At 35.3% G+C, this 60,948-nt stretch overlaps 2 protein-coding genes across 2 annotated transcripts; both read right to left on the bottom strand.

Moving 5' to 3' along the window:
* Positions 1–10,924: 10,924 nt before the first annotated feature.
* LOC149374819 (uncharacterized) lies at positions 10,925–14,047 on the bottom strand. Its single transcript, XM_089591739.1, has one exon. It carries the CDS (start codon positions 14,045–14,047, stop codon positions 10,925–10,927), a length of 3,123 nt encoding a protein of 1,040 aa, XP_089447865.1.
* A 231-nt stretch (positions 14,048–14,278) lies between these two features.
* Positions 14,279–15,544, bottom strand: LOC149374818 (uncharacterized). The gene has a single exon (XM_089591738.1). The coding sequence runs from the start codon at positions 15,542–15,544 to the stop codon at positions 14,279–14,281; it is 1,266 nt and encodes a 421-aa protein (XP_089447864.1).
* Between the last annotated feature and the right edge of the window lie 45,404 nt (positions 15,545–60,948).

Genomic DNA, 60,948 nt, shown 5'->3' with positions numbered 1-60,948 from the left:
AGCTAATCGTTGTGCCACGACATACGTATATGGGTTCGATGACATAAATAATCATTGCAACTAATTGAGAGGTCGTGGTACTCTGCACTTTTGATACATAAAAATTTGTGTAATAAGTTGTACATAAACAATTTTTTTTTCTATCTCAGCGTAGTGTATCACCAAAAAATATCAAAGGCAAAGCCAAGAAACGGGAAAGCTGTATGTAAACAAGCTGATAACTAACCGTAGAATTTCCTGAAAACATCGTGTAGAGAAATTTTTTCTGCAGCCAACTCCATTCAAATAAACTTTTTAGAGCAAATAACTTTTTAATGGAGGGTCCATTCAAAATACGTTCTTAACTACTCCTGTCTGAAATTGGAAGGCTATAGCGTGAATGCATAAATGCACGGCGTTAACACATTCTCATTGAGCTTAATTAATAAGCAGTGAGAACTGTATTTAAAGGTATATGCATGCATACGCAAAGGCGATTGCTTACGGGTAGTACAGTTGAGTTTATAATACTTTTTTATTTATCAAGCGAAGTTTAGCACGAAATGTGTATGTACGTTTTTGCTGTACGTAACTATGATGTGCACTATAATAAAAGTAATATCATATTCTATCACAAAAGGTTAGTGTGTATTTTCTCGTCCTTTAAGGTGGTTATAACCAGTAAAAAAGAGATTATTGTAAGTGGACAGTGCAAAAGGAGATATAAGCTGGTTATACACTTTGATAACAACATTAAAAAGCAAATAATGGGCATACCTCTTATGTGGTTAGTAAACTTCATGTGTTGAATACTGTTTAAGGATGTAATTAGAAGTTGATTATAATTTCCCTGCAGAGTCTGCTGTTGTCAATGAAATAGTGAAGAAAAGAACATGTATATTAATAGTGATAAGCAGTGCCACAATAAAGGAGTTTTGAAATAATAACGTGTATAAAGCTAAAAAAAAATTACCGCTACCGTAAATAACCATTTTACCATATGTTACGTATTGTTATTGGTAATTAGGAAAAAAAGTAAATTATTAGAGTTTTTTTTGAAAACATGAGTTTTAATATTTAAGATATATTACAGTAGACATTACTCATATCACATAAAATTATTTGCTGATGCAAACTGATATGTTTTGAAATGCTACGTCTAGAACCATTTAAAATACTATCTTATTACTTCATATAAAATTATTGAGCATATATTCCAAATATTTAAATACTTGATATTGTTTTTTATTAAAAACATTAAAATGATACAGTGATGCATACACTATACAAAAAATGAATAAAATTTAATAAGGAAAGCAATAAAAACAAACTAGATTTAGAAGTAAAATATTTATCATCAAAATATCATGCAAAGTGAGGATGAAAAGAAAGTTTTTTTTGATGTATTGGAAGTCACAAAAAAAATTGGGGAAGCAAGCATTTCTTGGGCACATCCTAGGCACTTGGCAAGAATGTGGCAGCAACTTAAATTATACGTCCTGATTACGTCGCATAGGCTTCTTGGGCATCATGTGAATACTTCGTAACTTAAAAAATTCGTAGTTAACATTTAAGGGCAGGCACTTCCTCAGCAAAGGTGGTTAAGGTTGTACCGGCGAGTTTTTTTTTCAACTGAGGTGGCACTACTCCCTATGTTGGAGCATTGGAAGTTGTGCCAACTGCAGCGATCAGAATTCTTGTTAGTGATACAAGTGGAGTTGACGAATGCAGATAACAGCAACGTAACATCTTTGTTATTGTGCGAGCGCGTCTACAACTGCAACATAGCTTGATATTGGTGTTGTTTGATGGCATCAATCGTGTTTTATTATATCTATTCTATTAAATAAGAGTGATTCCAAAAAAAAATTTTCCGCTGGAAAAATAAAAATGTCAGAGAAAAAGTGTTTCTTCAACGAATGAAAATTAGAGAAACTATAATATTTGTCTATCTGTCATAAAGAAAGTTACTGACTTTTTAGAAAAAGCGAGTAATAATGAAGAAAACTTTAGTTAGAAACATTGATTTCTTTATTTCTTCAAAGTTATTTACTTTATTAACGTTATACCTGCTATGTGCCTGGTAAGTGTCGGGTAAGTAACCAGCAGGTGCTAGCAAAGTACAATAAGTGCCTACCAAGTATCCAGCAAGCTCTTACAATGTACCTGGCAAGTGCCCACCATATGCCCCCGCAAGTGTCTGATAAACTTCCACCAAGTAACCATCAAGTCCATCAAGTATCAATCAAGTACCCACCAAGCTCCCACCAAGTACCCGGCAAGTGATCACCTTAAACCCAGTGAGTGCTTCCCAAAAGCCTGGCCAGTACCTAACAAGTGCCCGTCAATCACTTGTAAAGTACTCAAAAAGTGCCTGCCAAGTATACGACAAGTACCTGCCAAGTACACGCTAAATGCATGCTAAGTAACATGCAAGTACCTGCCAAGTCTCTACCATGAGCTTCTAAAGTACCCATTAAATTTCCAGAAATTACCCATTAAGTGCATAGTACGTGCTTGCCAAGTGCCTGGCATGTACCTGCCATACACCTTAAAAGTACTGGCCAAGTATCCTGGATATATCTGCCAAGTATCTGAAAAGTGCCCACAAACTGCCCACCACGTGCTGGAGAAGTACGCACCAACTGCCTGCCAAGTACCGACCAAGTGCTCGCCAAGTGCTTGCTAAGTACTTGTCAAGTGCCTGCCAAGTGCTCGCTAAGTACCTGTCAAGTGCCTGCCCAGTACCAGCCATATGTTCAGAAAAGTACCCTCCAAGTGCCTACCAAGTGCCCGGGTAGTGCCTGCCAATTGCCTGGAAAGAAACAGGCAAGTGCCTACCATGTGCCAAGGAAGTACCTGCCAAGTGCTTGTAAGACATCCTCTAGGAACCTGGAAAGTTCCTAAGTAGTGCCGACCAAGTGCTCAGAAAGTACCTACTAAGTACAATGGAAGTACCTGGTAATTGCCTGGAAAGAATTCGCCATGTACTCAGGAAGTATCCACTGAGGGTACACTTAGTACTCGTCTACATGTCATAAAAGAGAGACGAGGGGCCCGAGAGATTCTTACTTATTTACCAGTTACGCCAAAAAAGTACATACCACCAAATGTTTACTTCAAACCCATTACCGTTACCGAGTGTCAGTATTATGCCCGAAAAGCTTCAGCAACGTTATCAGAAGGTATTGTCTAAGTTGCTGCTACATTTTTGCTAAGTGCCTAGGAAGTGCCCAAAAATTCTTGCTTCCGCAATTTTTTTCTGGGACTTCAAATACACTACAGAAAACATAATTTTTTCACTCCTCTTTGCATGATTTTTATAATAAATGTCTTATTGGGATATTTAATTTGTGCTTATTGCTTCCATAGTTTAATTAAATTAATTTTTCGTATAGTCGAAAGGATCATTTATTTTTTCAGTGACATAAAATATTTGGTTATTAATTGAATAAACAAGTAAATCAGCCGTAACTGTGACATTTTAATGCTATTATTAAATGCACTATCAAATATTCTTGTATTTGGAACAGATATTTAATAATTTTTCATAAAAAAGTAAGATGGTGTTTGAAGTGGATTCAAACGTATTATTTTAAAACATGTCAGTTTGTATCATAAGCAAATAATTTTATGTAATTTAAATAATGTCTCCTGTGGTAAACCTTGATTATCGTAATTGATATTTGCAAAAAAATTTCTAATAAGTAACTTTCATTTTTAATCGACTATAACGAAACGTAGAAAATGGTGAAGTAGTCATTTACGGTAGTGGTAGTTTTTTCATCCAGTTTTACAGTCTTTACAGTTTCGAAACTCCTTAACTGTTGTACTACTTGTTATTTTCAATGTACATGTTATTTTCATTACTATTTTATTGGTAACAGTAGACTCTGCAGTTAACGTAACAATTAACTTCTTGTTTCATCCTTCAACAATATTTAACATACAAAGTTTACTAACCTTACAAGAGGTATGCTCTTTGCTATCTTTTAAGTTTGCCAATAAAAGTGTATAAGCACGTTATAACTCCTGTTTTTCTGTCCACTCACGAGACTTTCTTTGAATTATCACTGTTCGGAGGTGTGACACATCAGTAACAGTACAAAAGCTATTAATTTACTTGTAATATTAACTTTGAATGCCAGGAAAAAATATACCAGCCTCTTGTGATGCAATATGGTATTTTGTTTTTTTATAGTGCATGGAAAAGTAACGTACGTTAAGTGACGACTTGCGTTAATAAATACATTTTTTATTTTCATTCTGTCTTGTATTATATTTATTTTTAAATTATCAAATTTGGAGACTCTTAAAAAAATTATACTTAACGAAATTCGTCATCTAACAAAGCTGACTGTGTACTTTGTGGCTCTTGGAAGTGTCAAGTGACAACTAAAGCGAGCCACTATGCCTAAACAGATGAAGTCATTAAGTACAGTACTTAACTATACAAGTAACTTGCTAAATATTTAAGTTAAAGAGTGACTGACTGTTTTTTTTCATTTCCTTATGACTTTTTACATTTAATTTGTATCTAAACTAAGAAGAGATGAAATAATTAAAAGAAATTTAATAAAGTAAAAGTAATTAAGATTATCAAACTAATTTACTTACGCAGGCTGTAAATACAGAAAAAACCACCAGACGACAGATTAACACCAACGGAGTAAAATTAAGAAAAAAAGCAGAATCTTAAGTAACATTTTACAATGAAGAAGAACAAAACGAGAAATTTGATCTTTTATTATTTTAATATGTTTATATATACATGGGACAAAACGCGTCTATCAGATCACTGGTGCCCTCAAAATTCTATTTTACCGTTAAACACTATTGTGGTCTTAAACTTAAGGTGAACAAGTATACTTTATTTTGCCACTTACGCTTTTTGAAAAATTTAAAATAGCGGATCACTATAGTGGCAACAATTTGTGTAAGCCACCATGACTAATCGATTTTATAATTGTCCACGTGAGTAGAAATACGTCCATAACTTTAAAAACCTGTAAAAAAACGATTTGTTTGACTTATAGTAGCTGAAAATGTTTGAACATCATGATGTACGGCTCATTACTGATAATTATTAGTTGTTTTATGCAATTACGTCCTGCTCTGTGTGCATGTACACACCAGCCTACCCCTTATCTTAAAAAAACTACATAATTTGGAGAGATAAACTATTATTAAGCTCTAGCATCATATATTTAAAAGAGACTTAGAATGAATAATAAGTAATTAATGATACATTAAAAATAATTTTACCGCACTTTTTGTTATAAGCCATTATACTTTTTTTTAAATACAAACATTGTGGGCCATTATAAATGAATGAAAAATAAATTTTTAATGATTAAATACAAATAGAATAATTTTTAAGCACTAGGTAACATGAACTTTTAATCTTATGCCATAATTTTTGTTGCCTTGAGTAACCGTATGTTATGCCAAATCTATTAACAAAGAATTTTTTTTAGATTAATGATACAAAACTATGTTCTTGGGTAGAGTTAGGTATCACTCGTATTCTTAGATCTGATAAACGTTTAAATGAATGTATTCTATACTTCTTAAAATCTCTTAGTGACTACAAACTACATGAAACTGATTTTTTAAGATTTTTTTGAGGTGAGAGGTATGGTGGTGTGCACATGCATACAGAGTAGGACGTATTTGCATAAAACAACAAATAATTCCCAGTTATAAGCCGTACATCATGATTTTTAAACATTTTCAGTTACTATAAACCAAAGAAATCGATTTCTCTACAGTTTTTTGAGGTTATGGACGTACGTCTGCTCAGGAAGAGAAAAAATAGCTCATATTTGTACCTACCAGTAAAGCGAATGTTAAAAAAATATCTTTTTCTAAATGTTACAATGGTTTGAGCACTTAAATAATCATGAAATTGATTAGTCATGGTGGCTTACACAAATTGTTGTCACCATACTGATCCACAATTTCAGATTTTTAAAAAAGCACACATGGCAAAATAAAGTATACTTGTTAACCTTTAATTTAAGACTACAAAAGTATTTAACGGTAAAATAAAATTTCAAGGGCACCAGTGATCCAGTTGCCGTGTTTTGTCCTATATATACATTTATATACATGTATTCAGAATGACATTTTACTAAGGAAGTAGACAACCAAATAGGGACATACTGCTGGTCCCGTTGCCTGTCAGGAAGCGTGAGACTTAAGTCCACAAGCATCCAGTTTTTACAAGATGGTAATGTTAAATAATTACGATTAATTACTTAACAGAAAATAGTAGCAGAGCATGGTTAAGTCTTTCATAATTTTTTTGTTTTATGTTAGTTTTTTTAGTGCATTTTTCAAGAAACCATAATTACAGTTCAAAGGAGCATGTTAATGAATTCCACGTGATACCAGTGTGTGCGCACGTGTATTTGCGTTACCTTTGTGGAGGACATAATATATGCAATATCTTGTTATAGCTAAAAAAAAAAAATTAAATAAATAATAATATATTAATAAACAAAGGGTAAAATAACCAAAACAGTTTGCTGTTGTAATATGAGAAAAAATTGGAAAATAAGATAATACTGTGTTTTGAGTTATAGTAGAAAAATACAAATCAGTCATCCGTTTTACTACATACACATGCACACTTACGAGACAGAATAAATACACTATTACTATCCTGAACCTGCTAGCCAGAGCGCTTTATCCCTGTAGTCCTGCTTGAGTAGCACACATTCCATCCTCAAGATCTGCTAACCAGAGCGATTTTTCTATTTGTATACTGAATCTGCAAACCAGAGCGGTTCATCCTCATTGGACCTGATGAAACAGCGGACAATCTCTATCCCAAATCTACTACTTAAAGCGATCTTCCAAAATAACAAATACATATACACAAACAAATTCGTACTAACTATTGTTAGTTGTAGAAAAAGAGCTATTAAAGATGAAATGAAGATTTAATATAATCTTATAATTTTACTTATATACACACAATTGATCAATCTATTTTCATAAAACAATATTTAGTAAGACTCCTGACTCATAATTTTGCTAATAACAAGAAAAAAAGTGGTGAAAAATTGTTTGTGCGGAAGCTTATGAGAGAGAAAAATGTCTTAGAAAAAAGAGTAGAATCAATTAATGATTAATTATGAGATTATCATAATTTGCACAAGTTAAGCGCTGAATTATTAGATGATAAAACCAATAAATTTAAAGTAGACATCAATAAACAATTAGGCAATTTGATCACCTTCACGGAGAGGAAACTCTCAAAATTAAAGAAATGAAAAGTCTGGAAATTTACTAATAACTCAAAATTTACTATAATTTGTTCTTACATTATTTATAATTCGTAGGTTCATTAATTGCGTGTTGCGTATACAGGACACTCATAAGGGTGTATCAATATTACTCACCGTATTAGGTTGCATCGCATATATTTTTAGGGACGTACAGACAACTATTCTTCAGGAAAACCTGTATTGGGTCCGTCGGATTGCTTTCAGATACCTGGAAGTAAAGGTAAACGTCAGTATACAGTGACAGAGAAGAACTTTGACTCTTGAATTAAGTCAGAGAGACTCTAGCTGTAGTATTTAAGTTGTTGTTTTATCAGTTGTATGCGATGGACTGCACGTAGCAGAAATATATTTATAGTACACAGCATTTGTATTCGGCCTGGTATTCAAGCACACTTTTTTGGCTATAACCGACTATTAAGTATATGTACTTCCATACATACCACAGGGAATCCATGCTCCTAGCGTATTCACGCATAATAAATTCATATAAGATCCAGGCAGAGGAAACAAATAGAACAGAACACCTTATATAAGCAAATATGTGAGCACTGTATTGATACATACAGTTTAGTTTTCATTACGGCGTTAGCACCTGCATTGTCACACACTCACATAAATTCACAGAAATACATACACAGCAAGAAATTCAGCAGTAGTGTATTTAAGCGCATTAGAAGGCAAATACTTCCATTTAACGCAGAGAGACAGAGAGTTTTCAATCACGATCTAGATCATCGTGGCGTAGCAATCAGGATATATAGCTGCACATGCCACATTAGAAGTCCCTGCGCCATAGCCATGTACTCCCTTGCTCAATGCAGCTGGTATCACACTAGCGAGGTTAATGACACTTTCTGACTTTTGTTTCTAGGCATATACATAGTACACTTATCGTTCAGTCAGTAGGCCTATACTTATAAAAATTAAATTAAGCTTATTGCACATGCATGTGTAAAACAAACATTTACCTTGGAGACCCCCCCCCAAACACACACACAAGCCCATAACAACATATATATATAAACATATCTTCCTATATTATATGGTTATCACGGTGGGGCATTCCACACAGCCCCCCTACAGCCCTCCCCCCACATACCATTATTCACACCCCACCGCCCCCCACTGACCACATCCACAAAATAAGGTAAAAACCCATCATTTTCTTCCTTATTTTGACACATCACAGTTTTTTCCAAAACCTCTTACAGTCCCTCATAGCCCCCTCAGGCTACCAACGCAATTTTTGTGATCTCCACCTTCATCCTCCACCCCCACACTGCTTTTAGAGAACTGACAGAGATTATACAGTCTTCCTTGGACCCTGATGTGTATACAGACTCGTACGTATTGTACATCGATTAATTTGTTATTTTTAATCTGCTTTATTATCAAATTACTTTTAAACAAAACTGTCTTATCGACATGATTCACCTCAATGTCAAAAAGAAATTTCAAGTCATTGTTGCGTGTGAACACAGCCGATCCCACATGGATTGCCTGGTTCGAATTCAAAGGAATGAGATATAGATATAGGGGGGGGGCTTGTACTATATAGAGGGGTTGTTTAAGTTAAATTAAAAAAAATAATACAAAAAAAAACAATTAGGGATTAAAAATTAAATAGAATTAAAGGGAGAGGAAAGTTAACACAATAAGAACAACTAATTAATGGGAAAAAGCCTATGGCATAAAAAACCCAGATTTATTAAAAAACGAATCAGAATTAATACAATTGAAGAAAAAACAGTTAAACTAATTATACAATTAACAATGGAAACAATAATAAACCTAAGTTGTGTTAGTATGGGTATGTGTGAGGATGTGCGGGAGGACCTGGTGGTAACGACTCCCAGTGTGTGTGAATTCAAGGCGAATGAGGGAGGAGTGATCTCCTCTGCGAACCGGTGGGCCCTGCATGGTCGCACGAGTCAGCGCAAGGCTGGTGAAAGCGGGCCGACGCCCGAAAGTCGAAATTAACTACCACCTGCGGCAGCTCAGTAATGATGTTATGTGAATGGCGTATTCGGGTGAGGACCCTGATTCCGGAACGAGAAACGGGATTGAACGGATGAGACGTGGCGTGATGACAGCGGGATGACGATATGCACTGAGTATGGTGTAACGGACGTGTGATTGGTATAATAGACGTATGATTGATGCAGGTTATGGTGTGATTGAGTGCGGATGCGTGGATAGAAGTTAACCTAAAATGATGTTGGAAATATGTAGCCAGAGATACTGAGCGGATGATGATAGAGGTTGTAGGGTGACGTGACGTATGGATAAGCTGTTCGTTGACGTGAGGTGAAATGATTAGCGAGATATGTGTTGAGCAGGGCGCAGATGATGCAGATGGGATAAGCGTAGGCGTGTAGACGGGTGAAAAAGGATAAGTCGAGAGCGACTGTGAAGGTGATTCCGAGTAGAGAAGGGTTGGATAGAAAACAGAAGAGTAGCACGAACGAGAGGAAAAAAGGTTGTGATGACGATGAGGACGAGCAAGGGATCGATGGATGACGATGAGCAAATGAGAATGGAGGCTGTAGAGGCACAGACTTGGCACGACGCGTGCTTAATGAGATGTGATGAAGAGGCAAGTCATGAGAGAATGAGAGGTCGAGTTAATGAACGAAAGATGAAGACGAAATGCAAATTAAATGAATTATGATAAAAAAAAACTTAGCGTCTCGATGTCGATGTCCTGAGTCCTGGGGCTCGATGACAGCGGCGAAATCTCCTGCTGACGGTGCAGACTGCAAGCGATAAAAAACACTAAGCGTGAAGATGCTTCCAATTCGGCAGGCCAAGCAAGAGAGAGAGTGCAAGCGAAAAAGCAACTGACAAGTCCTGAAGTCCCGCCCCTCCCGTCACCGTGCCGATGGGACATGAGCCAATCAGCGACGGAGGCGGGCGCGCGCAAGGCTCCAGGGGAAAATGAGGTGCGTGCGATTCTGGAATTCGGAACGAAAAGGAATTCGCTCAATTCCGTCCCTCGACGGAACAGGCTCCCCCCGTTGCGAGAGTATGCGAGCAAAATGATTTGAAGTGTGTTTGTGTCTGTGTAACATGTTAGTGGCGCTACATATTGAGTCCAAATACAATTAAATTTGACTACAGTCTAACAGCGGGCATAACTGAGTAATATTTCTCTTGTAGATTCCTGTCTTGGTTTTCACAGACACCACTCGGACGACGCCATCGCTCCCAGGATAAACCTCCATGACTACTCCCAACGGCCATTGGTTATAATCTCTATTCTTATCGCTGATTACTACGACTGCGCCCACCTTGACTTCTCCCTTGCTCCCAAGCCATTTCTGTCGTTTTTGCAATTCGCTGAGGTACTCTGTGTGCCAACGTTTCCAAAAATCCTGCCGTGCCTTGACGATGAATTTCCATGCTGGAAGACGATTATCTGGAATAGAAGTCATGTCATGATCAGGTAACATAGTTAGTGGTCGGCCAATAAGAAAATGCGCAGGAGTCAGTGCGGCAGGATCGTTTGGATCCGCTGACATACAACTAATCGGGCGAGAATTTAAAATCGACTCTACTTCTACGCATAAAGTATTGAGTTGTTCGAAGGTTAGTAACTGCTGTCCTATAACTCGTTTAAGATGATGTTTAAAGGATTTGACGGCTGCTTCCTAAATACCCCCAAAGTGAGGAGAAAGAGGTGGGTTAAAATGCCAGACAATGTTACGTTGTTGGGTGTATCCGCTAAGTGCATCGCGAAAGGGTTCTGACTGAATCAAGGCGTAAATCTTACTCAACTGATTATTCGCACCTACAAAGTTTGTCCCGTTGTCCGAATATACGTGAGATGGAATTCCCCGGCGGCTTACGAATCTTTTGAACGCACCTAGAAATCCATCGGTAGTCTGATCGCTCGCTATCTCAATGTGGACTGCCTTTGTGTTCATACAGATAAAAACGCAACCATAAGCTTGAAGAATAACACGATTCCTAAACTGTTTTTCCTTGATGTTGATAGGGCCAAAGTAATCTACTCCTACGTGTTCGAAGACCGAAGCTTGTTGCACGCGCGCCTGGGGTAAATCGCTCATTTTTCCCTGAAAGGCTACTGGACGATGTTTTACGCATGTGACGCAATGCCGCACAATTCTCCTAACTTGATTTTTTCCATCTAACAACCAAAATTTCTGACGAATTCTATACAACGTGCTCTGGATTCCTGCATGCAATAACGACTGATGAGTTTGGCGAATAATGAGATCCGTTACGTGGTGATAAGAGGGTAGCAATATTGGATATTTTTGTTCATCAGAAATCTGCGCGTTGCGAAGCCGGCCACCTACACGAAGTAAACCGTTGGGATCGATAAAGGGGTTGAACGCTGCTAATTTCGTATTTTTTGTAGAACCAGTTTTCTCGATTTGCCTAATTTCCCTTTCAAACTGCTCGTATTGGATCGATTTCAATAATCTCCATTCTGCTCTGGATCTCTCGGCTACCCTGAGTGAATCATGGTTTCGATCAGCTGAAAAACGCCAACGCAAACAATACGCAAGTGAATTAAGTAGCGACTGATAGGATGAAAAGCGCCTGTAACTTAATGGGTCCTGTGACAAGGGGTTGGGCCTAGGGACCTTTGAAGGCAGAACTTCATTAGCAGTGAGTGCAAGACAGGTTGGAGTTCTTAATCCTGGAAGTTCGACGTTGGGGTCTCTCGCAGATTTGGGCCATTTTTCCTCTGATTGGTACAGCCATTTCATCCCTGAACTCCATGTATCATTCTGAATGAACTCGGCTGGAACTTGACCCCTAGAAAGAACATCGGCGAAATTGTTTTTGCTGGAGACATGACGCCATTCAACGATACTCGACAACTCTTGGATTTCTGCGACACGATTCCCTTCAAAAACCTTAAGGGCTTGTGGAGGCTTTTTAATCCACTGCAAAACAATCTCTGAATCGGACCAAAACACGACCTTGTGGAACGAAACTTCAAATGATTCCCGAAACTCCCTAAACAATCTCACTAGCGTTAGAGCGCCACACAATTCAAGCCGGGGAATGGTGGTTTGCTTGACTGGAGCTACCCGAGACTTGGCGCACGCTAAGCGAACGAGGACCTGGTTGGTTTTATCGAATGATCTTAAGTATATGCAAGCACCATATCCTCGCTTGCTTGCGTCGCAAAATCCGTGCACCTCAATCGCTAATGCGCCGGGTAAAATAAGATGTCTAGGGAACGATACTTCTTCTAATCGATCTAGTTGCTCTACAAATAAACGCCACCTGGTGTGTAGTTCTTGTGGCACTGATTCATCCCATCCTACCTTTGCCTTCCAACAATCCTGCATGATGACCTTAGCTGCGAACACGACTGGCCCTAAAAGCCCTAGGGGATCGAAAATCTTTGCGATTTCGGATAGAATGACTCGTTTCGTGACTATTTGGGGCGTTTCTATTCGTTTAACTACATATGAAAAACAATCTAATTGGGAGTCCCAAGATATACCTAAGGTTTTAACTATCGGATCCCCCTCTGTTAAGCTATCCATTTTAAAGACCCTCCCCTCTGAATCGTCAAGTGCATGAGCGTGATTTGAAGCCCATTTTCTAATAGGAAACCCCCCGCTAGCTAACAATTGAATTAACTCATCCCGAATCTGTAGAACCTCCTGTAAAGAATTTGCCCCAGTAAGTAGATCATCTACATAAAAATCCCGCTTCAAGATAACACTAGCCTTAGGGAAATTTGCCTTTTCATCCTCTGCTAACTGATGAATCGTCCTAATAGCTAGAAAGGGAGCGGATGATACTCCAAAGGTAACCGTGTTCAGCTCGTAAGTCCTAATTCTACCCTGATGTACCCATAGAATTCGTTGGTAGGGCCGGTCCCGGGGATCTACTAAAATCTGTCTATACATCTTTTCTATGTCTGCAGTAACGACGTAAGTATGAGTGCGAAACCTGAGGAGGTGGTTGAAGAGTTTTGGTTGAATTGTAGGCCCCACCATGAGCATGTCATTCAGCGAAAGATTTTTATCGGTCTTGGAAGATGCATTGAAAACTACTCGGGTCTTCGTTGTGGTACTGGATGGTTTGACAACGGCGTGATGGGGCATACAATATCCCCCGGCACCCTTATCCTCTATCAGTGTCATGTGACTTGAGTCTACATATTCCTGCATAACCTTTGTATATTCTACTTCGAGGTTAGGATTACCCTTAAATCGATGTCTCATAGCTTGCAGTAGCCGGAAGGCTTTGGAACGAGAATCCCCTAATTCTGGATTTGGTGATTTAAAAGGCAGCCTAACGATATACCTACCGCTATCATCACGTCTGGTATTCTGTACATAATGATTCTCGCATGCACTTTCCTCCGTGGTAGAAACTGACTGACTACTAAATTCCTCCAATTCCCAAAATTTCGCGAGCCGTTCGTTCAATTCTACTAAATTACATGTAGCAACGCCCTCTGGATTTGACTTAATGCCTCCTACTATTACCCACCCTAGCTGAGTTTTTTGTAAATACAAATCGCAATTATTTCTTGACAGATGAAGTTGCCCGATGGATAGGAATGAGAGTGTTTCGCCTGAGCCTATGAGGATGTCAACGGAACGTGGAACATGGAACTGTGGGTCAGCTAATCGAATCCCATTAGGTATGTCGATTGCTTCTCGAGGAAAGGGTTCATTAGGAATAGCACTAGTTATATTAGGGACGATAAGACAGTTTAACGTCCTTTGGAACTTGTTGATGCGAGACTGAATGACAATGTCAACGCTCCCCATAGATGTGGACCCGATTCCCCCAAATCCCTTAATCGAGGTTTCGCATGTTTGTGTCTGCAACTGGAGCTTTCGAGCAAACCTTTCTGTTATAAAATGATTTGTAGAGCATGTGTCTAATAGGGCGCGCCCTTCTAAAAACTGCCCTCTGTTGGTCCTAACCAACACAACTGCGCTCATCAATAGCTGGGAAGTAAGAGACCTAGAAACTGCACTGAATACTTCAAAATCTAGTCACGTTGTGGATTTAGGATTCTTGATATCTTGGTCAGACTTCTGAGAGTTTGTACCCTTTGAATCTGAGTGCAAAAGAGTATTGTGATATCGGTCGCAACGCTTGCAGTGGCCAAGTACGCATTTGCCGGGGTGAGACCGCAAACAGTTAAAGCACAGTCGATGAGCTCTGACAAAGTCCCATCGTCTTTGACTGGACAAGTTATTGAATCCCGGACAACGGTATAAGGAATGAGCTTGGCTACATTGGGGACAACTAATTTGCTCAGCAGAAGTAACAAAAACGCGTGTCCCATCTTGGACCTTTCTAGCCTTTCTAGGTTCGACGTTGGGCTTAACGACTGAACCTTCTCTTGCGGCCTCACTTCCTCTGGGAACATCGGTTTCCATGGTGTATAACCTAGACACTACTCCGTCAATAAATTTATAGAACTGATCGAGGGTGGGCAGTTCATCTAGGGTCAAAGAATCCTCCCATTTCTGTCTAATAGAGGGCGGTAAGGCCCTTTCAAGCAAACGTACTACCATACGAGAGGGTTCTTCAACACCTAGAGATTGGAGGGTGTTCAGGTGTTGTTTCACCTCATCAACCATCTTAGAGATGTCTCTAGATGTTGGGGACTCAAGTGGGACGATGTCTAAAATGGCATCAAGGTATTTCGAGACTAGAATGCGCTTTCTTTCGTAGGACTCCGTCAAAGTCTTCCAAGCCTTGCTGTAATTTCCCGCGCTTATGTCATAAATCGCCACCTTACTTAACGCATCCCCCTGCAACGTGTTACGTAGGTACATGAACTTAACTAAATTATCGATGTCAGTCCGAGAGTCGATCATGCTTAAAAAGGAATTTTTATACGATAGCCACTCTTCGTGCCCCCCACTAAACTTAGGAAGTTCTGCTACTGGGAGTTTCAAAAGTCGCTGCTGTTCGATAAAGGTCGACGAGCCCATTCCTCCTCCCTGTCCTGCCAAAGAAGCGTTATTCCTCCCATCGCGAGCGTTTAACCTTGCAATGTCGCTGGCTACCTGGTAATACCGTGTGCTGAGTTCTGACCAAGCCTGCACTTCAATCACCTTTTCGCTCGCAACACTAAGCTCTTCTATAAGGTCCTCACATACTTGAAATTTCCTAGTTAGATCCCCCAAACGCAAGGTCGCGCTGGTTTTGTCGACGTCTGCGCCCTCTACAAATTTTTCTAAGCCTTCTAACTTATCAGCAAATAATCTTACCTTTACCGATAAACTTTTGGGAAGTGTAGTTGCCATGTTGATGGCGTCGAGCTAAGGATCCCTCTTACTGTATATAAACTTGAAACCCCCTAATCTTTACCCCTATGGCCCTGTTAGATAAATAAATAAAGTAAGCTATCCCTAATTAGGAAAAAGTAAAAGGAAAAAACAAAAGAGAAAAAATCAAATCTTATCTGTTTAAAGACGTTGCCACGACTCCTGGCAGCTGGGAGCAGGTTGATGATCCTTGGGAGCGACGGCGCTGGAAGCGACGATGATTGACGTGTACGTGATAAGGCGGTGATACTTCAGACCTCACAGGAGGCACCAAATTGTTGCGTGTGAACACAGCCGATCCCACATGGATTGCCTGGTTCGAATTCAAAGGAATGAGATATAGATATAGGGGGGGGCTTGTACTATATAGAGGGGTTGTTTAAGTTAAATTAAAAAAAATAATACAAAAAAAAACAATTAGGGATTAAAAATTAAATAGAATTAAAGGGAGAGGAAAGTTAACACAATAAGAACAACTAATTAATGGGAAAAAGCCTATGGCATAAAAAACCCAGATTTATTAAAAAACGAATCAGAATTAATACAATTGAAGAAAAAACAGTTAAACTAATTATACAATTAACAATGGAAACAATAATAAACCTAAGTTGTGTTAGTATGGGTATGTGTGAGGATGTGCGGGAGGACCTGGTGGTAACGACTCCCAGTGTGTGTGAATTCAAGGCGAATGAGGGAGGAGTGATCTCCTCTGCGAACCGGCGGGCCCTGCACGGTCGCACGAGTCAGCGCAAGGCTGGTGAAAGCGGGCCGACGCCCGAAAGTCGAAATTAACTACCACCTGCGGCAGCTCAGTAATGATGTTATGTGAATGGCGTATTCGGGTGAGGACCCTGATTCCGGAACGAGAAACGGGATTGAACGGATGAGACGTGGCGTGATGACAGCGGGATGACGATATGCACTGAGTATGGTGTAACGGACGTGTGATTGGTATAATAGACGTATGATTGATGCAGGTTATGGTGTGATTGAGTGCGGATGCGTGGATAGAAGTTAACCTAAAATGATGTTGGAAATATGTAGCCAGAGATACTGAGCGGATGATGATAGAGGTTGTAGGGTGACGTGACGTATGGATAAGCTGTTCGTTGACGTGAGGTGAAATGATTAGCGAGATATGTGTTGAGCAGGGCGCAGATGATGCAGATGGGATAAGCGTAGGCGTGTAGACGGGTGAAAAAGGATAAGTCGAGAGCGACTGTGAAGGTGATTCCGAGTAGAGAAGGGTTGGATAGAAAACAGAAGAGTAGCACGAACGAGAGGAAAAAAGGTTGTGATGACGATGAGGACGAGCAAGGGATCGATGGATGACGATGAGCAAATGAGAATGGAGGCTGTAGAGGCACAGACTTGGCACGACGCGTGCTTAATGAGATGTGATGAAGAGGCAAGTCATGAGAGAATGAGAGGTCGAGTTAATGAACGAAAGATGAAGACGAAATGCAAATTAAATGAATTATGATAAAAAAAAACTTAGCGTCTCGATGTCGATGTCCTGAGTCCTGGGGCTCGATGACAGCGGCGAAATCTCCTGCTGACGGTGCAGACTGCAAGCGATAAAAAACACTAAGCGTGAAGATGCTTCCAATTCGGCAGGCCAAGCAAGAGAGAGAGTGCAAGCGAAAAAGCAACTGACAAGTCCTGAAGTCCCGCCCCTCCCGTCACCGTGCCGATGGGACATGAGCCAATCAGCGACGGAGGCGGGCGCGCGCAAGGCTCCAGGGGAAAATGAGGTGCGTGCGATTCTGGAATTCGGAACGAAAAGGAATTCGCTCAATTCCGTCCCTCGACGGAACAGTCATGATTAATTTTCAGGGTGTCGTTGCGCAAAGCGTCATTTAAAGTATTTATGAAATTATAAAGTTATTTGTTATATCATGTAGTTAACTGTGTGGAGCATTCCAAGCAACGTTTTACCATATAAAACCATGTATATTGGTAGTTAAAAGATTATTTTTGTATTCATGTTTTACTCTAATTTTTTTAATGGAAATATAATTTTATATATTGTAAATATAATATGTCATGTATATTTTTTTACAGTCAAAATGTTTATTTGTAAAGAATGGAAGCTAATGAGAATACGTCTTTTTTTAAATTAACTTCTCTTTCATTTATTTCTCCACACCGCTTAGATGGCAAAATAAATGGACTTTACGAGGATAAATCATGAGCAGCTTCGTCCACGATAGTCAAAAGTTTGATGCCGACCGCAATCTCCAGAGCGCTTCCTTATCAGCACCACTGCCAGCCAAGATGTGAACTATCGCTGTGAACTTTATACAGATATATGCATATGCGTGCACCCACGATAGTTCACTCTCTCTCATACAAGTAACAATAAAAGTGTATTGGTGAGATGCCATCATAGATAAACCGATAAGCCGTGTTTAAATAATATATCTATATCTCTAGGTACCATCTTATGATGCTGCCTTCTGGCGGTTGAGTTTGCTCATGATTCCTTCTCATACACACGAATACTTATTAACCATTCTATTAATACAACTTAAAATACAATTAGAAACCACTTCATATAAACTGTATTTCAATTTATTTGTAAGTATAAAGTTCTTGGTACGCTAAGTTTTTTTTTTTGGTAGCATTTATCATGAACTATATGTAAAATGTAAATTTTAACGTGTATGTTTCACATTATTAACTATATATATTAATAAAACCAATGCATGCGTGAATTTTAATTTAATTTAATTTATCATTTCAACAAACCGTGGAATTTTCGCATTAAGATGACTCATTTTATGAGTCAACTTATAAGGCCCTATTTAACCACAAAGACTAAGGTCTATTACTATTCTATTTGAAATTGATGTTAAAATTGGTATTGGTACAATAGATAAACACAATATACATTTCCAGGATGTATTATTAGGAACTAAATTTTGTCTATACATATTAGAGTGTTTGAATCATGTTATTATTAAATAAATCATAACTTATAATCCAAACCTTTTTTTTTATAGCAAATGCTACAACTAATAGAAATGGTTTTCTGTATAAAATGAAAGGTAATGATCAAGTTTTTTTGGTATTCATGGTAGTTTTTGGGTTGAGAAATTTATTACGAATTTTTTCTCTCGTAAATATTTCGCTTTTTACGTTATACTTTAACAATTTACGAATTTGCAATCATGTATCGTTACATAAGCCGTCTCATATACAAAAACTTTGAATTAACGCTACTATTGAGCCAATTTTAAATTTAAAATCATAAGGTGGCAAGCCTTACTAATATTGTTTAACATTTGTAAGGGAAAACTTATATAAGAATATTATTATCTGATTTATTAACACATTCATAAGTTGCATTATCGATGCTGTATGCTAAATACAGCATGTCGATCCAATGGTAAGTATTTCCTTTATGATTTACAAAAGAAGATGTAGTATGAAGTAAATAAGTACGATAGACAAAAATTTTTAACAAGAGCAGAAAATCTTAGCCTGCTTCAATATTACTTGTATTAAACTTTTAATCGACCAAATAATAAAACTTTTAGTTCCATACTCTATGCTGGAAGATTAACGCAGCAATTTTTTTTGCATGCATATATTATGATAGAAGGCAACAGAATAAATGTTTTCGCAATAACGAAAAAATTTTAAGGATTTAATGTTATCAAGGATTATAAGATCACATAATGTGTAGTGCTGCAAATAACTCTTAAAATTTTCAAAACAGTAACAATGGAAATAATTTTATTTTACCTTCAACATACATTGGTGGGACTAGGTATATGCAGAGACACTCTCAAGATGCAATGGCAATAAAGCGAAAGTTTCAAAGACCTGATTATTCCATCACTGTAACATTAAATCCTAAATAAAAAAAATAATACAAACTTTAAAAAACTTTCCAAAATGAACCACTTTGAATGATATACCGATCATAACTTTCAAATTATTTCATACAGAATTAAAATTAATTTAAGGTGATATAACTAAACACAATGTTTTAAATAAGTATTGCTTACGTTTTTACCATTTAATTTAAAAAATAGGATTACCTTATTCTCAAATCATTGTAACATTGCATCTTAATGATAAATTTTTTACTACTACAGACATAAATAAATATGTTTAAGCGGAAATTCCAGTTAATTTACAAATACCAAAATTAGTTATCAAATACATGCTTCAAAGGCCTTATGCTAAAGAGGGTCTACGTCTTACCAGTCATCAAAAAATTTGTAAAAAAATTTCCAAAAAGTTCATTAATTATACTGTTTTTACAAAAAATGGATACCCAAATTACAAAAGAAGTGACAACAAATGCAAGAATTACATACATAGAATAAAAAATAATAACAAAAAAATTTAAGTAAGTAATTCAATGGTAGTACCATACAATCCATTTTTATTAACAAAATATAATTGCCACATAAATGTTAAGTATTGTGTATCTATTCAAAGTATAAAGTGTATTTTTGACTATGTTCATAAAGAAGGAGATAAAGCATAACGTAAAATAACAAAACCAGATACGAGTGATAAAAAAGATGATGTAAGAACTTTTGATGAAATAACAGAGTATGTAGATGTCTAATGTTTCAGCCCTATAGAAGCAGCATGGCGATTGCAAGAGTTTCGTTTGTGTGGACGTAGTTATCCTGTATTTAATTTACCAGTACATGTTGAAAATATACAGAAAATAGTTTTTCAAGTGAGAATTATCTTTAAGGCAATAAAAAACTTTAAAACAACATTAACGGCTGGGCTTACGTTAAATAAAATAAGAAGTTCCTAAAAAAAATTACGAAAGTAAATATTCCAGAATGTTACTGTTTTAGTTAGACAGTATAAACTTGGGTTCGAAAAGCACGAATCAGGCGTAAATTAATAATAAGGCAACGAAATATAGTGTCACTTAAGGACTCTGAGCATTTTAAAAAAAATTAGTTTTAAAAAGGGTGAGTGGAGCTAACTCTTTTAAAAGTTTAAAAGCTCTTGATAACATACATAACAGTACGTATTAATATACTGCTATTGCTTAAGGTTGAACTAAGCACAACTTTAAAATATATAAAATGTTTAAAAAAGCTTGTTATGTTATGCTGTTATATCAACTAAAAAAATTTTTCGCATGGTTTTTTATATCTGAAGACGTTTGTGGTAAGTCTATTAGGAAATCACTCCAAAAATTTTTTATTGAAGATTTAAAAGACGATAAAACCATAAGGACCATAAAACTGTAACTGATTTATAAACAGATTTATATAATTTATTTGCTAACCTAATTAGTGATCAAAAAATAGCTTTTAATAAAAACATTAACAGTGACACAAAATTATATTTTATTAATGGTCTAAAAGGTTCTGGAAAAACATTTTTATATAAAACGTTTTTTGTTTTTCTTGCTTCAACAAAAACTGCTTCAATCTTATTACTTAAGGGAATGACAAGTCATACATGATTTTAATAACCATTGGATGTTAATAACATTGAAAGTTTTTTATTAAAATACAAAAGCTGATTTTTAAAAAATACCAGAAATAAATGTCATAACTTGGGATGAAGCTTTAAGGATCCGTAGAAAGCTTTGAAAATAGTAGATTAAACCTTAAAAGATTAATGTGATAAGAGTATTTTATTTGGCGGAGAATTATTTATTTTCGAAGGCGATTTTAGAGAAAGTGATTAAGCATAAGTGTAAAAGTTTTATAATTCGTTAAACTACAAGATATTCATTTCTATGAAAACACTGTGAAATTATAAGCTTGAACAGTAATATGTGGTGAACAGATTTAAAATTTTAATTAGTCTTAATGAATATTGAAAATAGAACAATAAAATGTTTCGAAATTCTACAGAGATGAAAAACTGATGATGTTTCTGGAAAAATTTATAGAGATGATATAAATAGTTTCCTATACAAAGTAATTTTAATAACTCAAAACAATTTTTCGTGTACTTCAAATAATAAAATTTTTAGTTTAATTAAAGGAAAAAAACATACTTATTACAGCACAGATTATGCAAAATATGAAGGTAGTAATGGCACTGTTAAAAATATATACATAAATTTTTCTACAGGAACTATAAATAATATACATGAAGGATTACAGCCACATGTTTTGAATTTTAAAGTAGATGCTAATGTTATGCTGATAAGAAACTTGAGTATATTTAATGGATTGTGCAACGGCACTAGACAACGTATAACTAAATTATTTAAATAAAATTAAAATGTAAAACTTATATCTAGTGAAAAATCTGGTAATACAGTTTGTATTCGAAGAATCACGGTTAATACCGGCAATAATTTATCTCCACCGTTTATGATATACAGACAACAATTTTCAATAGTTCTAGTTTTTTCATGACAATTAATAAATTGCAAGATCAAAGTCTTGATAGATCAGGATTTAACTACACATGACCTTTGTATTTTTATGGTCTACTTTACGTATACGTATCAAGATGTAAAAGTTCTGACAAGATATTTATAGAAAATGATTTAAAGAACCAAGCAAACACTGAAGACATTGTTTAGCAAAAAATTTTTGATCGATAACAATTTTATTATTTGTTTGTCAAAGTTTATTCTTTATAATTTTTCTTTTTTCTCTAAGAAATTGAGTGTTTCGCGTATATAGAATGCATCTTATAAATAAGGACTTAAACAAGTAAAAACATGAAAAAACTGATGAATTCAGATACTGTATTTTTTTTTTGTACATTATAAAAAAAAAAAAGATGCTCAATGACAAAATTTTTCATGCATATCACAACTTTCACATTTATCTTAAAAATTTTAAATTATGGTAAAAAATTAATTTTACGAATTTGAAGGACAGGACAGCCTTTAATTTCGTACAAGAAGATTCATAATGACAAAAATTGTTGTATATTTTTAACTGCCGATCTTCTTATTATGAAAATCGTATACCTTTATTTTTTGTGCCAAATACCATGTCATTGCTCTGTTATAATAATGTTAAATATTGATCAATAAATATTTAAACTCTTACGATTTTACAGATACGTTAATTTTTTTTTACAAAAAGCCTTAAAATATAAGTTGTATTTATCGTACATCAAACATCACTAAGAAAAGTAAACAATCTGAAAGATAATTGATTATAAGTCCAATAAGTCCATTCAATTGTGGATATTTATTTAAAATTATATATTGTTATTAAATTTTCACGTCTTAAATATTCTTGGGGGGTTGATACGCGAAGTGAGCAGGGGGGCCAAGCGTGCACGAGGGTTAAAGATATATTAGTGGGGCTCCGTTCTCCTGCGCGCTTTGCGGTCCATTTCCCAAGAAATATTTAAAATTGAAAACTCATTAACGGTACATGACATAAATTTAATATCTACAAATAACGACCTTAATAAATAAATAATCAATCATGACTTAAATTATTTACTTATCTTAATGCTGTTTCTAATATTCCGATGTACTCAAAATATACACACAACGTATAGTTTCGTATCACAATATTTTATTATATGATGAATACAACTTATATTTAAAATTAAAGTCTTTAGAGATGAAAATTTTATTATAAAGGCTTTTTTGTAAAAAAAAAATGATCAATTTTGTATAATTGTATAAATTAAGGTATTTAGTAATTAATATTTAATATTATTTTTACATAGCAGCGATATGGCATTAGGCACGAGAAATTAAAGTGTGAAACTTTTTTGATTATGAAATTGGTGTTTGAAAATACACGACAATTGTTAGAATGATGGCATTTCAAGTACAAAATAAAAGGCTGTCCTGTTCTTCAATTTTCTAACAATTTTCTAAAGTTTTCTTATGCAAGCGTTTCTTTTTTTTAACGCAAGAATTTAAAAATACAGTATCTTAATGTATTAATTTCTTTTCTGTTTTCAGTTGTTAAAGGTATAACTTTCAAGATGCGTTCTATACATTTGAAAAACTGAATTTTTTAGAGAAAAGTAATAAATTATAAGGAATAAACTTTGACAAATAAATATTAAAATTGTTAACGATCAAAATTTTCTTGCCATACAATGTTTTTAATACTTTCTTGGTTCTCTGAATCATTTTGTATATATATATATATATATATATATATATATATATATATATATATTCTCAGGACTTTTATATCTTGATACCAATGCGTATAGTTGACCATGAAAAAAAAAAAAACTGTCATCTGCAGTGCATGAAAATATTTCTAAAACTGTTTTACCGGTAGTTGATCACCTTTTTTTCATTTATACTCTTTCATAAAAATTTCATATTTATTCATTCTTTGCGTTTTAATAGAATTTTGTTAGTGGCATTACTGTTGTGGTAATTTTTTCTACGTGTAAGAAATCTTCGGACGAACAAAAATATCATTACTATCCACGTACAACCGATTTTTATATCCAGTCATTCCTTCACATTTACTAGAGTAAAAGCTATTAAACAGTGAATAATTTCTCCAAGAATCCCTTTTATGCAAATATGAAGACTCAGACATGTTCACGTCTGATTCGGTATTTATAGACAAATTATTTATTGATGTTCTAATTAACGTTAAAACAAGTCAATAAACTTTCAAGTAATATTTAAGATGAACATTCTTTTAATGAATACATTAGAAAAAAGCTAATACATTAAACAAGTCACGTTCATGGTCTCGTTACAAAAAAAATATTAACGACTAGTTATTATATTTAGTACTGACACCACTGTATTTATTTTATAATATTTCCACCAAAGAGGAAACCTTAAATCATTATTTAGATGATGCTGAGGTTGAAAATCATGAAGTTTGAAAACATGTTTGAAGGGAAGATAACCTGACAGCTCAACAACAAACTTTAATGTGGGATAAAAGGTTATACATTGCACCTGCATTGCATATGCTCATATAACCTGTGCTTCTACTGGTCACGCTGCTGTAGCAATTGATAATACAACCATTCACACTGCTCTCCAAATTTCTCTTTCAAATCTATTACTGTTATCATCAGAATTTTTTTAATTACCTGGATGTATTTTTGAATACATAAAAATTTTAATCATTGATGAAATAAGCATGGGCAGTGCAGAACTCTTGGTTAAGATTGATACGCGTCTAAAACGAAGTACTGAAAGTCATAAAGATAATTATGGAAACATTGACGTCATTTTTATTGGCGATTTACATCAACTCTCATCAGTAAGATCACTGATTAGTTACAAATCAATCAAAATTTTTATAGTTGGATCTGAGTTATGGCAAAAAATAAAATTTTACTCTCTTACTCAAGTTATGAGGCAAGCTAATAAAACGTTTTTTTTTTTTATATTAACAAAATTTAGAAATGGTAAGGTCTTATCAAATGTTAAACTTGGTATTCTTAAACCAAGATCTTTTACAAAAGCTAAAGTTCAAAGATTGCGCTCTGATGAAGTTCGTTTATATCTTAAAAATGTAGATGTTAATAATTACAATGAAATTTTACAACAATCACTACTCATTTTAATTTCTACAGCCAATGATGTCATTGTTGGATCAAAAAATGCTCAACAGAAAAGTGCTTTTAGACAAAAAATACACAAAATTTTGGGAATAGATACAGGTAATTTACCTTACATTATTACTTTTGTTAAAGATAAGTAATATCTCATCACATCAAACGTTGATGTATCTGATGGATTAGCCTACGGCACTGTTGGTAAGTTGGTAAATTTAGATTTCAATAAAAATGATATTATTTGCTAGTATATATCAGTGCCCTCCGGTGAATTTGGAAATTCAAAGTGATCAGTGATCCGTTGGGGGCGAAATGTAAGAAAATAAATAAATACAAGAAAAGTGTATTTAAATTTTCTGCGTTGATTTATTGATGCGCAACGTTTCGCTGACAATATGCGTCAGCCTCATCAGGCTACAAAATTAAAATTAAAAACACACATTTATTTATTTTCTTACATTTCGCCCCCAACGGATCACTGATCACTTTGAATTTCCAAAAATGATATTATTTGCCGAATTTGGTAAAAATTTCCTTGTAACATTTAAAATAGTTATAAAATCGGAAAAAAAGCTGTTTAATTCGCTATAAAAAATGGCATTCATAGATCTGCCGTATCGATAGAACTACGAACATCAAGTGTTTCTTTAACAAGGGATAAGAAAGTTATTGTTAAACGAAAACATTTCCTCTTAATAGCAGATTGTGTTATGACACTTCACAAATCAGAAGGTAAAACGTTTAATCAAGTTGTCTATCAGTATGAAAAATTGCATCCACAAATACCTGCTTACGTTGCATTTCCTCGTATAACAAATCTTAAAAGCTTGTACATTTTGAAACCTGAAAACGATCTGACTAAGTTTAAATTTTATCATGACCGTCGACAAGCTGCTTCGACTGTAAGTTTAATACAAGAACTTCAAAGGCTCTCTTTAAATTCTCTAGAGACTAAAGCTCAAATGATTACTAATTTCGCTTCTGGTAAAAGAAATATGTCTCTATTATGTTTTAATATTCGAAGGCTATGAAAATATTCCCTCGATTCGAATGATACTGTCACTAAAAAATTTAATGTATTAATGTTGACTGAAACATGGATCAACAATAATTAACCAGTTGAGGTACCACAATTTAACTGTATCATCCATTTTAAACGCGATGATGCACAGTCAGTGGAAATTGTAATACATCATTATAATAATGATACAGTTAATATCGTTGGTCTGAATATAAATATGACTGTACAAAATACCCATGATTTGAATGTTCGAACAACAGGTATTGCAGACACTTGGTCAGCCATATTTACAATAGAAAACGGCTAAGAAAAAGTAATAGTAGCCATACATGTTTTACCTGATCAAAAAAAAAAAGATGTAATTGATACAATTCACAAAACACTACTTAAGTATACTAAAGGAGGTATACAATTGCTTAGCAAAGATTTTAATACACGTCCACCAATTTGAGCTGTTAATTTGAACAAAAGCTTTGCTGATAAAAATTTTGAGCCATTGACCCATTGTCTCTTCCAAAAGTTTAACTTAACTATAAATAATGATACTAAAAAAAACGTACAAGCAGATATAGAACCACGGTAGTGGCCGTTTTTCTCGATATCTTAATTAAATAAGATCAGAAACACGTATCTTATTAAACTTACCGTATATCAATAGTTTCTATTGTAGAATGTGATCAATTTTCGTATTTAGTTAATTATTTGTCATACAATAGAATATATATCTAAATATGCGCAATTTTTAAATTTTTATATTATAGGAATAAAAATATTTTATATTAAAATTTAAAATATTATTTGTAACCCACGTTCATAAAAATATCTTATGTTTTAAAATAAATCAAAAATTGTATTAACTAGCTATAAAATCGCGTAAAAATGAGTAAAAAAATTAATTAGTAACAATATATATACAAAAATTAAATTACGAAAAATAAAGAAACGCAATGACGAACAATTAAAACTAAAAATTTAAGGAAAGGTAAAAAATGAAAATGAAAAAAATAAATAAGAAAAAAAAATAGAAAATAATAAGAATAATAAAATGAAGAATAATATAAAAAATAATTAAAAAATAAAAAAATAAATGTAAATAAAATTTAAAAAAGATATGAAAAAATGAAATAAGCGGAAAAAAAAAGATAAAGTAAATAAAATAAAAATAAAGGAAATAAAATTTTAGAAAAAAAAAGTAACAAACAAATAAAAAATGAAAAATTAATTGAAAAAATGAAATATAATTGAAAATGAATGAAAAGTTGAAATTAAATCAAAAAAGACACAAAAAATACAATAAAATAAGGAAAAATAAAAACAAAAAAAGAAATAGAAAAAAAATATTTTATGAAAAAGAAAGAATAAATAAGTTCTTCAAACATGAGATGAGAGCTTAAAAATAATTAAACATCAAATGTGTGTCGAAAAACATCATAAGATAAATAAACACGATTTTTCAGGTAACAAGAGCGTTGCGAGACCCATAGTTAGAACGAAGCTTTATAAAAGTAAGTACTACATTTATGTCGTTCAGTAAAACATAAACTTTAAAAACAATAAAAAAAAGAAAAAAAAATAAGCTTAGTACTCAGTTGTTAATTAATCAAAATTTATTAAGAACTACATGACGCTTATATATTTAAAGCATAAAATTTACTAATGACAACATAAAAATTTTAATGTGAAAAGAACTAAACAAAGTAACATGACGAAATTAATAGTTATGTGGATGCTATATATCTAGGTCTGATGAAAGCAACTGAAAGATTGCAAGAACCTCCAATTTAATGTATGAGTAATACAATCGTTAATTCAGCTGTTCACCTTGAAGAAAAAACAAAAACACGTACTCAAAACATGAATTTATTTAGAAAATTTAAGTATTGACGCTAAGTTAAGTGCCAGTTGGTGTTAATGCCGACGGCTAGATAACTAGCTAGCAGTTTCAAAACATATCTTTAACGCCATGTTGGGCTCGTGAAAACTGCAGGTGACCAGACAACCATAGACTTTCTTAAAAGCAACGCAGCTGCAGTTTCGAAATAAATGGCCAGTAACGTGCAGTTGGTGTAAGTGCCGATAGCCGAGTGAGTAGCTGGCTAGCACTTCTACAATCAGAAACCTTGTTCCCACCTCAGTGCTCCATCTTTAACTCTTCCTATCATATTCCTAGGCTATTGATCGAAAGCTTAGGCCTAAGTATAAAAATTACTACTACGCCGTCTTTGATGTAACAATAATGTAGAAAGTAACAATTAGAAATACAAATACAATTTCACCATTTATTGCAGTATTAAATAAATGTATAACATAGCTTTAAAGAGCACAGCCAAACTGACGGACTTATTGCTGAGAGCAAAAGTAAAGAAAAAGACCAGCCTGAGTCACTGCGGGTCCTTCTAGATCCAAATCTGTGGTGGCAGCTTGAGTTAGTTAGTTGTAATAATATCTTACATAAAGAAATTCTCCATGACATACGTTTGATTATTAAGGTGAATTTACATATACTAATAAAGTGCAGTTTTAATAAACTAGAGCTTATAATAGGCAATATATTTGAAGAAAAATTAATTAAATTATACTTACACCCTGACAATGTATATAAACATGTACATGTGCAAGTAAACTCAACGTTTTGCTTGATCACCACAGTACCAAATATTTTAATTTGATCAAGTAAAAAAGTATAATACTAGTATTATAATTTTTTCAGGTAACATTTAATAGTATAAGGGTAATTTTGAGCACTCTTACACAATCGTATCTGACACGATGACCCCAACCAACCCACTCAAGATTGACCACTGATATTTATAAAAAAATTTAAAAAAACTGAAAATCTTTCTTTTCAATGAAATAACTTTTAAATAAATTGTGTAGTTGCACTAAAAGTAAGCATAGGAAAAAAAAAAAAAAAACAAAGAAGAACTCAAAAACCATCAAATTCAGTACATATAGGAGCAACTTATAATAAAAGGTACAGAAGTAGAAGTTTAAGAAGTTACACAAGCTCCAATCACAACATAACATGAGGTGCTTCGTGGTTGCTTTATTTATTAATAAAAAAAATGAACGAATGCAAGCGCCAAACACAAAACTCAACCCGAGGTGAATACTGATCACACTGCTTATTAAGTAAATAAATAAGAAAATGAACCCAGTACCAATCACAACACAACCCAAAGTGCTAAGTGGTCACATTATTTATTAAGAAAACAAATAAGACGACGCAAGTGCCGACAACCACAAAAACCAGATGGCTTACTGGTTGATTTGTTAATTAATTAAGTAAATAAAATAATGACGCAAAAGCCAATCACCCAATAACTTAATGCCCTTACTGGTTGCTTGATTAAGAAATCGAATAAATAAAATAATACAAGCGCCAATCAGCCCACAACCTGGGGCGCAACCAGTCGCTTTGTTGACTGATTAGCTTAATCAAATAAACACACAAGTGGTTATCAGCACACAACCTAAGGTACTTACTGACCACCGTATTTATTATTAAAATAAACAAAATAACTCAAGCACCAATTACTACACAACCCACGGCACTTACTGGTCACTTTATTTTGTAGGGAAATAAATAAAATAACGCAAGTGCCAACAAAACCCGGGTGACTTCATAGTCGCTTTGCAGGTTGAGTTAATAAATTGAATTATTACACAAGCACCAATTACCAAGCAACCTAAGGCATTTACCAGTCACTTTGATAATTAATTTAAAAAATTAAATAGTTACACAAACGTCAATCACAACACAACCCGAGGCGCTTACTGGTCGCTTCATTCACTAACAAAATAAATAAAATAACGCAAGCACCAACCAGCACACAACCTTCGGCACTTTCTAGTGGTGTCGTTAGTTAAGTAAATAAATTCAATAATTACACAAGCGCAAATCACCACATAACCTGGGGCACTCCTTGTCTCTTTATTTACTGAGAAAAAAAATAAAATAATACAACCACTAGTCACAAGAAGACCAGGGGCACACGTGTCGCTTTTTTATTTAACTAAAATATTTAATTGAATGCACAAATGCTGATCACTACAAAACTCAGGACGCTTACTGGTCTTATTATTTATTGATAAAATAAACAAAATATCGGAAGAACCAATTACTACAGAACCGAGGACGCTTACAGATCTTTGAGTTCATTAATTAAATAAGAAAAATAACACAACTGCAAGATACAATACAAACCAGTGCTCTTAGTGCTCGGTTTTTTGATTAATCATGTAACCAAAATGATAGCACAAGGACCACATACTTGGCAACCTGGGGCACTTACTGGTCGCTTAATTCATAAACCTATAAAATAAAGTAACGCAAGTGCCAATCAGCCCACAACCGAGGGTGCTTACAGGTTACTTTTGTAGTTAATTGACTTAATAAAACAATCATACAAGCGCAAATCATCACACAACCTGAGGCTCTTGGTGGTCACTTTAATTCTTAGTAAAATAAATCCAATAACGCAACTGACAAACACTACATGACCAGTGGTGCTTGCTTTGTAATGTATTTATTAATTTAAAAAATAAACAAATGCAAGCACCCATCATTATACAACCAAGGGTGTTAACTAGTCGCATTATTGACTACTTAAACAAATAAAACGATCACACAAGGCCACTCATTCGACAACATGGGGCACTTACTGGTTGCTAAAATTATAAATCAATAAAATAAAATAAAATAACACAAGTGCTAATGAGCTCACGACCCAGGGTGTTTACTGATCGCTTAGCTGATTAATGAAACAAACAAAATTTTGCAAGCGCTAATCCTCACAAAACCTGTGGCACTTACTGGTCGCTGTATGTATCAATAAAAAAATGAAAATACCCGGGCTTCGATCATAACACAATTTAGAACATTAACTAAACGCTTAACTCATTAACAAAATGTATAAAATATTGCAAGCTCCAAACACCAACCAACGACGGGTGCTTGCCTGTTACTTTGGTAATTAATAAAATAAAAAAAATTACACAAGCGCCATTCACCACAAACTCTGTGGTGCTTACAGGTTACTATATTTATTCATACAAAAAAAAAAAACGCAAGTGCACATAAGTATAAGACCTTAGGCATCGCAAGTCACTTGTTATATTAATAAACTAAATAAAGAAACATAAGTATTGACTACAACACGACAGAGGGTGATTCTATCGCGACGTTGCCTATTTGGCACAGCCACGTATTTTTTAAATTTTCGTGTTCAAATGAATTTTCTTTTAAAGGTAACAAGCTTCAAGACCTTTGAACAAATAGCATGTAAAATGAACTAATTCTGAACTGAATTTAAATCGATATTGACATGAAGGATTATTAGGGTGAATGAAAAGAAACAATTATTTCAGGGGAAAAAAAAAACCAAAAGGAAAAAAACCATTTATTCGAAAAAAAAGGACAACCCAGATGAAGTGCGATAGTCGATTACAGAGTTTAATGTGTGAATGTGTATATGTGTGAGTTGGTGGGGCGACCCGGCGAAATTCGAGCACAGCTCGATGGTGCAAGAAGCACGCGTAAAATTGACAGAAGGTCAATTGCAAAGAACGCGACAAGCACGTTAGTATATCCGGTGCACCGGAGACAAAGTGACAAGACAAGCAAGAAACTCAGAGGCAAAGGAAAGACCACTTGAACGTGTGTACTCTCCAAGATCAGCTACTGAACTGTATCGAGCGCGCGCGGACGCGCTCGCCAGTCCCTTATAGGTGTTGCGACGCCCAATTGTCCACCACTCATCATTAAGCCCGACCGACGCTTAGGACCATGAAAAGAAAAAAGGACAGACGATGATACTGCAAGAGAGAGGCACAGTGTCGTGCGTGAAAAAAAAAAGTATTGGAAGAATAGTAGAGAGAGATATAGTAGCAGAGAGACGGAACGAGAGGGAAATAGGAAAGAGAGAGAGTGAAGAAGAAAAGCATAGATGACGCATAGCGGTAACGAGCGATAGCGAAGAAAACGTGCTCCGACGGAACAAAGGGCACTTACTAGTTGCATTTTTAATCCAGTAAATGAATTGAACAATTACAAAAGGTCCAATCACTAAGCAACTTAGAGAGCTTACTGGTCAGTTCATGTAAAAATAAAAGTGTTTAAATAACGTAAACACTAGTTAACACAACTCAGAACGCTAACTAGTCACTTGATTTCTTATCAAGTTCATATAATAATGGAAGCACCAATTACCACACGTCTTAAAGCACTAATTGATCGCTTCATTAATAAAAAAAACAAATAGAATAACGCAAACGCTAATCACCATATAACCTTATGTGCTAGCAAGTTGCTTCATCTGCTTATAAAGATAAATTATACAACGCAAACGCCAATTACCACAAAACCTGTGGCACCTACTGGTCACTGTATGTATCAATAAAGAAATAGAGTTACCTGAGTTTTGATCATCACACCATTTAGAGCGTTAACTAAACGTTTAAGTCATACACAAAATGTATAAGATATTGAAAGCGCTAAACACCACAGAATAATGGTCGCTCACCTGTTACTTTGGTAATTAATAAAATTAAAAAACAAACGCATGTGCCAAATACCGCACAACTAAAGATACTCACTAGTTTCTTGGTTAATTGAATAATGACTTGAAAAATTATACAAGAGCCATTCACCACACAACCTGTGGCGCTTGGTTGTTGCTATATTTATTTATAAGACAATAAAAAAACGCAAGTACACATAAGTACTAAGCCTTAGGTATCACTAGTCGCTTGTTTTATTAATAAACTATATAAAATAACATAAGTACCAAATACAACATGACAGAGGGCACTAACTGGTTACATTTTTAATTGAGTGAATGAATGGAATAAATACAAAAGGTTCAATGACCAAACAACCCAGAGAGCTTACTGGTCGCTTCATGTATAAATAAAAATGTTTAAATCACGGTAGTAATAATCACCACACAACTCGGAACGCCTACTAGTCACTTGATTTTTTGTAAAGTACATATAATTATGCAGGCACCAATTATCACATGATTTAAGTCGCTTATTGGTCACTTTATTTATGAATAAAACAAACAGAATAATGCAAACGCTAATCACCACACAACCTCATGTGCTAGTAAGTCGCTTTATCTGCATATAAGATAAATAATACAACACAAGCACTACTCACTATACAATCTGAAGTGCCTACTGGTTGCTTTGATTACTGAGTTTATGAGGCTAATGATTGCACAAATGCCAATCACCACGCAACCAGGGGCCCACTGACAGCTTTATTTACTAATAAAATATACAAAATAGCGTAAGCGCTACTCACAATATAACCCAGACCAGTATCCACAAAAGTAGTACCGAACATGATTATAAAGTTCAAATAAAGTCTAATAACACAACTACCTATTATCTGATGATCCATGGCGCTTACTAGCCACTATTGAGTATTAAATTATCAATCAATAACACAAGCACCTTTTACTTGATGATCCAGGGTGCTTATTTGCCACTCTCTTAAATGATAAATTATTATTGAATAACATAAGTGCATATCACTCGATGACACAGGGCACTTTTTGGTGGCTGCATTAGATGATAAATTATTTATGAAGAGCACAAGTGCCTATCCATCACCCGATCACCTAATGACCTAGAACGCTCATTGGCAACTGTTTCCAATAATAAAGTATTATTTATTAACCCTAGCGTCTATTTTCCGATAAGCTGGCACTTTTATTAGTCACTTTATTAAATAATAAACTATCAACTGATAACATACGCACCTATCACTAAATGACCCAGGGTGTTTATTGGCTACTATAAAATAGTAAAGTGTTAATCAATTACGAAAGCACCAACTAAAAAAAGGTGATAGGTGCGTGAAAGTTGTGATAGGTGCTTGTATTTTTAATTAATAATTTACTGTTTCATAGAGTAGCCAATAGGCTCCCTGGGTCATAGGATCATAGGCACTTGTGTTTATATTTAATAATTCATTATTTAATATAGTGGCCAAGAAGCGCCCTAGATCATCGCGTAAGAGGCACTTAAATTAATAATTTATCATTAATTATTAAATAGATTGGCCGATAAGTGCCATGGGTCATCGGGTGATAGGATTTAGTGTTTATATTAAATAATTTATAACTTAATAGAGTGTGTTAAATAATGATTAATTTTATTTAATTTTGCCGTCAGTTTTAAACCAAAGATTATAGACTACAGTCTCATGCTTGTTTACAGGCTGTGGAACAGGATAGTCCAACTGTTTGTTTGTTTGTATATTTGGGAATGCAAAAACAAATAAAAATGTGTATTATGCTTAGTAAGTTGTAAATGCTCACTTTTCATTTAATTTTATATGTTTGTTCAGTAATGAATCTTTTGTTATTATTAATTTTATTGGATTTAAACTAATAAAATATTTTGCACAATCTGGTATGTTTCTATTTTTTTTATTTATTTAGTTTTACAATAAGTTACAATAATAATTATGAATTCACCAAGCAATATAACTATGAATTCATCAAGGAAGTATAACAAGTTAAATTAAAATATTGAACTAATAGTTTAGAACCACATTAAGTGAGTGGTCAGAATCTACAAACTGAAACGCCGTGGAAAAAAATGCACCTTGCTTGAAGCTTTAGTTTAAACTTCTTTGTCTTACATTCTATGAGGCTGGTACTTGCTGATTTTATGTAATTAGGCTTTATGGCTCGTTTTAGTTGTCACTTGACTCTTTTGAGAGCCACGAAGTACACAGTCAACTTTATTAGGTGACGACTTTCGTTAAGTATGACTCTTTTAAGAGTCGTAAAATTTTATCATAGAGGAAATAAATATCATGTTAAATAGAATAAAAATAAAAAATTTATTTATTCACGCATGTCGTTACTTATTATCCACCCCTTTTTTAAACTCTTGCCGTCCTTAGCGAATATATATAATAAAGTAATCTGAGTGAAACGTAAAAAAAGGTTGGTAAAGTACATACTTTTAAGAAAATTCTTACTTTCTTTTTTTTGTCTTTTCGTTTTTTTTTTTTAGCATTAGTCAGGAGAACATTAGCATATAGTCATATATTAAAAAGGTATAAATTAATCTACAGAATAATCACATTTCTTCATTTGGGCATGTGCGAAAGAGAAGGATAACGGAAATTTTGATGAGTTATACTTTTTTTTTCTTCTTCTGGGTCCTCAGTTTTTTGTTCTTTATTATTTATTTATTAAGGGCATTAAAATATGCTGAAACACCATCTCAAGGCATAGCTTATAGTGCTAGTGGTATTTTACTAGGTTGATATCTTTTTGGCATGATAAACAAGCTTTTTTAAATTTTATTTGCGTTTTGCACGAAAGACTGTGCACTTATGAGTCGCTTTTATATATTTAATTTCCTCACGGCTAATGCATAATTTTTTCGCCGCTGTCTTTGTGGAAATATCTCGAATTTTAAGTTCTTTGAAAGGATTTTTTGTTAATTCTTCGTTACAGTTGTGACAAGGTACTGCCGAAGTGGAATAACAAGGTGGAATCACTCCACTTTGACCAGGCCTGTGTTGCCCGGGTACCCTTGGTGACATCTTCAATAATCTTAGGGGTCAAGTATCGCGGCTTCAGGGGTCGTCGCTTCTCGCGACCATTTTAACACAGCATAAAGGGGATCGGGTATACCTCGAAATAATTACTCACGAGGAATATTTAAAATAAGAAATATATTCAAAATTAATATAAGAAATACAAATATGACTCGCAGGGTGTAGGTGTATAAACGTGTGTGTATTCTTGCACGTCGAGCGCTATTGCTCGACGTGCTTGTGGCGCGAAAACGCAAACCTGGCAAACCTACGTGGGCTAATCTAGAGCCGCTGCCCTTTACTATCAGCTGCCTGTTGGCAGGTACTCACAGCGTTGTGGATGGCGCTCATCGACGATGCCTTTTATAGGCCAAGACCCTCGGGAGTCGTGCAACGGGTACGCTGCGGCCAGTAGGCGTCCCTACCGACAGCGTTTGAAGACCAAGGTCGTCGGTGTCGACTTTGCTGACTCTGAAACCGATGTCACCTGCTATCCCAGCAAAACCAGGATGCTTAGCACCAAGTTCTGCACCGGGAACAACGCAGACACAGCCTTAACAACAACAAAATACAGGAAAACCAAAGAACAAAGAAAATGGTTTGTGCAGAAAAACCTATAACGTTGCTCGCACGAAGGCCCAAGCTAATCTAGTGCTCTCTCCACCTTTTCTTCGGTTCCCCTAATTTCCGTTACCGCTTTTCCACCTAGGCCCTTTAACTCTTTTTTCCCCTTTCCCTGCTTCCCTACCTGCCCTAGCCTACTAATGTGGGCTAACGGTGGGGCACCGTTACATAGTATGCAGTGAAGCTTAGATATAGTTGTATTTCATCATTGCGCACGACATCTAATGGGTAATAATTTCGATGGCTTAGGAGGCCAAAAGTCATTAACAATCAGGTGTACTCATCTGGTTTTATAATGGCCAGCACCTTAGATACTATTTTCCACCGTAGTGGATCATGATCTCTAGAAGAATTATTTTCATTGACCGTGTTTTCTGCTTATACCTTTTTAGTGCTCACACTTATTGGCTACTGACTTATACAATATATTACTATTTGGTGCATGTCTTTCACCCACTTAGCTGATCAATATGTTATATAAACGGGAATAACATCTTCCCGTGTCTACCTCTTGGTCCAAAAATAAATATTCTCTATTGGATACTTGTGCTCAAAAAATTTGATAACATAGTTTGTGTTAAAGGTTTTTTAATAAGGACGCTTATTTTTGGCTCAGTGCGTTTTACTCTTACAAATCGTAGTCTTGTTTTGGGTCCCTCTCCATTATCTTTTGTAGGGCTTTCCACTATTGTGGTTAATTTTATATTTTTTTCAGTGCTTGGACGTTTTGCATTGATGATTCGCTTTCCCCTTCTACTTCAATGATTGCTGTTTCATTTAGGGTCGCTGCAGCCACTACTGCATCACATAGCTGGTAATATTCAACCTTATACCCAATGTATGGAGCGCTACATGGCTGTTGTTTTAATGGTAATATAGGACTAAATTTATTTATAGACATTTCCATTTGGTGTTTATCAATTGGTTCTTCAGTCATTATATGTAACCAACGTCCATTTGATGATGTATTGTCGACCTTGATTTGATTCTTATTTTTTAGGCACATGGGTGCTATTGTTGCTGCTTGTTCCGTTATTTTATTCGGCGAATGCGACAATAAATCAAATAGCTACTGCACTGTACAGACTGCCTTTAAAGTATTTGCCGTGGTTCCTGCCTCTGGTGGTGAACAAAACACTGCTTCATAACTTGAGTAACCCATAGCACAGGGTTCTTTTTCCATGGATTGTACTGTTCTGAATTTTTTTAATTTTTATTTTTATCTCAACTGACTATAATTTCCTTGCTATAATATACTAAGTCAAGGTCTATTAACCATTGCCTCAACTATTTTAAGGTTTTGCTTGTTCATTATGTAATTCTGTAGGTGTATATATGATGGGTTTTATGAAGGTTATTGATTGATACATGTACATATGTGAGTACTATTGTTAAGTTTTTCGTGCTATTGACAATGTAAGGATTTGCAGGTTATGTGTAGAATTCAAATATGCAAAATAGGATTTGTTTATAAAACTGTTGTATGATAAGTAGGAGCTACATGAATAGATACAGTCATTACTTATCATGCTATTCCAAAATATTTACGGATTCACAACACAACGAAATAGGTAATTTTAATACATGCTAAAGTTTAATATGAGAAAAAAAATTTTTACAATAGTGTAACATGCAACTGTGATAAAATACAACATGCGGTTGAATCTCAAAGCCTCAAAGTTCTTTTTTTTTTCTATGCTTTACGAAATCTAAAAATAAGGATGCCTTATATTAATCTTAAATATGGAACGATACAGTGAGGTGAAATTCAAAAAAAGAAATACGTGATAGCTGTGTCTACTTATATACTCTCAATATGAGATGGTAGTAATTGATTAAATATAATTCACTTAACTTGGTCATTGATCTTATAAAGCTTAAAATTAAAATCTCAGAACTAAGTGATGAATTTTCTAGACGTAGGATGTGGCTACTTAAATGGTAGGGTTCAATTATTATGTTAATTTTCTGCTACTGTTGATTTTCTCTCGTCAATCAATGATTTTAGCAAGGGTCGGCTTTGTTTCTGAAGTTTGTATACATCATTGTCTTCTGTATGTAATAATATGTCTTTGATATGTCATGAATTCAACTAGTTGTTAACATAAGGGGTTAGTTAATTTTTTGCTTATTTTGTATTTTGCACTCCCTTTAATTGGTTCAGCGTATTTCGTGTGATGCTTGGGTTTATCGTTCTGCAACGCTAGAATAGCGATTTAAAGATACACGTATTTTACATATCCTTGGGATAATCTTTGTCACTGATTTCTAATGGCCTAACAATATTCTAGGGTACCAAATTGAGAGAAATGGTTAAAGAAGTCTCTTACCCGTTTCATTTCTTCTATAACCCAGGGTAGAAGACACATAAGTCTTTTCGGATCAATGTTTGGTATATCAATGTCACTTTTTGACGTTGTTGGTAAAAAAATCTTGAGTATTTTATAAGTTCTTTTGGTTCTTGTTTTGTGGTGACTAGAAGTTTTGCGTTCAGTGGATTGATGGTGCGTTTTATAAATTCTTTCAAGACACTACGTTTCATAGTCTTCTTTAAACAGCTTCTTGCTTTGCTGATAAATATTGCTACTATAAATATTTTAATAATAGCTTTTATGACAGTACGAATTATAATAAAAAAAGAAGTTTGTTACCCCTTAAACTTTTGGGATCGTATTTTCTCTATTTGAATTATAAAATTTTGTACATTCAATTCTTCATCTGTTCATGCCTGTTCATTAAAATTTAGTTTTCGAACCTGTTTTATGGCGTCATGAAAGACTTCAGTGTTCTTTAAGGGTGCATGTCAGGTAAAAGTACTAGTTACTGGAAACTTAGTAGCTGTTATCAAAAGAGCAACATAAATTTTAAACACCTTTTAAAATTATAACTTTTGTTGAGTATTATTTGACAGTTATGAATTAATTTTAGACCGTACGATAAATAGAAGTACTATATTTGACCATAGACAATAATTATTTATAATAATCTGAGTATGTTAGATGCTTTAGTACATGGCCACTGAAAAAAAGGTTGCCTTAGTGGCTTGAATTTAAGAGCCAGTAACTGACCAGCCCATGCTAAACCCATACTTTATGAGCAAGTGCTCTAGTACTTAGCCACCATTTCTTCAAAATTTTTGTTTAATGTTTTGAACTAAAAAAACTACCTTTATTGCATTAAAAACTCAATTATTGATAAGTTTTTACAGTAATGATATCCTGTCATTAATTAGCATTAAAGTTTATTCTTACAATTCGAGAAAAAGTGTTGGTGGCCAGGCACTTGTCAAGGCCAGTAACTAGTGCCTCTATCTCATTACAGTGAAGTTCAAGTTCACTTCTGCTTGATAGGTATATTGTATATTAATGAGGATCTTATGCTAACTAGGTAAGGTCAATTTGTGTGTTTTTCCCGTACACCCATCATTTATTCGTAAAAGACCTATATGGAAAGACAAATAATGGGTCCTACGCTCAGAATTTTTTGTGTGAATAACCTACGACAACCTTCTTTGGATATATAGCATGACGATTGTTCTCCAAACCCAAGTGATCCGTGCGTTTATCGCACGACACTTCATCATAGATAAAAAGCCTTGGCTACTTTGCATTTTGGCATCAAGGAGTGGGAAGGGAAAGGAAGAGTCTGATACATAACAGCAGCGCAAGCAGCGCAGCACATTATAGCTAAGCCACACAAAGAGCTTGTTATGCGTATATTAATTTATCTGCCCTACTATTTTCCCTACTACATTGTAATAACCTGTATTCATACGCACAAGTATAATAGTACACGAACAAATATAACACATGTGAGTTATGAGTATAGGTTAGTACAGTTACGTTAACTTTCCATAGGTATATACAGAATATATATACATAATGTATTCCTTCCCAGTCTTTGATGCCAAAACACAAGGTAAAGTATCGTGCGATAAACGCACGAAACTCTTGATTTTGGCGCACTATCGTTGCACTGTATATCTAAAGAAGATTGTCATAGGCTCTTCGCAAAAAAAAATTCTAAGCGTAAAACTCGAAATTTGTCTCTCCGTGTGTATCTCTTATTCTTTCTTGTTGACTGATTTTGTTAGGGCAGATAATGCTTAATTATTATTCATAAGGTATCGAGAATAACCATAAATTATCAGCTGGTAAGTAAATCCAGTGACTTTCTATTTCTAGTGTAAATATAATATTACAGTTTTTAAATGTTTCTGTTCCAGGTCATCATCACGTAAGAAGTTAACATTCGTTGATAGAAAAGGGTTCTTCCAATGGTTTCATAGCTAAGCATATATAGACATTGTTACGGGGCATTATTGAGGTGGAATAACAAATAAGAAATTTTGACCTTGACCAGGCCTGTGTGGCCCGGACACCCTTGGTGATACTCCCTGTAAAATATGTGGATACGGGTCTCGCCTTTCGAGATACTGCCAAGACAAGTAATCGCTGACGAACAATGTTAAATTACTACTCGTGATACTCGTGAGTGCTTATTCCTTTGTGTACCTTATTCCCCCCCCCCTTGTATTACTAAAAGATAGCCGCGAAAAGCGACGTTAACCTAGGTCATCAGCGATCCCTTGTCCTGGCAGGGTCTCGAAAGGCGAGACCCGCTTATGCCCATTTAACAGGGAGTGTTGCTGAGGGTGTCCAGACAATATAGGCCTGGTCAAGGTTGAAACTTCCAATTCGTTATATCGCCTTGGTAGTACTTCGCAACGTTAGCACTCGACAAATAATCCACGGCTAGGTATAACACGACGTCGTCTGTAAGGTAGATGACATTTATTGCTACTTTATGTACAGTAATAGTAAAGTAGGAGCTGTAGCAGTAGCAACAGCCAAATTAAATATGAAAAAGTTGAGACGAAATATAATTTTAAATAGCCAACAAGCCAAGCCTGTGAAATCAGATTTCCACAGGCAGCAAACGCTGATCTACAGCGCAGACAGCATATACTGAGTGTATACACCAGTATACATACATACAGGGCTATTGGTTTCTTGCGGCTCTAATGCATCAAGCACTTAGGCAGTATAGTGTACGTGTGCAAGGTATACTACACAAAAATCGTATAAAATACTATGCTACATACGCACATACACATACAACAGAGAGAGTTAAGAGAATTAATATCGCTTAAAACATTTTAAATGAAGCTGTATTAAATTATTAATTCAATTAAAAGCCTCAAGGCCTAAATACAGGCGAAAAAGCTTTGTCCAGCTAAAGCCTTGGCACAAACTTCTCCTACCTGTCAGTTCTCTCCCCTAAGCTAATCTCTACACTGCGGCACAGTACACTAACTGCCCATAAATTGTGTAGCACGAAGTTTAGCACCGTAAAGAACAACAGCAACACTGGCTAGCTCTCAAGAGGATACACTAACTAAATTGTGCAGGTTGGTAATAAAGGAGTACCTGGACATCATCTTTCTAGTTCTTTAGGATGAAAATGTTACTTTAATTTCAACTAAAGTGCTCGACACTGATACCAACCTATGCGTAGTAAGCAGCAACTTACTCAGGCAATGACAGAGCGCCCTCGCGTCAGTTCACCGCGGATCGTCGAGATAAGCACATCTGCGAGACACTTACCTATTTTTTCGTTATACAAACACGTGGTAGTTTGTAAAGTATATCAGTTCATTTTCTCATGAGTTTTACCCATTTAGTACTTGTCGTCTGTAGTTTCACTATAATTTGTTAGTGACATTTTGTAATATAAATACGTTATCTGCTAATAAATAACGCTAGTGTTGAGTAAAAAGCGAGTAAGTAACTTCCCTTTCTCACCAATTTGCAAAGTCTCATGCTGCTGCACACATCCTAAATTACAATATTTTTGGCGCCCCAATAGGGGCACGAGTATTAGTGCCGTGTAAGAGAAACTCCACGTGTAGTCATGTCGAGTAGCCATAGTGTCATTCCGTGCCTCAGCACCACCATTATACCATGCTCGACGATCACGCGTGCGCGAACGCCAAGGCGACCACGGGGCTCACCTTGGGAGAGTGTGTGTGAGACTAGAAGTACATACTCGCACTCACTCGCACTTTTACCTTAATTGAGAGCTCTATTGCTGCTGCTGTGGACCTCGAGCCTCGGCGCACATCATCTACATCGAGAGTTCTATTGCTGCTGCTGCGGGCCTAGAGCCTTGGCGCATACAAACACAACGATCCTGCTATTGGTGTGGTTTTTGGTCCAGTGCCACACTACACAACACTAACAAGAAAGCTAATCCTATGGTTGCTGGCTTCCAAGCCGCACCGCACATACTTAACAGGGAGTGCTTCTGCTGCAGCTGCAGGTCGAGAGCCGCGCTGCACGTCATCCTCCAAAACGCTATTGCTGTGGTTGTTGATCCCGAGCCGCACCACACACCTCAAGCAGTCCAAGCCGCGTCTGCTGTCAATGACGCTGGCCACTCATCACAAGATTGTGTACATTTTTTCACAGGTTTGATCATATCTAATGCAGTTAAAGTGTGCTTTTAAAGTGATAACTGTTGTTACTCAAGCATAGAGACTTAAAGGTTAGATTAAGCTTTGTACCCTAGTTTGCCACAGTTCATATTAGTTGTTTATTGTTTTTACATCAGTTATTCTACTTTATTATTTCAAAATAAAAAAATTTTTTAAGTCGCCGATAAAACTTCACACTAAAGTAAACAACTATTTTGAAAATTCCTTAAAATTAGGTCATGAAAAAATGAACCGTGGAAGAGCAGAGGCTTGCGCTTGACAATTGTTTATCTGAGTCTCGTGATAATTACAAAGAGATAGTAGGACTTGCTAGAGGCGATGAGTCTCACGCATATTTTACTTCCAAAATATTCGAGAAAACATTTCATATCTATTACCAAGTTAAGGGTGATTTTGCGGAATACCTAAGAGTTTTGACCGCCGCTGAAAATGCTCAAAACCCAGGGGGGATAAACCCGCTCCCTACCAATGCAGTAATCCAACAGTATCGAACTCGAATATATCAACAATATCGTCAAGTTTCATCAATTGCGTACTAGTTTGACTGGTGAAGCCTTCGAGTTAATAAGATATATTAATATAACTGATGATCAATATTCCGTAGCATGGCAGTCATTAATTGATTATAACGATAGTCAACGTTGCATTGTAAACAGTTATTTTCGTAGTATCTTAAGTTGTAAGCCAGTGAAGTCTGAGAACGGCTCCAAGCTCAAGCGAATATGCAAGGAGATGTTACATCCTTTGGAGTCCTTACAAGCTTTGGATCGTGACTTGGGTACCGGTGATCTCTTTATTGCACTTATTGTTAGCAAGTTTGACTCATATACAAATAAAGACTGGCAAAAGCAATTGGGAAGTGATGCTATCCCACCTTCAATTAATAATTTGAAAAAATTTTTAACCGCTCAAGTCATAACTTTAGAAGCTAGTGAGAATTTAAACACTAGCTCAAAACCCTAATCTTACAAGCCCCAAAGCAAACCCATTTATTCCGTCTTCCATCAATTCAGCATCTCAGAGTCTACAGTCCAGTCTAAAGCAAATCTTAAGGGGGTCTTCCTTTGTTTAGTTTGCTGTGGAGATCATTCCCTTGAGAAATGTGAACAGTTCAAGGCCTTTTCTACGGGATCTAAGCTAGCCCTAATTGTTAATGAGAGATTATGTTTCAATTGCTTTGGAAAACATTTTTTTTTTTAATTCAAACATAAGTTTAGTTGCTTAATTCGTAAGAGAAGACACCGCTCTCTTTTGCATAAGGATGATGCATCTAGTCCAGGCTCTAATAAGAACTCTCATGAACAAGTTTCAGGTACAGACCATCCTACAGTGTCGCAGCATATTAAGAATCTGAACTCCAGCAACTCTAGTAGAACAGGTGTACTCTTAGCCACCGCTCGAGTTACCTTAATCGGTCTAACAGGCATTAGTTTCATGGTAAGAGCTTTTATAGATCAATGTTCACAGTGCTCTATCATTTCTGAGGCTACTTGCTCTCTTCTGAAGCTAAAACGTAAAAGATCCAATATACTAATAAGCGGTTCTGGGGATTCTATTGTTGGAGTTGCGGAAAGTATAGTTTCATTTAGACTATAACCAAGATTTCTTTTCCAATTTGAATTGATAGTGAACGCTAAAGTATTAGCCCGAGTTTCGTCTTATAAACCTCCATGTAGACTGCTAGATTCAGAATTGAGTTTCATCCATGGGTTGGAGTTGGCCGATCCTCTGTACCCAAACTCCGATTGTATTGATCTTATCCTTGGAGCTGACATGCACGGTCGCATTGTAGAAGGCTCCATAAAGCGAGGAAGAGCTGATCAGCCTATTACTACTTCGACTCTGTTAGGTTGAATTCTCTTAGGCCCCTGAGGAAAAGTTGACTCCTCAACTCATTCTGTGTCATTACATTGCGCTTATAACGATCAGCTGATACCCTTGTTACAAACATTTTGGAAAATTGAAGAGCCTCCTCACTGCTTTAATGACTTCTTGCCCCCTGACGAGGCACTCTGTGAGAAGTTTTACAATGACACTCACGTGACGAGTCAGGTCGTTACATAGTCAGGCTACCGTTCAAGACAGATCCTACTCCCTTCTTAAGATCTTGAGCTGACTCTAAATTCATTTCATCTTCAGCATTGAAATCTCTTGAGCGTAGACTTTTAAATGATCCTGATTAACATTCAGCTTACAAGTCCTTTCTAAAAGAGTACCTTGAGCTACACCACATGACCCCATTCAAGGCTAAGGACGATTCAAAATGCTGGTTTTTGCCACATCATGGAGTTAAAAGAATAACGAATTCTGGTTTTAAATTACGAACGGTATTCAATGGATAAGCTAATACTCAAAATGGTTGTTCATTAAACGATGTGCTACATATTGAATGAAACCTATTGCCAAACTTGTCTGATTCAATCATCCTCTGAAGAAACTATCGATATGCCTTTGCCGCTGATCTAGAAAAAATGTTTAGGCAAGTTTGGGTTGATGACAGAGATCAGAAGTTTTAGTGCATCCTCTGGCGCTCGCAGCCCTCTGCTCCACTAGTAAACTATCAGTTAAGGACTGTCACATATGGTTTAGCTTCGTCCCTTTACTTGGCCTCTCGAGTAATTAAGCAGTTAGCTCTTGATCATAAGGACGAGTGCCCCCTGTCTACACCAATACTGGAAAGGAAAATATATATGGACGATGTTATTTCTGGTGCCCACTGCCTTCCAGTAGCAAAGAAGAAAGTTAGTCAATTGTTAAATATCACGAAGGCTGATGAATTTACCTTGCATAAGTGGGTTGCTAAAAAGTCAGAGTTACTAATGGATATTTCTCCTACATTGCTCGCTGATACTTTATCTCCCTGCCTTGGTGATCCTTCAACTGAGATTTCAGGATTTGTTTGGTACCCTATTAAGGATTGTTTTATATTTAGAGTTAACTTGAACCGACTAAAGACTGTCTTGACCAAAAGGTCTGTCCTATCTCAAATTGCTTGATTGTATGATCCTCTTCGTACAATAGCTCCTGTTATTGTGTTTGTAAGAATTTTAATGCAAACCTTGTGGTTGATGAAGTTAAGTTGGGACACAGATTTAACTAGGAGTACATTACGTAATTGGTTATCATGGTTTGATGAATTTTATCTCCTCGATCAATTGAGGATCCCACGATGTAATTACTTCACTTCACAGGTGCAATCAATAAAGTGACATGGATATGCTGATGCTTTTAAAGCTGTAATATACTCTCGTCTTCCACATAATGATAAGGTGTTCGTCGTTCTCCAAATGACCAAATCCAAAGTGGCCCCTATTAAAACGATAAGCATACCTCGATTGGAACTTTGTGCGACCCAATTACTGTCCAAACTAGCTCACCACTGCATTCAAAAATTGTCTCAAAGGGCTGATGTAGTGTAAATTTGGACGAATTCACAAGCCGTACTACATAGGCTAAGTGCACATCCATCTCACTGGCCAACCTTCGCAGCCTATCGTTGTAGTCAAATTCACGAGTTAGTGCCTAATGCTCACCGGCATCAGGTTTTAGGCAAACAAAATCTCGTAGACGCAGCTTCTAGAGGATCGCTCCCTTCCCAATTTTTAGGTCTTGAAAATTGGTGGAAGGGCCCTGATATTTTATATCAGCTTAATCCTTCTTATCCTGAATTCAGACCTAAGGATAACTTTACTAATGATCAAGACTGTAATGATACTATTGTAACTCATCTTCAGAGTTTGCCTGATGTTGTTTAGGAGATTTACGATGAATGTTTCAGCTTAGAGAAGTTGCTAAGAGTTACTGCGCTTCGCCTCAGGTTAATTTTTAAAACTTGTTTAAGGATTGCCAAGAAAGCAGTAGTCAATTCTCAATTACCTTTCTTAAATCAACAAGCAATTAAAAATTGAAGTAACTTGTTTTTATCGATGTCCGAAATTCGTAACTCTAAGCATCTCCTCATATTCATGCATCAGTCTAAACACTTCAAGGCCGAGCAGATGTATTTGCAACAGTTAGATGATCCAATTTCGTTTAGATTGCCCCACAATAGTCGTATAATTAAGCTCAGGCCATTCATTCTAGATAGACTTATCAGAGTTGGAGGATGGTTGATCTACTCTATCTTAAATTTCGATACCAAGCATTCATTAGTACTTTTTTCAAATGATCATTTTACAAAGCTAGTGATTGAACACGCGCATCTCCTGTCGTTATACGAAGGTCCTCAGCTTACTCTCAAAATATATCGAATGGAGTACCGGATTTTGAGGGGTAGGCAAGCAGTTAGCTCTCAGAATTCCTGTTGCATCAAATGTAAAAGGTTTTTGGGAATTATATCCTCTCAAATTATGGCTGATTTGCCATGCGCTAGAGTTCAACCCTACCCTGCCTTCACCAAAACCGGCATTGATTATGCAGGTCCCTTCTCTGTTCACCTCTCGAAGACACGTGAAAAGGGCACGACTAAAGGCTATGTTGTAGTTTTCATTTGTATGTCTACCAGAGCCGTCCACTTAGAGGTGGTAGAGGATTACTCTGCTGAAGCGTTCATCGCCGCGTTCCAAAGATTTACCACAAGACGAGGTCATTGTAGTGAGTTATTGACTGATCGTGGTACTAATTTTGTGGGGGCCTCTTTAGAGATGAGAAGACGCTGGCGAAAACTAATTGAGTCTTCTTCAATGATTAATGAACTCTTTTGATTGAAAACTAGTTGGCATTTTAACCCTCCGGGTGATCTTCACTCGAGTAGAATACGGGAAGCGGTGGTCGAATCAGCTAAACATCACTTGAAATGCGCTGTTGGGGATCAAGTGTTAACTTTCGTTGAGTATTTTACCTTACGTTGTTTACCTTACGCTTGCCTCAATTCTAGGCCTGTAGCTCCTTTAACAGATGATCTGACTGAATTTGCGCCTCTAACTCCGACTTGCTTAATAAATTTAAAACCTGCTTGTATATTATCTGAAAAAGACTGCACTAATAAAAGAATTCCAAGCACTCAGCGCTGGAAGCTTATTACTCAATTAGCTCAAGGTTATTGAAAGCGCTGGCATCAGGATTACCTTTTGTTACTGAAGCCTCGTACCAAATAGCAAACGTCGACCAGATCACTTTTGGTGGGAGATCTGGTGTTAGTTAAGAACGAGGTAAAGTCTCTAAGTTTCTGGCCTTCACCAGAATAGTTTCAAGTATTTCCAGGTTCAGACTCTGTTGTAAGATCTGTTCACGTCAAAACGGCCAACTCGACGTACATTAGACCAATAACTAAACTAATATTGTTGCGTTATGATGAAGAGTTATTATCTGTTAATGAGCACCAAAGTTTTTGTTGTACTGCGTTACCTCAACTCAATCAACATTGTAACTTTGTTAAATTCTTAGAGTTAAGCGTTCCTACTTATTGTATTTCTCATGTATTATTTGCTTCTCCTGCGTTTGAAGCAAGGTTAAAGGAAAATGTTTAGAATTAAGGTGTTACTTTAATTTGAACTGAAGCGCTTGATACTGATACCAACCTATGTAAAGTGAGCAGTGGCTTACTTAGGCAACGACAGAGCGCCCTCGCGTTAGTTCGCTGTGGATTGTGAAGATAAGCACGTCTGCTAGCCACTTACCTATTTTTCGTTATACAAACACATGGTAGTTTGTAAAGTAAATCAATTCATTTTCTCTTTAGTTTTACCGCACACTACATTTAGTACTCTTCGTCTGTAGTTTCACAATAATTCTTAGTGATATTTTGTAACATAAATACGTTATCTGCTGATAAATAACGCTAGTGGTAAGTTCAAAGTGTAACTTCCCTTTTTCACCAATTTGCAAAGTCCCATGCTGCTGCATACATCCTAAATTACAACGCTAGAAAGCCTCAAGCTGTTAACGACTGGCAGCAAAGCAGTCAAAGCTCATTGCCTTTCTCAGTGGTTTGCAGGGAGATACGTCCCTGAGGATTTTGAGCCAGTGCAGAATGTTGATGCTGCTGTAGTACGACGTATAAAGGTCCTTCACTTCATAATAGCGAAAATTTGTGAGGAATTTGCATAAGTAAACAACGATGGAATTAGCATTGAATCCGTACATCCGCTACAAATAGTGTGGGATAGTGAGTAGGTGAACAAACTCTTAAGAGTCCCGACAGTGGTGGCAAGTTCAAGCACGCAGGCCAGAGCCTCTAACGTCTTCGCAGCTACTACGGACGAAGACGAGCTTTTCATCAATGCGTCCTTGTGTACCATGAACTTGGATCAGTGTAGAAGGGATCAATCGGCGCAGACTCTTGAAGAAGAGAACAGATGGCTTTGTGATAAGCTGTTCAAAGCCAATAAGGAAACCGTGAAATTCATGCGAGTAAGCTTGGCTTCTTCTGATAACTTAGGTTCAAGTCGCTTTAGTCAACTGTTTTGTAGTAACACAAAGGGGGATAATAAGGCATACGAAGGAATCATTACTCATAAGTAGCATTGTAAAAATAAATTAATATATGCAAAAAATATATTAAAATAAAAAAAAAAGCCACGGGTGTAGGTAAGAGTGTGTGTGTGTGTAGTTGCACGTTGAACATGATTGCTTGATGAGCTTACGGTGGAAAATTGTGGAACAGGCAGACTACGCGGGCTCATCGAGGGCCGCTGCTCTCTACAATAGAAGGGTCACCTGGGGAGCGGTGCTTATGGTGACGCAGATGTGGACTTTGGAGGTTACAGAGAAACTGTTGTGTATACGCTTGGGCCAGTAGTCGTCCCTACTGTCAGTTTTTTGAGGTTGATGTCACCTACGTTAGCCTTGCATTGATCTTCTTGCTGGGGAAGCCTTCCATCTCTCGTGGAACTCGTGGTCACCTATTTTCACAGCAGCCTTTAGCACACACTTTGATCACCCTGAATGTTACACTCAAAGACACTATAGGCCATAGCAAAACCGATCACAGCCTCAACTCAAAGAAAATGCCTTGAATGGGGCGAAAACGCTTCTCAACAAAAAAATTAAGTCGCTTCAAAACTTGCTTCACACGCGCTCGAAAGCCCAAGATAATCTGCTGTCTTTGCTTTTTCTCTTATCCCCATTTTCCTATCTGCGCTAGCTTACCAATGATGGCTCAAAGGTATCTCACCGTTACAAAATTTACTGTTTCATCACATTGCTTAAATGTAACTTTTTTTAATCGTAAATGCAAATTGTACTTTGCTGATACTGCTAAGTGAAGGTACGATGGTTTTATGTAGGCAGATTCATTTTGTTCAGGTTGAGGTATCGTTACTGGAAGTAGCCTATAAAGATTGTAAGTGGTTCGATCTACAAGTGAAAGTTGTAATATTACTATGGTTTAGTTTTCTTGATGCACCATAGCTAATTGGCTTAGAGTGCTTATTTCACCAGCATAAAGATTCTCTACTGGTGCTACAAATTGTAGATTTCCTAGCAGGTTTCCTACATCCTGGGCTATAGTTCCAAACAAATTTGCAGAAAAAAGCTTCGGATGTACTTGACATCTTTGTTCATCGTGCAAGATGTTTAACAGATCTTCATAAAAACGAATAATGTAATCTAAGGTAGTCTTAGTTCTCTTAAGGTAAGTTGATAAATGTATCAGATATCTGTCGAGAGTAAAATCTTGTCCTAAAGATAATATATCAGCAATTTGCTTAAATATGCTCATGGCATTTTATAGTGTTATATAATTTTTTGAATGCAGCTGTAAAAATATGGCTATTCTATTTATACAATTTAACATATTCTTTTTGGTAAGTATGCGAATTGTTGATGCTAGTTTTTATGACGTTGATATCATCTTCTTCGACTTCGCTGAAAAATCCTTTAGCTTTTTATTGTGTGCAATAGTGTTGCTTTAAGGTTAATCAATCGCTTTATCTTCAAGTTCAAGTGTTTTATTCCCATATAGTGAGTGCGATTAGGATAACTGACCTGCGCAATACAATATCGAAATGTTTGATTTAATTCTTGAGTAGGTGTTTGTTCCAATACGAATTTATTAACATCCAGCCATATTATAGTCTTCCAATCAGCTCACTTATTTTGGTTATACCGATTCGTTTATGGTATATTTCAGGCTTTGTTTTAAGCAGTTCTATGCTATAGTTTCCATGATTAACATAGCTTAAATCTGCATAAACTTCGAGCTTTCTTGTTATTAAGATGGTCATTTCTTTTCGATAGTACACTCATCTTCATTTGTTAATTTACCAGCCGCAATTTGCATTTCTTGAAGTTGCTTAGTAAAATCTTGTAAATACAATGGATAGGATCGTAACCTTTCATCTTAAGATATCTTCAAGGGCAACTTCGCTACTTTCTCAAATACTAGTTCATAGGAAGTAAAACTTGTTGCTGCATGTACACTCATGTTATACATAAGAGCGGCAAATTTTGCTAAACTGTCCCAGCCATCATAAGTTTTAGAGTGAGTTCTCATAAAGTTAGCTAGGACAGCATAACCTCGCTCTAGTGATTCTTTCGTTGAAGGATGATGTGTTAATGTAGTGAGATGATAGGTCTTTAGGGTTCTCACGAAGTGCTTCTATAAATTAGACGAAAATGTAGCATGCCTGTCTGATAGAATTGCTCTAGGCACATCGCAAACTCATATTAGATTTTTAACAAGTGCATCAGCAAGCATGCCTTATCTTAGGTCTGGTACAGAGACTCATATGATGTACTAAGTCAAATAGCAGTAACCATTTGGTGTTGTTCTTAATTTACCGATGGTATCAATGGCAACCTTATCAAAAGCCTTAATAGGTGTATCTGTAAGCACCAAGGGCTTTCTTGTTCATATTGGTTAGAATTTTTTTTCTTGACATTTGCTGCACTTACAAACATAATTAAGAATATTATTTCTTATTTTAGATTTTCAGTTCAGTATCACTAACTTCATTTTTGAAAAACATACTTGTTCTTGACAATGCTACAAGGTTAATTTTATCCATATCTAGTAATTATGGAACTCCCTCATTTCTAAGACCAATACATTTTATTCTGGTGGTTTCTTTATTCGTATCGCAAGCATGTGATGTTAAGGCTATTGATTTTAAAAAATTCACTTTTAATGAGCTAGATGAGATTCTAATGGACTTTTAGTAACATTTCTTTATATACTCGGTCGAGATGTAGATGACGACTGTGGTTGTGAAAATGTTGTCATTCTAGTCCATTCAGCAATCACCCTATGATATAATTTGGACCGTTCTTTGTTTGTATTTAAACCAAGGGATCGTCGAGGCCCCTTGGCTAATTTAAGGAATTTTGTTTCTTATTAGATCATGCTTCTAGGTTTTGTTACTTCTACTGTCTCCTTCAAGATTTTTGGCGATGCTTTAGGTTTAAGGAGCGTCAAATTGGATGCTTTTACTATTCCTTTTCTTTGATTTTGTAATTTTGTTTTCTTCTTTTCCTCTATTTTCTTTCAGCATATTATTATAACTTTTGATAATGGTAATCCATTATTGGTATTATTTTTCAAATACAGAAATGGTCCTACTGTATTTCTAGATAATGCATCAGCATTGGTTTTAAGTTTTTCTGGCTTGTATTCAAAAAAGTTTTTATCGTCAGTGAATTGAAACATCCAGCGCATAAAACGCTGACCAGGATCATTTTTTGTATGCATCCAATTTCATGGCTCATAATCAGCTACAATAACGTTTTTTTTTCTAATAAATACGAACGAAAATGATGCACTGCGTGTAGTGCAGCTAAGCATTCCTTTTTAGTCGTAGAATCATTTATTTTGGCTTTATTTGAAGTTCTTGAAAGATAGTCTACAGGACGGTCAAATCCATTTTTTTCTTGACTTAATACCGCTTAAATAGCGTAGTCGGATTCATCTGTTGTCAACTTAAATGATTTACTAGAATTTGAAAATTGTAAAATAGCCTCTCGATATAGATGGTCTTTTAGTATATGAAAGCTCTTTTCCAGCACTTCAGTTTATTCAAATTTTTCTTCCTTTTTTAATAAATCTAATAATGGCTTAGCTACTTTTAAAAAATTTTTAACAAAAGGTGCTAGTCCTGAAGATTGTCTAATATTTTTCATAGTTTTTGTTTGCGAAGATTCTCTAATAGCCTGTATTCTTTTAGAGTCTGGTTTAATTTCTCGTTGACTTACTGTATACCCAAAGAAAATTACTTTTTTTTGCAAAATTTTAACTTCATCTGGCTGGAGTACCATATTTGCTGATCTTAACCGGTCGAAAAGTAACCTAACTTTTCGGTCATGATCTACTAGATCTTTTCCGTAAATAATAATGTCATCTTAATACGCTTACATTTAAACATTTAATAGATCTCTTAACGCAAGATCCATTAAGCGTTGGAATGTATCAGATGCATTTTTTAAACCTGGTATTCATATGTATTGGTAATGTCCATGGGGTGTCGTACATGCTGTTTTGCACTTATCATAATCAGCCTTCAGAATTTGTTGGAATTCAATTGCCAAATCATAAACTGAAAAATATATGGATCCTCCTAACTGTTCCATAACATGTACGATATTAGGTTACGGATATACATCGCTAATGCTCCTTTCATTAAGTTCTCGAAAATTAATTACTTCCCTCCATTTCAAATTTTAATGGCTATCAGGTTTTGTAGGAATAATTCAGAGGGCTTTGTTATACGGTGATGACAAGGGCTCAATTATTCTATTATTAAGGTTTTTTGCTACGTGCTCTTCTAAAACTTCTCTATGTATCAGTAGGTGATGATGTTGCTTAGTGACCAGTACGCACAAGTTTTTTTAGGTCTCTCATTATATCTTGTGTATCTTCGAAAACTGGTCTCTTACATTTACTGTTAGTATCGGCGTCAAATTAACGTGTAATATATTCGAAAGGTAACATTTTTCTTACATTTATTTTAATTGTAACACCGTTCTCATTGGTGTTCATCGCTATAGTATTACACTGACCGTTCTCAATTCTTACTATTCGTTCTTTTCAATATACGTCATCACGCCCTTCGTCGACTCATAGTTACTATCCTTTAGTTAAATAAGTATTAAATTAACTAATTCTTACTACTTGAAGTGTTCAAGCCTTCATTGTACATTAAGTTAGCTTATTAGTAACTTTTTTTGTTAATTACAGCAATACTATTCCATACTAGAAGTTTTTTTACTCTGTTTAATGGCATGGGGTTAAAGTCTACCCTGGTCGTTTAGTTTATTATTTTCACTGTATATCCTTTTTTTGTTAATCTTATTATCAGCGGGCTTTATAAAATTATCACCCCTTTCGGATGCAATCAATCGGTCAAATTCATCTTGAGACTAAAAATCAGTTTTTATGTCTCTAAATTTTTCATAGTTAGGTATATGTGGTTTCTCGGGCTAGCCTACGACGTATTCATTATAAAATTTTTGTGGGTCAATTGTATCTCTAAGGTGCTCTGTCTTTTTTTTAGTATTAAGGGGTTGTAGCATCAATTTAACCTTACTGTACTTGTTTTTTAAGTTTTATTGCTTTTCATTTTTGTTTACTTCGTTCCAATCGATTTATTTCTTAAAGATTTTTTAAAAAGGAATAGCGCTTATAACGACATCATCTAATACTATAGCATCGTGATAATACAATATTGTAGCTTGTCGTTTTATACAAAAGTTTCGACCCAATAGACAGCGACCTTCGATTGGAAAATCGTGAGGAATCACACGGAAAATTGAGGTTTTCGTTGTATAGTCATATAAGTTGTTTCTTTAGTTAAAAATGGAAATGGTTTAATTCCAGTAAGATCGATAACTTCACCAGTCTCTACACGTGAATGTGGGTGCAACTGATCTAATATAATCAGACTTGTGGCGGCACTATTATCGAGTATAAGTGTGTTTAAGCGATTTTTTCCTTCTGGAATTGACAACTCTATGCTCGTAGGCTCATTGTCTACGTCAAGTCCCTGGCACGTTCTAATGTGGACGGTTTTCATTTTGTTGCTATGTTCATAACTTGAGCTGAAACATTCGGTGTACAGGTTAAATTCTATCCGTGGAGGCTCACCGCTGAATAACAATTGGCGTGAGCCACTAAAAAGTTTAAATGATGCGGCAAACAGTTATCTCCTGGTTGGTATTGATATTGAAAATTCTAATTCTGATAATTAGAATCGGAACTTCCTGGGTTCTTATGATTAAAATCATTATTTTGAAATTATTTATTACGATGAGACCTTTGTCTCAGTATTTTAAAGTATTTCTTGAATTAAAGTTAGCATTCCTTTGAGTATAATATCCAAAACTATTCTGATAATAATAAGAGTTCCTAGACTAATTTAAAAAATTTTTATGTCTTTCCTGGTTCTGATAATTTTCACGGTAATTCTATCCATTACTGTATTGTTGTTATTGTCTATTATTACTTCGACAATTTTTAAACTGCCTTTTGGCATGACGATTATGATCTACCGATCTGTTGTACGTTAACTCGTCGTTTTTGATCTGACAAGAGTGGCCAATCAGGGTTCCTATTTTGCTGTTGATATAAGTTATTTAAATTATTTCAAAATTACTGGGGTGTAGCCTTTAGTATCATGTATCTGGGATTATACCCCCTCTCATTCGGCTCTTTAATCTCAACGCATAATCGAAGGCATCCACTAGGGAAGCAGGTTCTTTTGCATCTATTTGCTAGCTTTTTATAAGTGCTAGTCCTTTTATAAACATGCCTTACGCCATGTCTTTTAGAAGGGTAATTATATGCGCGTTATGTGTATTCTCCTTATCTTCCATTGAGGCCTTTTCACCACCGAATCTGCAGAAGGCTAACATCATTATAATACTCTTCAACCGATTAGCCTTGTCGTTGTTGCACTTTCTGCAGCTGCATTTGAAAATGAGGAACGACTTTTCCTGTTGCATATCTTTTCTTAAATGGGTTATAAATGCCTCGAGGTTTTCAAAATCATGGCCGCTTAAGCTTGTGCGTGTTGCACCTTATACATTCTGCAATACTGCTGTTTTAAAAAAATCTTTTTGGTCATCTCTGACCCAGCTTTCTCTGTTTCTAACATTTTGAATATAATCTTTAAGCACTTTTTTTTTTAACATGTATAGAAATAGATTAAATTGCATGTTAAACCAATAAATTGGCATTGAGAAACTTTACTAGCACTTCAGTTACCATCATATCACTATCAGCTACATTATTGTCTTCGTTAACGATTTTCGCCGTTAAATCATTATCTTTGTTAAGTAGTTGAGGTTGCGTGGGTTTTTCTTTCTTTTTCAACTATATTTTTTTTATTGCCTTTTCTTGCCTTAAATTCAATTACGTTCAAGAGAAAAAGAGAAAAAAAATTATTTTTTATATTTTAACTTATTTGTTTAATCAAGGAAAATTAGTCATTAAGTCCTTGCCATGCCTAATAAAAACCATAAGGAATAAAGAAACAATCAAAAATATACATGTTTAAATAATATCGATCATGATGCATTTGTCATGCGACACATAATTATTAATTACTATTATTAGAGAGGAATATTTTTGTTTTTTATGCGTGTGTCCGGAAAATAATAATTATACATCGGATGTTCCATGTCAACTTGGACAGCGCTCTGTCCGAAACTGAGAGTATCCTAGAGAATCGACAAAGGGCTTAAAATATCAGATTTCAGATAGGCTTCCAAAAGTTGTCCGATTAAAAATAAACTTCAACATGACAGGCTTAAAATGGCACCCACTAGCTCAAAAAGAGACAAGATTAAGCAATAAACTGCTTTATAAAATTGTATTTCAGAATTTCGTAATATAGAGAAAAGTGTTGTAATAGTAACTGATAGTTGCTGTTAAGAAGACTATCATAAATTTTTCGGAATCCAATATAGTAACCTTAAAATGGCACCCATGACCTAGAAAAATGACTTTTTTTCCTATAACGTGCCCTGTATAACGTAAATAGAGTTGTTAAATTTCACGTATGGTTCCATAAACATGGCTTAGGAAGTACAGATAATTGTAAATGTCACATATATTTTAACATCAGTGTATTATAATTATATAATCATTCTTTAACTCAGTAAATTAAATGTGAACTGGTTGATATTTATTACGATGATACATATGTTGGTAAAAAATGTTTAGTATTGCAAAATATTATTCACAGTTTTATCAGAATATCCTTTAATAATTAGTAAATTATTGAGTGCTGCTATAAATGCGTGGCAATTTGGTATATTTGAGACTCGTGAAATACTCCCTTCTTCAAAACTTTGTTTTTAAATACATTACCTAGACCGTCGCAAGTACATTTTCTATGCACAGTAGCAAGGAAGTGCCACTCAGCCTCACGATTAAACTCATTAAAATAATCCATCAAGTTGCACATTGATTATTAATTTTTGTAGTGCTATTTTGCAGTATAAGTAACGTATATGACTTTTTTGGCTTTTGGGACAAAATGCTTAATAACTAGTATGATTGTCTTTTGCATTATATACACAGCAGTAGTATCATTTGTTGTGTAATCTGATGATAAAATGAAACTCTTGAACCATTTCTTGTTCTCCACCTTATGGTATAAAAGTACTGGATCAATAGTGCACTGATTATTATTATAATGAAAGGCTTGTGCAGCATTCTAAAAAACATTAGTGTAATTCACTGGAAAATTGCTGTAACATGCGACCTCGTTTTCATTTAAATTTTTTTCGTTTCTGTAAGCAATCAAATTGTAATTTAGAAATATTACGATGAGGTATAAATTACTTTAAGTAGTGCTATAATTCGCTGTCGAAATCTTCTGTGGCAAGACACTTTTTTTTTATTCACATCCGTCTGTTGCTTTCCAAGTGCTGAAAACTATTTCTCAAATACCACTTTCTTCATAAATGGCTAATAAAAAATTGGAAAACTTTTTAAATTTCAAAAATGACTCACATTCATTCAAATAAGAAGAGAATTTAATTTAGGAAATAACAAGTGGATTCTTACATAGGACAAAATGAATGCAGTCTTTATAATTTTGAATTTGCATACCTGAGTTTTTTATCAACCTTGCTAAATCAGAAGCTTTAATCATTGTCTCTAAATTTTCGTGAATAATGTGTACCCTTGCCTCCAGATAAAATTCACCATTTTGGTCGTAGAGCAGCAAATTTATTTAGACCAACATGAAATTTAGAATGCTAAGAGTTGTACTGTTTGATGTTATTCGCGTCCATTTTAAGAGTATTCCAAAAGTAGATCTTAACATGAAAAATAGTCTCTACTTAATTATACGTAACGTGTAAGACGTTAGCTGGAGAAAATACATAAGTTCACGTGAGCTTTCATATGCCCTCTACTATTAAGAACATGGTTTCAGGAGCCTACTAACATTTATTTTCTATTAGAAACAACTCTTAGAACGAGGCTGTGTAACCAAATATGTTACAGAAGCTGGGACGTTGTATAGACCTACGCGACTAAGGTCTTATAGTTATGTCAAGTCTACTACAAACACCGGATTTCTGATGGACTAATATGATCTGGGTCAAATAGGTTTAAAAAGTCTGTTTTAAATACCGGAGATTTGACGGACATCTAGCAAACCCCATTTATTTCTTGAGCTAGAGGTGTTTTAACATTCTTTCCAGACGTTTCGATCCCCGGTTTATTAGGTCTGTCAGAAATCCAGTATTTGTAACAGATTCATCAAACCTATCGGACCAAGGTCTTACAGGTCGATCAGACGTACGGTATTTTTAGCAGGCTTATGAGTCACCGGACGCTTGAAGCAAGAACGTATCAAGAGATAAAACTAATCTTGCAATGAATGCATCATTACTTCAACACAAGTGACTAGCATTGCCGAAAGGCATATGCTTATTTAGGGATCTGATTGAGCTTTTTAGTGTTTGCAATCTCGCTCAAGTTCACACTGTTATATAACCTTAGGTGATACAAAAATGTTACAAAAATATAAACAATCCTCCGAACCACTTTGCGCTGCAGGTAAAGTGACAGTAAAATTCCGAACCTGATTGCGTATGTCAAAGTTCTAGATCAGACCCCTGAATCAAGCAGTAAGAAAGGACCCAGGCTCGCTTGAAAAAGTGAATTAAGTGTGTTCGTTGAGGTACAAAACTTCTCTCTGGAATAATTCCTATGTAAAATTTTGCTTCTCTGTAACGTTTATTACCCCAAACATATAAATATAAAGTATAGACTGAGCATATGTATGTCAAGCGTAAGGTTTAAAAGAAATAAGCTGAGTGAGTTATGTAGGCTACATGTCTCTTCCGCACCTCTGTTCTGATTGATTTTTTGTCACGATCAGATAGAAGTTGACACACCTATATAGAGAGCAGATTGATCGGGTATCGAAAAGAGAGAGATAAATATCCTCCATAACTCGAACTAGAGAGGCTAAAAGGAGAGAGTGGTAAATCTGGTTGCTCTGTGTTGATTGGTTTTGCCATTTCCTGAAATACCAATCACGTAATTCAATTCGTACGCCTGTGTTAGCTGAATGTGTGTGAGTAATATCTATAGACATACTCTATAGCTATAAGAATTCCAGAATATCGTGGTATTTGCCACTCTTTTCCTTTGCCCTCTCCAATTTTAATTGAGATCTCCAGCACACTCCGCTCAAGGTTTCATGTTATAGTGTGGGATGCTTTATCTATACTTTATATGTCTATGACCGCAAATCAGTAACAAATTTGCAGCTTATATCGTAAATAAGCCTTTAAGCTTTTTGTTTCGAATATCTGTGTGATACTTACATCTATTTACATACTATGATTTTTTTAAAGATTTTTGTGTGTACATAAACTCTTGTAACTGATAAATAGAGAGAACTTTCAAAGCAATATTCAAATCTTTTTCACTTATGTTTTTTTTCCTGTAAAATAGTTAGAACTATTTATCAAACTTCAACGCTAATGGTAACCACTGTTTATTGGTTATTTTATCTAATGCGTTACTGCAGTGGCAAACGATGAGTTTTGAACAGACACTGTTTCCTACGCCTTCAACGTGTAGCCAAAAAATCGTATGACACTTATATTACTATCTATTTCTGATATGATGTAAGCAACATTTTTAAAAGTGATACTTTTTTTTAACTATTTGTTGAACTCTTTGAGCTCATTTCTAGTGATCCCTGTCTAACGCGTTTGTGTTTTTCATGCCACTTATTTAAAAAATTTACAGTAAATGTAAAAGCCAACGTGATAAGTTCGCTTATTACTTCAGGGGGTGGTGTCACAATGTATAATCAAAACAAGTTTTAAAATACAATATGTGTTCCAAAACAGACTAGTAAAAGTAAACGTGGCAACGCCGCATGAGGCGAGAACCCGCTGTATATCTATACGTATAAGTATAGATACGTTTGGAGATCATGTTGTACGTCAACGTTGTGTTGGTGGTGAAGTCTCTGTTACAAGATCCTCCCGGATCTTTAAATACACACCTTTTATTTGTTATAACGAAACAACGGCGAAGCTACGGGTGCTATTCTTGGAATACGATGTTCAAAACGTACTTTTTTATATTTTATTTTAATTTCAGCAAAGTCTGAAATTTCTTATAATCGTAATCTGTATAACACTCTTTTTTCGATAAGAGTACGTGGTGAATAGATAATTTATTTCTCGAAAACAGTGAAGCTAGGGTGTCTGAGATCTTAATCCGTTTTTCGACACATAATTGTTAGCTTATACAAATTTTTTCAAGGCGTTCCAAAATTTTTGGATTTTGTGACACTACCTCCATAATTTCGTTGTATCAGTAGTTTTATGAACAGTAGAAGAAGCTTCTGTTCTATCTGAAGATATTTTATCTATATCTGTCATGAATTGTTTCATCGTGCTTAATATTATTACGTGACGTAGTATGTTTTTACCCTTGTAGAGTCTGAAAACCTTAGAATTTTTATATATAATGCGCTATTCAAGTGCTTCTTATTATTAAAATAAATTTTTGTGTCTATTATTTTATTTCTTTTAAAGCAATTACTTGACTATTATGTGAATCGATGATAAATTGTAATCTTAAGTGAGCTATATCTCAAAAAGCAGTCCTATAATTTGTGTAAATGATTCTAACATTTATCGAAGTTCATCATGTAAAGAGCTATACAAAGTTAATTTTTCAAACAGACATAGAAATTTTTTTCTTGTTGTTTGTGTAAAGTTTTATTTAGCAGGTAACACGGTTTATTCATTATTTAACACACTGCAGTGAGTAGTGAATGTCT

The sequence above is a fragment of the Copidosoma floridanum genome, unplaced genomic scaffold (genome assembly GCF_036245765.1).
Source record: "Copidosoma floridanum isolate Cflo_tuat_1 unplaced genomic scaffold, Cflo_Japanese_pri ptg000013l, whole genome shotgun sequence".
Taxonomy (NCBI): Eukaryota; Metazoa; Arthropoda; class Insecta; order Hymenoptera; family Encyrtidae; genus Copidosoma; species Copidosoma floridanum.
The sequence above is the reverse complement of the archived record's forward strand: the minus strand, read 5'-3'. Positions and strand labels throughout refer to the sequence as shown.

Coding starts and splice junctions, on each gene's coding strand:
- LOC149374818 (XM_089591738.1), bottom strand. CDS start 15,544: ATGGCAACTACACTTCCCAAAAGTTTATCGGTAAAGGTAAGATTATTT.
- LOC149374819 (XM_089591739.1), bottom strand. CDS start 14,047: ATGGGGAGCGTTGACATTGTCATTCAGTCTCGCATCAACAAGTTCCAA.